Source organism: Arvicanthis niloticus, chromosome 16, assembly GCF_011762505.2.
Source record: "Arvicanthis niloticus isolate mArvNil1 chromosome 16, mArvNil1.pat.X, whole genome shotgun sequence".
In the NCBI taxonomy this organism is placed as follows: Eukaryota; Metazoa; Chordata; class Mammalia; order Rodentia; family Muridae; genus Arvicanthis; species Arvicanthis niloticus.
The window spans coordinates 60,622,928-60,695,016 of record NC_047673.1 but is presented as its reverse complement, the minus strand read 5'-3'; the positions used below and the strand labels follow the sequence as shown (position 1 = coordinate 60,695,016).

General features: G+C 41.7%; 2 protein-coding genes and 2 pseudogenes across 3 annotated transcripts; 1 reads left to right on the top strand and 3 right to left on the bottom strand.

Moving 5' to 3' along the window:
• Positions 1-19,887: 19,887 nt before the first annotated feature.
• On the bottom strand, positions 19,888-38,425 carry LOC117721278 (ufm1-specific protease 2-like; annotated as a pseudogene).
• A 105-nt stretch (positions 38,426-38,530) lies between these two features.
• LOC117722036 (uncharacterized) lies at positions 38,531-57,074 on the bottom strand. The gene is made up of 4 exons (XM_034520972.2): positions 56,923-57,074; positions 43,880-44,006; positions 42,999-43,059; positions 38,531-41,015 (listed from the first exon to the last, which is right to left on the bottom strand). The coding sequence occupies exons 1-4, from the start codon at positions 56,923-56,925 to the stop codon at positions 39,521-39,523; spliced, it is 1,686 nt and encodes a 561-aa protein (XP_034376863.1). The 5' UTR covers positions 56,926-57,074; the 3' UTR covers positions 38,531-39,520.
• Positions 57,075-57,421: 347 nt separating this feature from the next.
• LOC117721360 (G2/mitotic-specific cyclin-B2 pseudogene) lies at positions 57,422-61,320 on the top strand (annotated as a pseudogene).
• LOC117721621 (uncharacterized) lies at positions 59,386-69,935 on the bottom strand. 2 transcript variants are annotated; one of them, XM_034520423.2, is made up of 3 exons: positions 69,515-69,935; positions 65,134-65,260; positions 59,386-64,928 (listed from the first exon to the last, which is right to left on the bottom strand). In XM_034520423.2, exons 1-3 carry the CDS (start codon positions 69,515-69,517, stop codon positions 63,394-63,396), a joined length of 1,665 nt encoding a protein of 554 aa, XP_034376314.1. In that variant the 5' UTR covers positions 69,518-69,935; the 3' UTR covers positions 59,386-63,393. The 2 variants fall into 2 exon arrangements, with proteins under 2 accessions (XP_034376314.1, XP_034376312.1); XM_034520421.2 differs by having other exon boundaries at positions 59,386-64,931; positions 69,515-69,934.
• Positions 69,936-72,089: the final 2,154 nt, after the last annotated feature.

Sequence of the window (72,089 nt, the reverse complement as noted above, 5' to 3'; positions counted from 1 at the left end):
ATGAAGGTACAATTAGTTTGTAGAAGTAGGCACCCATGTTTGAAAGTGTTGTCTAATTGAATGGAAGATAAAGTGGTGAGTCAGAGAAAGATTTGACAGGATAGGATATGCCCAACTCTCACAAGAACAGATAGGAAAGAGTCTACTTAAGGGCAGTGAAGGAGAGAAGAGGAAGCAGCTTTACCGGAAGAGTTTTAGAGACAAGTTGCAGAGAGAGACCAAGTTAGACACAGGCGAAGACAGAACAAGTCAGAGAGTGAGAAGGAGCCAGAAGATTAGAACAGATTGCTAGAGTTAGTTTGAGCAGAAGCAGAGCAATTCAGGAAAGGCTGATAGAGAAGCCAGACTGACACAGTTAGCTTGGAGAGAAATTTGAGACAGAGCACCTGAGTTGAACCAGCTAGAGCTCAGAAAGAACTAGAAAGGGTGGGCTTATTCAGCAGTGAGTCTCAGAGGCTGAAAACATTCTAGGCCTAGATGAGATTGTATGGATGCTAGAAGCTTCCAGGACTAGGCCTAGGTTAGCAGACTGAGGCAGTAATCCTGAAGAAGTCAGTTTTTTCCAGGGACCCAGGTGTCTTTTAGGTATGTATAATATCATTTTATGCTGCTCTACCATGTTAAAACGCTGGTTCTGGAGCTGGCTTATGGTTCTTCCTATCACAATCCAAGCATTAAAAGTTTCCTCAAATATCTGTCCTGGCTCAAAAGGCCATTTGACCCTAGGACAGGAAGGGTGAGAACAAGCAGAATACCCCAGGAAAAGACACTATGTGCTTAAAAATATTTCCTCTCTCCCTACTCAATCTGTTTCCCTGCACCAACTGTCTTCTCTAACCTTATTCTCTTATGTTTCTCTTCTGCATCCTGGACCCTATTCTTCTCTCAGCTTCTGCTGACCTTTCAAATCCTCTCTAGTTCCCAGAAGTCCAAAAGGTAACTGGCACTGAAGGTTATAAGGTTAAACAGTTGTAATGGCTAAGCATTCCCAAAAGGCCAGTTGATTAGCAGCTGGGGATCCTTTACAGGGCCAAGCAAACAAAATAAGTCACACTACAATGGTTTTTGTTTTATCTTATTATACTTTATCTTGTCTTCTTTGGTTGTTATCTCTTAGAAGCCTGTTTTTTTCTAATGAGAGACAGAAGTGGAATGGATCAATATTTGATAGTTGTCAATATCCGATAGGCAGAATATCTGATATGTGACCCCCAAAGGGGTTGTGACCCACCACCTGAGAAGTTCTGCTCTAAACATAATATAAACTTGCCAAAACATAAACATATCTCAAGATTTGCATTTTTATTGTGTTGTTGAGTGTAATTTTTAAAAAACATGCTACTACCTTCCTGGGAGCTCGGCCAGCACTCTGACTTCTCCCAGTTCCTCCAGCTCAGCCCAGGATTGAAAGCAACCATCCCCCAACCTGGGAATTGGGAGCTTCAGTCCTCACTACCTACACTGGTTCCCTTTTGGCTTTTATTTTATTCCTCCTGGCTAGCTTCACCAAACTGCCAGCTACTGCCCTGCCTTTGCCCAAGGATGAGAAACACTTCAGACAGCTTTATTATTTTAAAACTTGCCAGATAACACAATTGCTGAGCACAGAAATCTCCTGCCCTAATCTTATCAGCTAGCCTATATCAATCTTCTGCTGGAGGCTGCTGGTTCTGGCTACCCCAAGACCTTACAAGGTTGTTGCACCCTTCTCTTCCAAAGCCTGGCCTGAAAAGCTCCCTTCCCTGTGTCTGCTCTTTCTACTTCTGGGACTCGGAAGTCCCACCTTTACCCTTTGTCCAGCAATTGGCTTCCACCTTCTTTATTGACCAAATCAAGAACCAATCAGAGAAACAGCACCTCTCCCTACATGGTGTATGGTTAAAATTTCTGTAAACTCTATAACAAAAAAATTAACTTAAAACTTCTCAGTCCTGCCAGGCATGGCTTTAATCTCAGCACTGGGGAGGCAGAGGCAAAATGTCATGAGTTTGAGGGAAGCCTGCTCTGTAGAGCTATTCCAATTCAGCCAGCTAGAGCTACACAGAGAAGCTTAGTCTCAAAAACAAAACAACAAACAAACAGTCCCAAACTCTTTAGTCCTACTGAGATTTCGCTTATCATTGTATATTCTTTGTGAACTAAGGTACAATATGTACATCATTTTATTGATAAAATTTCAGTATTCTAATTGGGCCCTGCAGTGGTAATTCCCTGCAGGGCTCATAGCAGGCAGGAAAAAATGATCCATGAAGAGACAAGATTGGCTCAACTCGATTTTATTTTGACTGGTATTGGACCAGGACTTCTAGAGTCTAGTGCACATCATTTTTCTTTAGCCATATTTAAGCCCATCACAATTTTGGAAAAAAAGTTTTCAGATAACAGTTAACTCAGTCTCACAGGGACTAGCAACAGTTTATGTTATCACCTGCCACCACCATGTGTGCCAGGTGTGGGCTGGATATAAAAGGACTGCCTGCCACTCCAGCTTTCTCCCTCTCTGTTCCCATGTGTTTCTGGCAGGTCTCTCTCTCCCTTTCTCTTCTCTGTAACCCAACCCTTTTCTCTGCCTTCATGGCTCTGCTTCTGTCTGTCTGCCTGTCTACATGTTTACTCCTCTGCCTCTACCACTTACTTCTCCAGGCTCTCACTCCTCTCCCTTCTCCCAATAAACCCCCTTTATACCAAGTCTGTTGCATGATGTCATTACTCAGGGGCACACCTTGGCATAGACCTGTCAGGTACTCCCTCCCCACATTATATTTCATAACAAAAATGATCTTAGCTGTGATGGCCATTGAACAGTCTCTTGAGAGATTATGTCTATTTCTTTGTACAAGTCATTAATTTGATTATCAATAGTATGAGAAAAATCTGACACATTAAAGCAACACATGTCAGGAAATTGTTGGCAATCAAAATTATGCTTGAGAAATGAATAATTTATAGTAGATCTATTTTGTAAAACTGTGGTCCTCAGCTCACTCATCTTCTGGTTGATTTCTGCTAAAATTTTTGCTGTCGTACTAATAGTTTTACTACTCATACAGGCCAATTTTGAGATTTCTCTTTGTATTTCAGTAACCACTCCTGGAATATGCTATAAAAAGAGCTGAAGTGGCTGCAACCATAACAGGATCTAGTAGATGTAAAGAATCACCACAATTTTCAGGGAGACCTCTCCTAATTCTATTGATCAGTTGCAGGGATTTACTGAATAAAAGGGGTGCAATCGTCCTATTCCGCATAAGCCTTTATAACCTGGAGGAATGGCAATATAAGTAGAATTTTCACAAAAAAGACAGCTGTTACCAGAGGAAAGGACATGATTGGAAGTGGAATTTCTTTTTTTTTCAATTTGCCAAGCGGTGACTGTTTATTAATTGCATAGATTACAAAAACACCATGGGCGGCACCGTAGTTCATCCATCTAATAAGCCTGTTGATCTGGTCTTCCCTGTTGCCAGCATCTCCACCTTCTACAGAGTGAGTTGTCTTTTTCTTCATTCCAACTCGTGGGGAAGATAATTTGAAAGGCCACAGGAAGTTATTTGCTTCCTTGAAGCGTTTCCCAACTGTATAAATCTCATGAATTAGATCCTCCATTAATATGGGTGCCAGTGGATTCTATATTGTCCCCTGTTAATTGTGCACAATGCTTATGCCATATAATTTTTTTTAAACATCCTTGGACTAGATGGGTCTTTTTTGATACAAAAAGATTGTTCTTGTTGACTGACATGCACCAAATGAAGCCATAGGTTATTTTCTAGACCATTGGCAATAGATAACATTATTTTTGGTACAATAATATCAACTTTGGCAAGCAACACATCAGCTATCCCCCTTCTCACCTTTTCACAGCTATAGTCCCCACTATCAGAGCTTTCTAAAGAGTACTTAATTCTGCTGATGTCTGTATTATTCCACTTGAATTGGTCCATTAGATTAGTCCAACCAAAATATGTCCCATTCATATGATTAAATATTTTTATACCATCTTTTATCCAGATAATTGGTCCTATAGGATAAAAATAATCCATAGTATGGCAAAACAATATCATATTGTCTCCTATCATAGGTGCGTCTTTCATTCCCCCTGATGACGGGCATTTGAATTCTGCAGTGGCCTCTTGATAATTAACATGCAACATAGTCAGTAAACATAACAACATCATTTTTGGATTCGTCATGTTGTATCTATGCTGTTTCCTCCAAGTCTCAGCTTGATGAGTTAGATTCTCAATGTCTCCCCAAGTCACTGGCTTATTCTTCCTCTTGGGGTGTCTCCTCTTGATGGGTTCCTCATCTATCCTTAGGCATTTCATTTGTGTGGTAGTCTCTAGGATGCTGTCCTAGTCAGATGCACTGAGGTGGGAGCCATGTGAGACTTCATTCATCTTCTAGAAAGACACAAGTGCTGGCCCTGCCCTGATGTTAACACTGACTCTTCCCAGTGATTAGTCTCTAGAGCTTCCCACTTAACACATGCTTTTAGGCTGTGTCTCCTTTTGGGCAAAATGCTTCTGAGCAGCAGCAGGAGCATTATTTTTAAGAAATAAAATAAAATAAAATAAAATAAAATAAAATAAAAAGAACATAGGTAAATGTAGCATAGTATGTGGAGATTTGGGCGGGGGGGGGTCCTATAATCTTTTTATTTTTAAAATGTGTTGTTTAAGTATTTGACAGTGCTGTTCCACAATAGCTTGACCCTGCGGATTGGAAGGGATTCCAGTAACATGATTAATATTCCATAAACTGCAAAAACAGTTTTCTAAATTGTTTACTAGTATAGGTAGGGCCGCTGTCAATTTGTGAGGTTTTTTTGAACATCCTAGAAAGGAAGAACATGTGAAGACGAGGAGCCAGTGCATGAGCTCAGGTATCAGCAGATGTTAAGGGACCTGGAGATTTTGAATGAGCATGGGTATGAGTAATAAAAACATGTTGAGTCTGTTGTTGTAGAGACAGGTGTCTGAAGGGGGAGACTATGAAGGGCAATAACACTAGTAGTCCGTAGGGTTTAAGTCTTGACGTTTCTAAAAGAGAAACAGTTTGAGCAGAATACTCAGAGTCAGTTAAAATAGTCAATGGTTGGGAGACACCTAATAAAATTAGCACGTTCAGACTGTTGAGCTGTGCCATCATGGGTAGGCACAGTCTTTGCAGAGCATGTGGAATTTGAATATAAAACATATGCTTCTTAACCTTTTGAATGGTCATCTGTAAAAGCATTAGAACAATTTCTATAGGATTTTTGGATATAATTTTAGGTAATATCCATGGGGTATCTTCAAAAAAAATCTTAAGAGAGGCTTCTTTGGGTAGTGATTTTCTATAGATCCCAAATAACATGCAAACTTACCAGTGTGGATCAAATAATCATCCTACATTTTATTTAATGGCACAAGGATCTCTGTAGGTTCTTTACCAGTAGGTTGTTTGAGATGTGCCCGTCCTATCATTATTGAGTCTATAATTTCTTGTACAGATCATTGTGGAGAATTATGACATGCATAAATCTTTATAATATCATTAGCTTGTTGATATGATTGCACTAGGAGATAAGAAGGAAGGAAGGATGCATAACTGATTAGGGAGGGAGGGATTACATGGGCTACTGCTTTAGCAGGAGCGTTATTTAATAAGTTAATAACCTGTTCAGGTTCAGTGTTACTCTCATAGACTTTAATTCAGAGGCTCCAGAAAGCAGCTTGAAGAGTGGGGCCAAGTCCTTAACAGTGATAGGCAGACAAGGACAGACCCAATTTTTTATGGCCCCAATTTTTTTTTGTAAATAATTGAGAGTGTGTTTTTTTGGGGGGGAGGTTGAGGGAAGTTTTAAGCTGAAAGGATGATGGTAACTTTATTGCTGAGTAACAAAATAATTATAAGGTAACCACCTGTATTTTGTCTTACCTGGAGCTATGTTTAAATTTTGCTCTCATAATTTATTATTTTTTAAAAGCAAAAATGGTATTTATTCAGCTTTTAGGAAATTAACAAAACCCAGAATAAAGCAAAAAAAAAAAAAAAAAAAAAACCATGTCACATGACTGATCATGTACAAGCACAATAACACTTATTAATAAATATAAAAATAAAATTCATCATTCATATTTGCTCTTTTCCCAACTTGGATGTTTTAGAAGCTTGAGCTACCCAGCCCCTACCATGTGACTGAGATTATAGTCCCACAGGGAAATAAGCGTTTATTCTTGGAGGCCCATACAACCAGATCCCTCAGAACATTTGCACTGGCACTTTCATGAGGAAAACAGGCACTGTCTGTCAGAGCACAAGCCAACCTGGTTCAGGTAACTCTTCAAATTTTCTTTTCTTTTCTTTTTTTTGTGGGGGGGAGGGTTCGAGACAGGGTTTCTCTGTGTAGTCCTGGCTGTCCTGGAACTCACTCTGTAGACCAGGCTGGCCTTGAACTCAGAAATCCGCCTGCCTCTACCTCCCAAGTGCTGGGATTAAAGGCGTGCGCCGCCACCGCCAGCTCAAAATTTCTAAGCTTTCCACATGACAATTGTTCTAAGCCATCAGTGATCCTAGCAGCGCTGCGCCATCATCCTCAGTAGCAGCCTCTTACACTGCACCAAAACTGGGAACAACAGAACTGTAGGTCTAACTTTGACCTGTGCTCCTGGGAGCTGGAGGGTAGGTAATTGGGATGGAAAGATAAGAAGGAGTGGCTGCTAACTCTACTCAGTGAACACCTTTAAGCAGTGATCAAGTGTGCTGCCTATACTTACTTACCCACCAGTATACAACAAACAACGCAAATGAACAGGCAGCGTTGAACCAAGCCCCTCAAAACAGAGGCATGCTAATAACCTCAGCTCATCTAGGCCCTATCCAGAAGAACCTTATGAATCTTCTGGCTCTAGAGGCGCCTCTGCTCAGGCAGAGAACAAAGGAAGCAGGCTTTCCAGCTAAGACAATGCCGCATAGAGTTTAAGTTGTGCAGAAGACTACAGCAGGAGACGACGGCATCTCCACTATGTAGAGCTACAGTGCTTGCCCACTGGACCACACTCCTGGAGCACCCTGAATGGCAGTTGCCCAGATGTCATTGCTAGGGAGCAGAGGAAGGACTCATCCTTGGGGAAAGGAGTTGCCTTTAGGATGATCAGATGGATCCCGATCGTGCCTTATCTGAATGAACACAGGCAAGGAATGCTCAGCCTGGAGGTAATGCTGACGGAAGTGGGGCAAGAGGTGAGCAAGTGGGAATTCATCTGGATCCTCGAATAACTTGGACTCCGTTTCACATTTCTGAAGTAGAAGTTTTTCTTTCTCTTTCCTCTGCTTCTTTTCCAGTTCTCTTCTCCTCTCTTCCTCCTGTTCTCCTTCTAGCATAACTTGGAGGGCTCTCTCTTCAGCTTCATATAGTTCAGAGAGCTTCTTCTCAGCCTCTGAAGATGGTGCTCAAAAGTCTCATCTGCTGAAGTAGGAGGACAGACCCCTTTCCTTGCTGCAGCTTCTTTCCTCAGTTTCCTCAATTTCTCTAAAGCACGCAGAATGTCCACCATTCTTTTGCTGTCTGATTGTTTTTTCCTTACTTCAGCTAAGACCTCATCAGCAGCTACTTTGAGTTCCTGTTCCCGCTTCTTTTCCTCCACTTCCTGCACGCACTTCACCCTCCAGCGGTCAATCTGCTCTTTTCATGGCCTGCGCGGCCTCTGCCTCCTGCTCAGCCTCACGTTCCCGGGCCCTCTCACGAAGCTGCAGCCAGCTGCGCCTGAGTAGCTACCGCAAGGTGGCAGGGCACTGTAGTGTCGCTCTCATAGTTTATCATAAAAGCCTAACATTCAGGAAATTTTATCGACTCATTTTTTTAAAAAGATTTATTTATTTATTATGTATACAGCTTTCTGCCTGTATGCATGCCTACAGGCCAGAAGAGGGCACCAGATCCCATTACAGATGGTTGTGAGCCACCAGGCGGTGGTGGCGCACGCTTTTAATCCCAACACTTGGGAGGCAGAGGCAGGCAGATTTCTGAGTTCGAGGCTAGCCTGGTCTACAGAGTGAGTTCCAGGACAGCCAGAGCTACACAGAGAAACCCTGTCTCGAAAAACCAAAAAGATGGTTGTGAGTCATCATGTGGTTGCTGGGAATTGAACTCAGGACATTTGAAAGAGCAGTCAGTGTTCTTAATCACTGAGCCCAAGACTCAACTCACAGACCACATGAAGCTCATGAAGAAGGAAGACCAAGTGTGGATACCTCGGTCCTACTTAGAAGGAGTAACAAAAATACTCAAGGGAGCAAATATGAAAACAAAGTGTGGGACAGAAACTGAAAGAGGGGTCATCTGGAGACTGTTCCACCTGGGTATCCATCCCATGTACAGTCACCAAAGGTATCCACTGATGTGGATGGCAGGAAGTGCATTCTGACAAGAGCCTGATACAGCTGTCTCCTTAGAGGTCTGCCAGAGTCTGACATATTCAGAGACAGATGCTCACAGCTAACCACTGATATCTGATCAAGGGTCTCCCAGTGGAGAAGCTAGAGAGAAGACTGAAGGACTGAAGGAGCTGAAAGGGTTTGTGGCTCCATGAGGAGAGCAACAATACCAACCAACCAACTAGAGCTACCCAGGGTCTAAACCACCAGCCTGGGAGCACATAGGGAGGGACCCATGACTCCATCTGTACATGAAGGGGAGGACGGCCTTGTCGGGCATAGGTGGGAGAGGAGATTCTTGGTCCCATGAAGAATGAACACTGAGTTGGGGGGGGGGAATTTGAGGGTGGGGAGGTGGGAGTGGGGGGAGTAAGTGGGGGCACATTCTCATAGCAACATGAGGAGGGGAGATGGGATAGGAGGTCCCTGGGTGGTGGGGGGAATGGGGGTAAGGGGATAAAATCTGAATTGTATATATAATATCCAATAAAAATAAATTTAAAAATAAGTTAACAAACAAAAAAGGAAATTTTATCAGCATTGGTTTAAGTGCTTTATGTACATAATATTAACATAAAGTAGGGTTATTCTTTATTCTCTGTGATAAAACCTTCCATTGATATCAGGTAATAGGCTATTGATTATTTAAAGTAGGGAGAGAGAGTGTAAAACATTGCTTATCATCAGGATGTAAAGGAACAGAGAAAAAAAACAATCTTTTAAGTCAAGTACAATAACGTAATGTCCGTGAGGAATCACACTAGGAGCAGGGAGTCCTGGCTGAAGAGCCCATTGTTTCCATAGTTTCCACTTATGCCCCTATTTTGCCTTCTTATGAAATAAAAATAGGAGCATTCCAAGGACTGACTCAGGGCACTATATGTCTTACTGCCATTGTTCCTGAACTAGAAATTGAGCCTGTTTTGATCCCTCCCAGGGGCCATTGATCAATCCATAAGGAGTCATTAGAAATCCATTGTAGTTTTAAAGGTTATATGGAAGGCCCTTGATCAGTGACTCCAATTAAGGAAGTATTGTCCTGAGGCTGAGGAGGCTTTGCGTATTCGCTTACAGGCCCCAGGAGTAACAATATCCCTACTTAGATATTCCAACATCATTTCAGTAAATGGAGCATGCATTTATTGTCAGCAACAGATTTTCTGAGATACTTTAAGAGCTCACAAGTAAATGGGTAATGTTGAACACATTCGGATTTTGAGGATTTAAACTGCAAGGACTGGCACGATGGAGACTTTAGTGCAGTGATTATTCTGTTATTTTTATTATTGGATACTTTATTTATCTACATTTCAGATGTTATCTCCTTCCCCCCCCCAATGATTTATTCCATCCTCCCTCCTGCTATTTCTTTGAGGGTGTGCCCCCACCCATCCACCCGCTCCCATGTAAGTCCCTGTCCTAGAATTCCCCCCTCACTGGGACATCCAGCCGTTAAGAGACCAAGGCCCTCTTCTCCCATTAATGCTGACAAGTCCATCTTCCTCTCAATATACAGCTGAAGATATGGGTCCCTCCATGTGTGTTCCCAGGCTTGCTGCTTAGACCCTGGTAGCTCTGGTTGGTATTGTTGCTCTTCCCATGGGGCTACAAGCCCCTTCAACTCCTTTGGTTTTCTAACTCCTTCAGTGGGAACCCTGTGATCAGTTTGATGGTTAGCTGTGAGCATCCACCTCTATATATGTCTGCCTCTGGTAGTGCCTCTCAAGAAACATGTATATCAGGCTCCTGTCAGCATGCATTTCTGGACATCCATTACAGTGTTTGCATATGGTGATTGCACCTGGTATGGATCTGCAGATAGGGCAGTCTCTGGACAGTCTCTCTTCCAGCTTCTGCCCCATTCGTAATCTCTTATTTGCTCCTGTGAGTATTTTATTACTCCTTCTAAGAAGGACCCAAGTGCCCACACTTTGGTCTTTCATTTTCTTGGGCTTCATGTGTTCTGTGAGTTGTATCTTGGGTATTGTGAGATTTGGGGCTAATATCCACTTATCAGTGAGTGCATACCATGTGTGTTCTTTTGTGACTGGGTTACCTTACTCAGGATGATATTTTCTAGTTCCATTCTTTTGCCTAAGAATTTCATGAATTCATTGTTTTTAATAGCTGAGCAGTACTCCACTGTGTAAATGTACCACATTTTCTGTATCCATTCCTCTGTTGAAGGACATCTGGGTTCTTCTCAGCTTCTGGCTATTATAAATAAGGCTGCTATGAACATAGTGGAGCATATGTCCTTGTTATATGTTGGAGCATCTTCTGGGTCTATGCCTAGGAGTGGTAAAGCTGGGTCTTCAGGTGATACTATGCCCAATTTTCTGAGGAACCACCAGACTGATTTCCAGAGTGGTTGTACCAGCTTATATTCCCACCAACAATGGAGGAGTGTTCCTCTTTCTCCACATCCTCACCAGCATCTGCTGTCACCTGAGATTTTAATCTTAGCTATTCTGACTGGTGTGATGTAGAATCTCAGGGTTGTTTTGATTTGCATTTCCCTGATGACTAAGGATATTGAACATTTCTTTAGGTGCTTCTCAGCCATTCGATATTTCTCAGTTGAAAATTCTTTGTTGAGCTCTGTATTCCATTTTTAATAGGGTTATTTGGTTATCTGGAGTCTATTTTTTATTTAGTTCTTTGTATATTTTGGATAATATCCCTCTATTCAATGTAGTATTTGGTAAAGATCTTTTCCCAATCTGTTGGTTGCTGTTTTGTCCTATTGACAGTGTTCTTTGCCTTACAGAAGCTTTGAAATTTGATGAGGTCCCATTTGCCAATTCTTGATCTTAGAGCATAAGCCATTGATGTTCTGTTTAGGAACTTTTCCCCTGTGCCCATGAGTTCGAGGCTCTTCCCCACTTTCTCTTCTATTAGTTTCAGTGTGTCCGGTTTTATATGGACCCTGCCAAGCAAATATGGTAACCAAGAGTCTCTCACCTGGCGGGGTGCTGCTGGAGCTTCCCTCTCACCCCTCTCGGTGTCCAGCCTGCATGCCCCCAGTCTCAACTCTTCCGTGGCTTTCAATGACACCTGGGAGCCCAGGAGTCTGAGACCAGTCGATCCCCCCAAGCCTTCTTGTCCGGGGGTCCCCATCCAAGAGCTCTGCCCCCACGGCACCTCAGACTGAGATCTTCCCGTGCACCGGTCTACACCCAGGTGGAGCCCCGCAGCGCCCACCCGGTTCGGTGTCTAGTGAACTCAGTCAAATTCCCGCACCCTTTCACCTCTCTGATCTGTGGCAGATACACGGGAACTACACACAGCCCAACAGGATCAATGTGCCCACGCGTGAGCCAATTATTCCCCGTACTACTCCAGCTTATTTCTTGGGACCATTTGCTTGGAAAATTGTTTTCCAGCCTTTTACTCTGAGGTAGTGTCTGCCTTTGTCACTGAGGTGCATTTCCTGTATGCAGCAAAATTCTGTGTCCTGTTTACATATCCTGTTTATTAATCTATGTCTTTTTATTGGGAATTGAGTTCATTGATGTTAAGAGATATTAAGGAAAAGTGATTGTTGCTTCCTGTTATTTTTGTTATTAGAGGTGGACTTATGTTTGTGTGGCTATTTTCTTTTGGGTTTATTGAAAGAAAATTAATTTCTTGCTTTTTCTAGAGTATAATTTCCCTCCTTGTGTTGGTGGTTTTCCTCTATTATCCTTTGTAGGGCTGGGTTTGTGGAAAGAGATTGTGTAAATGTGGTTTTGTCATGGAATATCTTGGTGATATTATGGAATATCATCTATGGCAATTGAGAGTTTTACTGGGTATAGTAGCCTGGGCTGGCATTTGTGTTCTCTTAGGGTCTGTATGATATCTGTCCAGGATCTTCTGGCTTTTATAGTCTCTGGTGATTAATTTCTGATAGGCCTGCCTTTATATGTTACTTGACCTTTTTCCCTTATTGCTTTTAATATTCTTTCTTTGTTTTGTGCTTTTGGTGTTTTGATTGTTGTGTGACGGGGTAATTTCTTTTCTGGTCTAGTCTATTTGGAGTTCTGTAGGCTTCTTGTATGTTCATAGGCATCTCTTTCTTTAGGTTAGGGAAGTTTTCTTCTATACTTTTGTTGAAGATATTTACTGGTCCTTTAAGTTGTGAGTCTTCCCCCTCATCTATACCTATTATCCTTAGGTTTGGTCTTCTCACTGTGTCCTGGATTCCTGGATGTTTTGGGTTAGGAGCTTTTTGCAGTTTGCATTTTTTTTCTGACAGTTGTGTCAATGTTTTCCCTGGTATCTTCTGCACCTGAGATTCTCTCTTCTATCTCTTGTATTCTATTGTTGATACATGAGAAGTGATTTTAAATCTGAATCTTGCTTTTCTGGTGTCATGGGGTATTCAGGACTTGCTATGGTGGGAGGTGCATCCATGACTCCTGATCTCTTTTCTAGGTTTTCTATCCTGGGTAGTCTCTCTTTGTGATTTCTTTATTGTTTCTACTCCCATTTTTATGTCCTGAATCATTTTGTTCAATTCCTTCACTTGTTTGCTTGTGTTTTCTTGTAATTCTTTAAGGGATTTTTGTGTTTCTTCTTTAAGGGCTTCTACCTGTTTACACATGTTCTACTGTACTTTTTTTTGAGGGAGTTATTTATGTCCTTCTTAAAGTCTTCTATCATCATCATGAGTGTTGGGAGCCAACTTGTAGCAGAAAGTGGCTATCATCCTTGCAGCCATCTCGAGCCATATACCCTGACAAGAGACTTGTTTTTCAACAGCCTACAACAGCTGAGCACACTCTGATAAATATCTTGTTTATCCCACATATCTTGTTTTGCTGTTTAGTGCCCCCAGTTGCAAGGTGCATGTGGTATCCATGCCTGCAACGAGCACAATGTATGTGTTATCTACACTATTAACACCTGTAAGGTGCACGTGATATCCACATATGCAAGGCACGTGGTATCCACGCCCACAAGGCTCATGGCAAAAGTGTATAAATACCCCGGACTTCCCTTCAATGAAGGAGACAATAAATGAGACTTGAGACTTGATCAGAATCTCTGTCTTGTCTCCATTCTTTGAGTCTCTTCCCTTTCATCCCCACTCTCTCTCTTGCTAGACCCTGACTCTCAGACAGGAGCAGCAGCTCGGGCCAGGACATTTTGGCCCCACGCATGGGGCAGAGCGGTCCAGGATACATGAGAAGTGATTTTAAATCTGAATCTTGCTTTTCTGGTGTCATGGGGTATTCAGGACTTGCTATGGTGGGAGAACTAGGTTCTGATGATGTCATGTAACCTTTGTTTCTGTTGCTTATGTTCTTGGGCTTGCCTTTCACCATCTGGTTATTTCTAGTGCTGTCTTCACTTACTATCTCTGACTGAAGCCTTTCTGTCCTGTTATCTTGGTTGCCTCAGAATTCCTCAGAGTCCAGCTATTTCTGTGATCCTTGGATCCTGGTTATGATAGCTCCTGGGAGTCAGGCTACTTCTGGGATTCTGAAATCCTGGTGTGCCCAAGCTCCTAAAACCCTGTGATCCTATTATACTGTGTTTGGGTGTGTTAGAGCTCCTGGGAGTCCAGCCTCTTCTGGGTTTTGGGAGACTTGGTGCAGAGCTGATAGGACTGCTCCAGACGCAGGTGCAGACTGGAAGGGTCCTGCACCACTGGCCTTGAGGGAATTCCTGGGTTCCTTTGGTCCCAAATTACTCCCTGTTGGGGGGGGTGGTGGTCACGGCCTACTCACCTACACTCCTGAGCATGTTAGAGCACCTGGGAGTCCAGCCTCCTCTGGGCTTTGGGCCCTAGTATCTCTCAATATCAATGGATTCAATTCCCCCAATAAAAAGACATAAGCTAACAGACTGGATACGCAAGCAGGACCCAGCATTTTGCTGCATACAAGAAACAGACCTCAATGACAAAGCCAGACACTACCTCAGAGTTAAAGGTGGAAAAAAGTCTTTCAAGCAAACAGTCTCAAGAAACAAGTGGGAGTTGCCATCCTAATATCCAATAAAACAGACTTTCAACCAACAGTTATCAAGGGAGATTGGGAAGGACACTTCATATTCATCAAAGGAAAAATCTACCAAGAGAAAGTCTCAGTTCTGAACATCTATGCCCCAAATGCAAGAGCACATACATTCATTAAAAAAAAAGTTCACTAAAGCTCAAAACACACATTGAACCACACACAATAATAGTAGGAGACTTCAACATCCCACTCTCACCAATGGACAGATCATTGAAATGGAAACTAAACAGAGACACAGTAAAACTAATAGAGGTTATGAACCAGATGGATTTAACAGAGATATACAGAACATTTCACCCCCAAACAAAAGAATATATCTTCTTCTCAGCACCTCATGTTACCTTCTTTAAAACTAACCATAAAACAAGCCTCAAGAGATCAAGAACATTGAAATAATCCCATGTATCCTATCAGATCACCACAGATTAAGGCTAGATTTCAAGAATAACAGAAACAACAGAAAACCCGCATACCCATGGAAACTGAAGAATTCTGTACTCAATAACTTGGTCATGGGAGGAATATAGAAATTAAAGACTTTTTAAAGAATTCAATGAAAATGAAGGCACACTATCCCAGACTGATAGGACACAATTAAAGCAGTGCTAAGAGAAAAATGCATAGCACTAAGTGCCCTCATAAAGAAATAGGAGAAATCCTACACTAACAACTTAATAGCACACTTGAAAGCCCTAGAACAAAAAGAAGCAAACACATCCAAGAGGAGTAGAAGGCAGGAAATAGTCAATCTCATGGCTGTAATCAACCAATTAGGAACTAAGAGAACTTTATAAAGAATCAACAAAACCAAAAGCAGGTTCTCTGAGAAAATCAACAAGATAGATAAACCCCTAGCCAAACTAACTTAAGGTCACAGAGACAGTATCTAAGTTAACAAAATCAGAAATGAAAAGGGAGATATAACAATAGAAACTTAGGAAATGCAAAAAAAAGAAACCCCATCAGATCCTACTACAGAAGCCTATACTCAACAAAACTGGAAAATCTAGATGAATGGATAATTTTCTAGACAGATATCCCATACCAAAGTTAAACAAAGAGCAGGTAAATTACCTAAACAGGCCAAATCCCCTAAGGAAATAGAAGAAGTCATTAAAAACCTCCCAAGCAAAAAAAGCAGTGCAGAATTCTACCAGACCTTCAAAGAAGAGCTAATACTAACACGCCTCAAACTATTCCATAAAATAGAAGGATCACTACCTAATTCATTCTATGAAGCCACAATTACACTAATACCTAAACCACACAGAGACCCAACAAAGAATTTCAGACCAATTTTGCTTGTGAATATAGATGCAAAAATACTCAATAAAATTCTAGCAAACTAAATTTAAGAACACATCAAAATGATCATTCAGAATGATCAATAGGCCTCATTCCAGGGAAGCAAGGTGGTTCAATGTATCAAAATCCATTAATGTAATCCACCATATAAACAAACTCAAAGAAAATAATCCCATGATCATCTCAGATGCTGAAAAAGCCTTTGATAAAATACAACACCCCTTCATGTTCAAAGTATTGAAGAGATCAGGAATTCAAGGCCCATACCTAAACATAGTAAAATCAATGTACATACTAAGCAATAACATAACAGAACAGTCAATACTAAATTAAATGGAGAGATACTTGAAGCAATCCAACTAAAATCAGGGAGAAGACAAAGCTGCCCGTTCTCCCTCTATCTATTCAGTATAGTACTCAAAGTTCTCGACAGAGCAATAAGATAACAAAAGTATATCAAGGGGCTACAAATTGGCAAAGAAGAATTCAAGGTATCACTATATGCAGGTGATATGATAGTACACATAAGCAACCCAAAAAATTCTACCATAGAACTTACAGCTGATAAACAGCTTCATCAAAGTGTCTGGATATCAAATTAACTCAAACAAATCAGTAGCGTTCCTTTATACAAATGATAAATGGGCTGAGAAAGAAATTAGGAAAACAACACCCTTTACAATAGCCACAAATAATATAAAATATCTTGGTGTAACTTTAACCAAGCAAGTGTAATACCTGTAGGACAAGAACTTCAAGTCCCTGAAGAAAGAAATAAAAGACTCAGAAGATGGAAAGATCTCCCATGCTCCTGGATTGGTAGGATTAGCATAGTAAAAATGACCATCATACCAAACAATCTACAGATTCAATGTAATCCCCATCAAAATCCCAACACAGTTATTCACAGACATGGAAAGACCAATTCTGAATTTCATATGGAAAAACAAAACAAAATAACAACAACAAAAAGAAACCCATGATAGTGATAACTATTCTCAACAATAAAAGAACTTCTGGAGGAATCACCATTCTTGACCTTAAGCTATACTACAGAGCATTAGTGATAAAAACAACATGGTATTGGTACAGAAACAGACAGGTCGATCAATGGAATAGAATTGAAAAACCAGAAATAAACCCACACACCTATGGACACTTGATCTTTGACATAGAAGCCAAAAATTTACAATGGAAAAGAGAAAGCATCTTCAATAAATGGTGTTGGTCTAATTGGCAGTTGGTATGTAAAAAAAATGAAAATAGATCCATATTTGTCACCTTGCACAAAGCTCGTCCAAGTGGATCAAGTACATCAACATAAAACGAAATACACTGAATCTATTAGAAGAGAAAGTAGGAAAGAACCTTCAACTCATTGGCATGGGGTGGGAAATTTCCTAAACAGAACTACAATGGCTTAGGCTGTAAGATCAAGAATTGATAGATGGGACCTTATAGAAGAAAAACTTCTATAAGGCAAAGAATATAGTTGATAGGGCAAATTGACAATCTACAGATCAGGGGAAAAAATATTCACTAACCCCACATTTGATAGAGCTAATAGCCACATCCAATAGAGGGCCATCATCCAAAATATAGAAAGAATTCAAGCAGCTAACCTCCAAAAAAAAAAAAAAAAAAAAAACCCAAACAACCCAATAAAAAATGTGGTATAGAACTAAACAGAATTCACAACAGAGGAATCTTGAATGGCCAAGAAGCACTTAAAGAAAATTTCAAAGTCCTTACTGATTAGGGAAATGCAAATCAAAACGATTGTGAGATTCTACATCACACCAATCAGAATGGCTAAGATCAAAAACTCAAGTGACAGCAGATGCTGGCGAGGATGTGGAGAAAGAGGAACACTCCTGCATTCCTGATGGGATTGCACACTAGTACAACCACTCTGGAAATCAATCTGGAGCTTCCTCAGAAAGTTGGAAATAATTTTTCCTGAAGACCCAGCTATACCACTCCTGGGCATATACCCAAAAGATGCCCCACCATGCCACAAGGACACATGCTCTACTATGTTCATAGAAGCCTTATTTGTGATAGTCAGAAGCCGGAAATAACCCAGATGTCCAATAATAGAAGAATGGATACAGAAAATGTGGTTCATTTACACAGTGGAATACTATTCAGCTATTAAGAACAAGAATACCATGAATTTTGCAGGCAAATGGATGGAACTAGAAAAAAATCATTCTGAGTGAGGTAATTCAGACCTGAAAGGACGTGCATGATATGTATTCACTAATAAGTAGATATTAGTTCTCCAAAAGTACAGAATATCTAGGACACGATCTATAGAACTCAAGAAGGCTAACAAGTCAAAGGGCCCAAGTGAGGATGCTTCAATCACACTTGGGAGGGAGAAGAGCGCAGACGGCATAGGGAAGGAGGTTTCTGGGTAGGGGAGGGGAGTGGGAAGAGCAGGGGAAAGGGGGAACATGATCAGATATGGGGGGGGACCGGAAGTGAAGCCCCAAGGGCCAGCAGAGTGAATGGAAATATACAAACTCAGGAGGTGGGAAGTGGAGGGACCCTCTAGAATGTACCAGAGACCTGGGAGGTTAGAGAATCTCAAGACTTAAAGGAAAGGCCTACCTGAGATGAAATGCCTAATAGTGGGGAGAGGAAATTTGTTGAGTCCACCTCCAGTAGAAAGACAGGGCATCAAGTGGAAGGATTGGGGTTGCCATCCCACAGTCAAAAACTCTGACCCAGAATTGTTCTTGTCTAAAAGAACTACATGAACAGAAATGGAGAAGCGACTGAGGGAAAGGATGCCCAGTGACAGTCCCAAGTTGGGATCCAGCTCAAGGGGAGGCTCCAAGGCCTGGCAGTATTGCTGATGCTATGATGTACGTATAGACAGGAGTCTAGCATGGCTGCCCTCCGAGAGGCCCAACAAGCAGCTGACTGAGACAGAAGCAGATACTTAAACTCAACCAATGGTCTGAAGTCAGGGACCCCTGTGGTTGAATTAGGGAAAAGCTGGAAGAAGCTGAGGAAGAGGACAACCCCATAGGAAGACCAGCAGTCTCAACTAACCTGGACCTTGAGATCTCTTAGACACGGGACCACCAACCAGGCGGCATACAAGAGCTGGTCCAAAGGCCCTGATACATATATAGCAGCAGACTGCCTGATCTAGCCTCAATGAGAGAAGAGGCACCTAACCCTTGAAAGACTTGAGTCTCCAGGGAATGCAGAGGCCTGGTGGGGTGTGGACTAGTGTGGGGGTGTGTGGACAATCTCTTGCAAGAGACGGGGGAGGAGAAATAGGATGAGGAACTTTCGGAGGGTAGACTTGGAGGGGGGATCGACTGGACTGTATAAAAAGATTAAAGATTTAAAAAAAGAGAGAGAATGGGTACTCTTGACTCAGAGATAGTGCCCAAGACTAAGGATGTAGGAATTTTGATTGAGGTAATTATAACACCTATGGATGTTAGGACTGGCCTGGCCCTCAGACAACATAGATGTCACTTAGGTTTCTGGAAAGCACAAGTGGCATGACTCATAAGAATGGGTTTTATAGTCTAAAAGCAGTGGTCAGAATTTAGGGGTCCAGGAGAAGTAAAAACATAACTGTGGGAGATGCAGTCAGAGCTTGTCTTATCAGACAGTAAAGGAGCACCAGGATGTAATGCTGGGTACAGCATACCAGGGGACTGCCCGCAGCAGGCCTAGACGGAGACATCTCAGTAGCCTGAAGCAGCTCTTTGTAAAAAAAAAAAAAAAATGTTGTTCCCATTTCTCCTAACCTTAGCCCCGGAAAATGGCTTTATAGATTTTATTTATTTTATAGATTTTATCTGTTTTTTAGTTGTCCTTGGTATGTATAATTATTATATCTGATCTTCCTATTTCTTTCTCTTTTGATCTGGTGAATTTTGTGAAACTAGATGTTCCCTGATGTAATGATTCTTAATCAAAAATTGAGGCACGGGGCCCAGCACAGCACAGTCCTAATGGCCCAGGTGCATGCTGTGTGTTCTCATCTTGGAAACAATGCAGTAACTGCACAATGGTAGTTCCAGATTAACGTTTGACTTAAAAGAATTTTTTTATTTAAAATAATACTTTTATTAACACTAGAACAGCTCTTTTATACGTATAGTCTTAGCTCCAAGATAATTTAAAGAGTATTTGGTCGTTGAGGAAGACATTAATTTATAGTGTTCATCCTTGTTCCAAAGGTCTGGACTCTTCCATCCACACCAGTTCTTTTCCAGCATAACTTGCAGGTCTTCAGCATCTGTATAGTGTGGGTCTAGAATCAGGAATTTGATCTGCCCTGTAGTTTCATTCCCTGTGACTCCTACCTAGTATTGTGTGAGCCAATACTCCTCCCCCAATCGTTACTGGGGTGCCCACAGTCTGCAAATGGTTGGCTAGTTCCCGTCCTTGAGAAGCCATTTCTGAACCTTGGCTGACAAACAATTGTAGCCGCCCGCGGCCACAAGTCAACTGGGTTCACCTGAAAGGGGGGCTGGGAATGAAAGGGGCTGGAGGGCGAGAAGAGATGAGGCCAAGACAAAGTTCTCTGATCAAGGCCCAAAGCTTTAATGTTCGGCTCTCAATTTAAAGGGGAAGACCCAACCCACAACCCCTCCTGGTTTCAGATGGGTGGGATAATCCATAGTCCATTCCAGGTCACGGCCGGAGATGCCTCAAGGCAAGCCCAGGGGCAGTTCTGCTGTGTTCCGGGAAACCAAGGTGGGTAACTCCACCTAGATCCCGTCACTTGACCTTGTTGTGGTAACCAAGGTCTCTTCAGGCTTGCTCATGGGGGGAGAGTACAGTTTCCCCCGTTTTAGTTAACTTAAAAAGAAAAGAGAGAGGTGAAACAGGAATAGGGTCGTCGTCGTGATATCTGGCTACTTCCTGCTGACATTGGGGGCGACGTATCTCTAGGGGGAACCTAGAAGAATGGGTATGGGGGATATAGGAGAGTCGGCTGTGTCCTGCTGTCCAGGGTTTATGGAGCCCATCTGAGGATAGGTCAGGAGGAACAGGTCCAGTAGAAGCAGCTGTGTGAGGTACACGATTTCATCCCATCTGAGGTGCGGAGTAGCTGGGCTTGTTGGGAGAGATCTTTATGTGAAGGCAACTTATCTGCTTGAGACACAAGGTTCAAACGTTAACAGCAATATGATTATCCAAGCCAGGTAGGAAATAAGGTTGAAGGTGGAACTGTTTTAGTATCTAGTCCAACTGCTGGTTGACAGGGATCAGATACAAAGTCTATGACTACTCAGGCTGGTAGATTTCAACAAAGGCTGTCTGTTTACAATAATTCATAGCCCTCTGTTTCAGTGTTTTTCCATGGAGACCTAAGACTCTGAGTGGGCAAATAAGCCAGGCCTATTGCTGAATTTTAGGCTTATAGCTGATTTTAGGCCTTCAGAGTTAAGCAGGGCTGTCCCTGAAGTCTCCTCTCTTTTCCAATTATAGAAGGACCATGGCAATTCTCATCTTACCCAGGCGGGGATAGAGGCCTGACCTCCAATAATTAAAGGGAACCTTGTAATAGCTCCAGTCCTCCTGTCGTTGTCCAGTAAGGCCTGAAGGTCATACCCGTCCTGATGTCTTTTTCCTGGAGAGGGGATACTTTTGACATCAACCCCTATGCAGTCAGGCTTGTCCCTCAGGGAACCCAGAAACATATTTTTAACTTTTATTTATATTCCCTTGCAGTGCTTAGCCTCGCAGCCTTAGCAAGAATTCAGATTGCCAGACAGAGGGGGTTCTGGGTGGTCCCTCTCTGCTTGGTCTAGGGGCGGAAGTCCCCTCTTTTAGGTTGGGTGGAGATGAGACTTGGGAACACCCTGGATAGAGTAACAACCTTATCTAGAGTCTTGGGTCCTCCATGGCTAACACTGACTAGATTTGTTATCAGATTCTTCATTATCAGAATCATAATTATTAGGCTCAAGATCTGTGTCTACTTGACGGACCAATCTTTCAGGCAGCCATCGGGCTCCATTTTCTTTTTCTGAAAAAATACAGACTGATCCACGACCCCAAATTAAGACAGGGTCAGGACCATTCCAAGAATTAGTTAGGGGGTCTCTCCATTTGACCCTGGCAAATGACCTGGAAGTGACTGGATGCCAGTGGCGATCTGCCGCAGACTGACCTTTAACATCAGTTTGCAGAAAATTTAAAACAAATAACACAAAAGCAAGATGTGCTTTTGGTGACCTTGGAGGGTATAACTCTCCCCCTTTAGTTTTAATAAGCCAATTTTTTAGAGTGCGATGTGCACGTTCAACGATTCCCTGTCCCATTGGGTTATAAGGAATTCCAGTTTTATGTTCAATACCAAATTCTTTACAAAAGGAAGTAAAGTTGTTACCAGTATAAGCTGGCCCATTGTCTGTTTTGAGAACTTTAGGCAATCCCATAGAATTAAAGGCTTGTAGGCAATGATCAATTACATTTCTAGAGGCTTCTCCTGTATGTAGAGAAGCAAAAAGGAATCCTGAGCAAGTGTCAATACAGACATGTATATATTTCAATTTTCCAAATTCTGCATAATGGGTTACATCCATTTGCCAAATATGATTGGGCTTAAGGCCTCTTGGATTAACGCCTAAATGGGGAGCCGGGGATAAGGTAAGACAGTTAGGACACTGTTTTACAATCATTCTAGCTTGCTCCTTAGTAATCTTATGTCTGAGCCTTAAAGTGTGACTAGAGAGATGAAACTTTTCATGATCTCGCTTAGCCAGAGCAACAGGATCCAAAATTAATGCTTCTCCTATTAAAGCTCTGTCAACACAATCATTGCCAGCAGCTAAAGGCCCAGGAAGACCAGAATGAGCTCTTATATGGCCAATATAAAAGGGATTTTTTCTGGTAAGAATGAGGTTTTGTAGTCGAGAAAACAAAGATCCGGCTCGAGTATTGAACTGCAATACTCCACAAGTTTCTAACAAAGGGACAGACTGAGCTACATATAGGCTATCAGTAAAGAGGTTAAAAGCATCACTTACCGACTGAAAAACATTTAGAACTGCTGTCAGTTCTGCTAGTTGAGCAGAGAGTCCAGGCGTCTCTATGACTACCTGTTGATTATTTAAGAGGTACCCTGCTCGTCCTTTAGAGGATCCATCAGTAAATATTAAAAGAGCATTATGTAAAGGCTGCAAAGAAGTCATGTTAGGAAATATAACCTCGTGTACATTTAAAAACTGTATCAATTTATCTGGAGGATAATGATTGTCTATAATGCCATTAAATCCTATTTGAGCAAGCAACCAATCTGTACTATGTTGCTTTAACCAAGTATTTTGATCTGCACTAAAAGGCTGAATAATGGTGTCTGGCTCTTTGCCAAAATAAGTCACTGCCTGTTTCCTTCCAAGTACAATCATATGGGCTACTGCCTCATAATACGGTAGGATGTTACGTTTAGGGGATAACTTTGAATGTATCCACATGAGGGGAGCCTTTTGCCACAACAATCCTGTAGGTGTGTAAGTTGTATTAAAAATTAACAAATGTAAAGGTGAGGAATAATCTATGTAAGTAACAAATTGTTCCTCAATGGCTCTTTCTACTTGTTGTAAGGCCAACAATCCTTCTGGGTTTAAGGATCGAGGGGAGGTAGGATCAGCACTCCCCTTGAGAATATCAAATAAAGGTTTCAATTCTCCTGTTGTAAGCTTTAAGTAGGGACGAAGCCAATTGATATCACCTAACAGCTTTTGAAAATCATTTAGAGTTTTTAGACAGTCCCTGCGGATGATTATCTTCTGGGGACAAATGGCTTGATTTGTAAGCCTAAAGCCTAAATAATCATAAGGCTCCTGAGTTTGTACCTTTTCAGGAGCTATTTGTAAACCTTTATCAGCTAATGCTTGCTGTAAATCTCTATAGCATAGAAGCAACTCCTGAGGATCCTTCCCACCTAAAAGAATGTCATCTGTGTAATGGCTGATGTACATCATTGGCCATTGCCGTCTTACAGGCTCAATGGCTTGTGCCACAAATTTTTGACATAATGTAGGGCTATTAGCCATGCCCTGAGGAAGAACTACCCATTGATACCTTTTCATTGGCTCCTTGAAATTAACAGAAGGAACACTGAAAGCAAATCTCTTGCAATCCCGAGGATGCAAGGGAATAGTGAAAAAACAATCTTTCAAATCTACTATTATTTTATGAAACCCTTTGGGAATGGCCACTGGAGATGGCAGCCCAGATTGTAGAGCTCCCATAGGTACCATGGTTTCATTAACCTTTCTTAGATCTTGCAACAATCGCCATTTCCCAGATTTTTTCTTGATAACAAATATTGGAGTGTTCCAAGGTGACTGAGATTCTACTATATGCCCTGCCTCTAATTGCTCCTGCACAAGCAATGAAGCAGCTTCTACTTTTTCTTTAGACAATGACCACTGATCAACCCACACTGGGACGTTATTAAGCCATTGAATTTTATCTGCATGGGATGCAGGCAAGACAGTGGCCATTATGGAAAATACCCTAAGCCTCTAGAGTTAGTATGAGGCTCGGACGCTTTAAAGGTTTTAATACCTTGCCCTTCTCTTCCTAGTCCTTGGCCAGGCAAAAATCCTTGTCTTAGCATTTGTCTAGTCACTGTTTCATTAGGGCTGCACATCATAAGACCCATCTGTGACAAAAGATCTCTTCCCCAGAGGGTGACAGGCAATTTCGGCATCACATAGGGCTGAATTTGTCCTGAATTCCCCTCTTCATCTCTCCAAGTTAGGAGTTTAGAACTCCGTTTTGGATTGTTAGCATAGCCAATTCCCTGAAGGTTCGTGAGCGTATCAGACAAAGGCCAAGCTGAAGGCCAGTCCTGTCTTCTCACGATCGTGATGTCAGCTCCTGTATCCATGAGACCCTCAAAACTTTTTCCCTCAATTGTTAACTTAAGAGTAGGTCTCTCATTAGTAATAGATTGAACCCAATACACATCAGAAGAACCAAAACAATCCTGTCCTCTCTCATTCTTAACAAACTTGGAAGGGAGTGGATGCAGAGGAACCAAAACAAGTTGAGCAATTCTCTTATCAGCAGGCACAGTTATCACGCCCTGGGGGGAAGCAGCCATGATCTTAATCTCTCCCTCATAATCACTATCTATAACACCTGGATAAATTTGCAATCCTTTTACAATACTACTGCTTCGGCCTATAAGTAATCCCCAAGTCCCTGGAGGCAAGGGCCCAAAAACTCCTGTAGGCAACGTCTGAACTCCCATTTCTGGTGTCAGTACAGCATGGGTAGTGGAACTAAGGTCTAATCCTGCACTTCCTGGGGTTGCTCTAATAAGTTCTGAAATAGATTTCCCTGACTTGGCAACAGCTTCATGGCCCCATAAGCTGTTGGCTGTGGATTCCTGGGGGCCTAGGGCTGGCCCCACCACTCGTTTCCCGACAAGGGACGGCCCTGATTATCTGTTTTAGCATTACATTTGTTAGCCCAATGACGACCCTTCTTGCACCGAGGACAAATTCCTGACATGCGACCTGGTTGATAGTCCACGCCCTTTCTCCTGGGACAGTCACCTTTAAAATGACCTGTATCTCCACATTTATAACATCTTCTATCTTTACAGTTCTGTGCAAGCATTGCATGTATAGTGGTCCCCTGAAAAGCAGCGGCCATGGCCAGACCCTGATTGTAAGAGGGCCCAATTTCAGCACAAAGACGAATGTATCCATGTAAATCTGTCTTTGCCTTGTAAGGCCTGATAGCCGCGCGGCAAGCTGCATTAGCGTTCTCATAGGCCAGCTGTGTAACAAAAGGAATTCCTGACTGAGGATCTCCAAAAATTCTACCAGCTGTCTTTTGCAGCCTGTCCACGAAGTCCTGGAATAATTCATCAGGACCCTGCTTGATGCTGGATAAACTCCCATTAACATCCCCTTTAGTAGGTAACTGATTCCAAGCACGGCGAGCAGCCATTGCAATCTGTGCGTACACACCTGGAGGCAGCTCGACCTGATTAGCATTCCCTTCATATTGACCTTCTCCTAAAAGCATGTTCAAGTCCCAAATAGGATTACCTGCCTGAGCATTCATCGCGGCAGTTTTCTTACTAGCCTCACGCCATTCTGAGCTCCAAAGCAAGTAATCTCCTCCTGACAAAGTAGCCTTACACAAAGTTTTCCAATCTTGGGGTGTTAAATTTGATTCTACCACAGTATCCAATAAAGCTTGTGTGAAGGGCGCCGTAGGCCCATATTGAGAAACCGAAGTTTTCAACTCTTTTATCACTTTAAACTCCAATGCCTGATATTGTCTAGTTCTTTGGTTCTGTTGATCAACTACTTCCACTACAGGAAACGCTAACAAGTCAGATGTATCCTGCCCATCCCTGCGAGCCTGACTCACAGCTCTTTCTAATGGCGATTGACGTATCCCAGAATCATCGATCCTTTTTGCACCTGACTGACACTTTAACTCCTGTAGCTCGTTAGTCAATCTCTGCAGTTTAATTTCCATCTCTAATTTATATGCCTTCATGTCCATCTGGGCAGCTTCTGCTGCATCAAGGACCCTAGGTGGAGCAGAAGGTGCATAGGGAGGGGGCCATTCCTCGTGGCATTTGGAACCCCCTATTTTCAAATCAGCTCCTTTCTCTAGCTCTGATTTATTACCAGAGTTTCCGAATTCTTTTATCTGAGCTGGAGAAGGTGTACTAGGTCTACATTTCCCTGATGTAGGGTTGAGAGTGCCCCTTTTTGTACAAGGGCTTTCTGATGGGTGTTCTTGGAACTCTTCAAGCTGTGCCTGGGCAATAGCTAACACCTGCGAGGTCTCTTTATCTGTTTTATTATCAATAGCATCTTTTACCAGTTTCCAAAGACAGAGGGTGTTATAATCTGCCCTGGTGGTTTTCAAAACCTCTCCGACCGTCTCCCAGGTCTTTTTGTTCAACGTTCCTTCTCGAGGGAACCATGGGCAGCATGAATCTACCTCTGCCAAAAAATCTTCCAACACACTATCTGACAACCCAGCTCCTCCCGTCTGAAGCAGCTCTCGAAGGCTGCAGGCAAACGCCCTTTTAGAATTCTCCTGGCCCATAATTCGCTGTCACCCCCTAGGCAGAATAGGCGTCGGGTCAACACCTATCTGACCTAGACCTATCCCCCAAAACACACTTCCTGCAAACACGGCCTTCAAAATTTAACTAGCGCTAGCTTCAATACCGTTTGCTACTTCCTAAGTGTGTGGGATACCTTTTTAGTCCTGTTTACCGTGGAGCTCCACCTAAGACAGCTTTCCTCAGCTCGGTCCCCCGTTTTCAAGCCCCACGTTGGGCGCCACTCTGTAGCCGCCCGCGGCCACAAGTCAACTGGGTTCACCTGAAAGGGGGGCTGGGAATGAAAGGGGCTGGAGGGCGAGAAGAGATGAGGCCAAGACAAAGTTCTCTGATCAAGGCCCAAAGCTTTAATGTTCGGCTCTCAATTTAAAGGGGAAGACCCAACCCACAACCCCTCCTGGTTTCAGATGGGTGGGATAATCCATAGTCCATTCCAGGTCACGGCCGGAGATGCCTCAAGGCAAGCCCAGGGGCAGTTCTGCTGTGTTCCGGGAAACCAAGGTGGGTAACTCCACCTAGATCCCGTCACTTGACCTTGTTGTGGTAACCAAGGTCTCTTCAGGCTTGCTCATGGGGGGAGAGTACAAACAATATTTTCGAAATTACACCAATCAGTTGGTTTTAGTACCAGTTGTACTTCAATAGACCCAATCCATTGCGGTGATCCAACAAATGCTGTTGGCTTGTCACCGGCATCAACTAGAGCCTGCTGAATTTCCCTGTGTGTTGGGATGGACCTTTCTGTGTAACCCTGATGTCTGAACCATGAGCAGATAGTCTGGAGGGACCTTTAAGCACAGCTCCAGCCATTGTCATCTATCCAATCTTGCATATAGTAATGATAAGCATAGGTGCCCTGGACCACACAAATCATACTACCCTCTACATCAGATGAGTGTGTGGGTTTCTGATATAGCCATATTTATATACTTCATGTGGAAACTGATAAGCATTGACCCTTTTGAAATAAGGTCTGTCTTGAGGCAGACTGAAGAGATCATGTAACTCCTGTCGATAAACTTGTAGCTGATCATCTGGGATTCCTGATGGATATAAAACTGTTACAAGATTCGTTTCCCCTGGCAATAGAAAGTGCAATGGTTCAGGGACCACAATAGACGTTCCTTCCATATATCTCAAGATGCATTTTTTTTTCACATCAGCTAATTGATTAAGAATTGCATCCACCAGAAGTTTGTGCACTTTTCCCCATGTTTCTGCTGGAGCAACAGAGACAACATCAATTGGCAAGTTCATATTCATGTAGTGGTGTTCTTCATTTTCCCTTTCAATGATGGAGGCTATGGCTCCCAGCGGGGTCAAAATTTCCAGCATGAGATCTATGTTTACTATTTGTTACATGTCAGTTAACTTTTTGCCTTTCTTTTAAATGAATTTTTGCTTTGTATCCTCCTCTTGATCAAATTGAATGAAGTGCACTGCATTCTTACAAGCAGAGCCATCAGTCAGCTCTCCTGTGTTTATGTCACTGTTTGACCACAGGTACATGGAGCTGTTGCAAATTCTGAATGCAAGAGCATCTGAAGAGAGCTTGGTAGTCATGTCATTCAGCACCTGTCTTGGTGCGTTCTTGATAAACATTTCTTTAGGTGGTGCTAACTGAAAAGCCAGATCGAAGCCACCTCTTATTCTGAAGAGTGTATCCATAGATCATAGTTTTAGGAAACCACCTTTGATTGTTAGAACATTATGAAGTAGGTACCATTGCAGCTTTTTATTTTGCAAATTTCTTGTCACATTTCTGCAGGAGTGACAGCTTCTATTTGTCTTGGACACTGTGAACAGGCACCACTGGAGAGGGCAGCACCTACCTCGTTAAAAGAAAGTTTGAATAAATCATATTCAGAAATATTAGGAAATGAAACAGAGCCATGTACTGCTAGAATCATATAGGGTTCATTACCAGAAAGTGAAAGAATTTATTAGAATTATGAAAAAACATTAGTATGAGAGACATAATCATGGGATAAGGGAAAAATAAAATAAGGGAACACAAACATGGAATACTTTGACTCAGGAAAAAACTATTAAAGTTATGAAATGAGTTTTGCACGACATTTGAGAGGGGTTCCTGGTCTCCTTTGGAAATGCATAGATAAGCAAGTTGTAATACATAAAACTTTATAGTAGTAAAACTAAGTTAAAACACTGGACTCTTAGGAGAGTCATTGTGTGCAATGTACAGAAGCAGACAGCTAGCACTAGCTAGACTGCTGAGTTAAGGGTTAACTTGACTCTTTCTGGCCACTGCCTGGCAGCTTTGCTCATGTCATTTATCATTAGAGCCTCACAGGAAACTGCATGTAGCTCACCTCAGGGCTCTGAGCTCTAAAATATCATTAAGTCAAAAGTTAAAGTTTAAATAGTGATAAGTTTATAATTATTCCTGGGAATAGGGGAAGCTTGAAACTTTGGGGAACAATTATAATTCTTAATTCTTTGAGGTCATTTTTTGAATTTGATTTGGCAGTGATTATATGATGTCTTTTTTTTTTTTCTGCCTCCTTTTGGAATAACAATAAAACACTGGGTCAAGTTAAAGGGGCAGGGGAGTGTGGAGTGTGGTGTGAAAGACAGTGTGAGGAGAGAATGTTTGGGGTGTGTGTGTGTGAGTGAAAGGAGAGCACATGGTGTGTGTGTGTGTGTGTGTGTGTGTGTGTGTGTGTGTGTGTGTGTTATATGTGAGGTAGGTGTGTGTGTGGTGTGTGTGTGTGAGAGAGTGAAAGGAGAGCACACAGAAGTGTGTGGTGTGGGAGTCCTAGAGCAGATATCCCTGCTTCCAGTTGAGAACTCTGATCCTGTGTCGAAGCTGGACCCCCGATAATGTAAAACCACATCATTCCTGGCATTCCAAGAAGGGCAGCTGTATACCTCATTCCATTTAAGATGTAAGCTGTGTTTAAGTTTCCTGGGTTCTCTAGTGCTTATCTGTGCGCACAAGGCCTTTTTTTTTTTGCCCTCCACACACTACATTAAGTAATAAAAAGTCTTCATCAGCTATATTACACTTAGAAGTAGTTTTTAATGTCATGGGTATCCCTCAACCAATTAAAAATGAATTTGTTTGAAATGTTTAACCACAAACATTTAAAGTTTTAAAATGTTGGAATACTAAGCATATTATTGATATCCTGTATAAGTCTCAAGGACAGGCCATCACTAAAATATATAATAGAACATTAAAAGAGATATTAACTAAACACAGAGGGGGAAAGACAGACTTTAATCCTAAGAACATCATATTAGACTCATTATTTACTGTAAAAAATATGAATTGACGGGGCTGGAGAGATGGCTCAGCAGTTAAGAGCACTGACTGCTCTTCCAGAGGTCCTGAGTTCAATTCCCAGCAACCACATTGTAGCTCACGACCGTCTGTAATGGGATCTGATGCCCTCTTCTAGTGTGCCTGAAGACATTGACAGTGTATTCATATACATAAAATAAATAAATAAATAATGCTTTTAAAAAATTGAATTGTAAAGACAATGCACTTATGCCAGCTAAAATTTATCGGTAATCTATTATTGGAGAAACTATTGATAGTAATATACCACAGTCTATTAGACATAAAGAGAAAGACCCTGCAAGTGAAAAAGGAAATGTTATAAATAGGGAAAAGGTATGCTTATGTTTTCACAGATTCAGGTGATCACTGGTTTTCAGAACAATTGCTGAAACTGAGAGCTGAGCAAGTGACCACTGTTTGACCCTGACTTGCCTACTGAACAAATGGCTCATCTGACTTTGGGTCAGACATTTAAAACAACTATAAAACAATTAACTTCCACAATGAAGTATACCTTTCCTACCTGGGAGCAGCTGAAAAATATTAGCCAATGAAAGAGAAGAGATGGTTCATAAGCTGGGACAAAATAAAACCCTGAATCTTGTTCCTGGCCATGTTAGAGAGAACCACTGTGCAAGCAGTGAGGCAAAGAATTTTTCTTGCTGGGCTTATATCCCTAACTGTTCCTTAAACTGAGTGGTGTGCTGGGGGAGGATGTGGCGGGGGGGTCCCACTAATTCCAATTTATACTAATGACTCTAATTGGAGGACTCTATGACAGCAGAGGGTTTTTTGGGTTCCTAATGAAGAGGGTTTAAATTTAAACTTATGAAATAGGAGTAGGAGGGCATCCTATTTGTATTGGGCATGAAGTTCATTGTTTGAAAGATTTATTTAGGAAATAGTTATTATTATTATTATTCATAGTGGAACAGAAAATGAAGGAAAAAGAACCTGTTCATTTTTGCATCTAAAGAGTTTAAATGAAATATTACTAACCATTCTTTCATCACTTCATTCCTGTTGTCTGGATCAGAGTTGTGAGCTCTTATCAATACTTCCTGTGGTGGTGTCATAGCTTAGAGCCCTGTAGGTTCTGTTCAAACCAAATGGGAAGGCAAAGACTTGAAATGGTTCTGTAATATACCATCACCAAGTCATAATAAAGGGCCTGAGAGGTTGCTGTAGCATGGGTGTCCTCTCCCTCCCCTCATATGGAGGGAGGAGTTACTCAGAAACACCTGTGAAGACCAATATCAGGGTTGGCTAACATTTGGGCCTGGAAAGAGAACATATGAAAAAATACTGACAGTGATACTATGTTTTCTTTTATGAAAAATGTATTTCATAATATCATGTCCTGTGTTCACCTTATTTCTTTATGGTTGGAGACACTACATGGAATCAATCTGAAGTATATGTGACTTGTTCCAGTTTTCCTTTATATACATGCTTAAATACTAGTGCTCCTGTTAATGTGAGCGCCCAGAACAGTTGTGCACTTTGAGCCTGGATTAGTGTCTGGATGCTTGTACAGACAGACTGAGCCTGGGAAGAATCTCCTTCCACATCTATGCTTTATTGTATATTGGATCACATAAAGAAAAGAACTAGAAGAATGGTTGGACTAATTACTGACACTGTGTTGGGGATTGTTGCTATCACGGTCACTGCTGCCACTGCTGCAGCAGCCCTGTATCAGAGCACTCAGAATGTACATTAGAGTCAAAATTGACATTCTGATTCAGAAAAATGGTGAAACACTCAAAGACATGTAAATAAGATGCTGTGTGCTGACCTGGAATTGGCTGTGGTTAGAACAGGTGAGAACTCTGTTAGCTCACAGAGACAGTCATCTCTAAGATGTGATGGGAATGAGACTCAGTCTAACTACTGTGCATTTGAATGAGCCCTTAGGATAAGGTTAGAAAACATTTATTAAATCATGGTAATATGACTCAGGAAATATTGAAATTACAGTCTGATATTACATTTGCAGAACAAATACATAGACAGGTGATATATTATTGGAGGGTGTTGCTGATGGCTGGGGAAGTTAAATCCATTTAATAAACTTCATATTGCAAGCTCCTTATATGCTGTGATGTTTATATTGATTGTTTGCTTGTTTTTATTATTTTTAATAGTCTGGAAAAATATCCCTTTGATATCAAGAAATAACTCAACATTGAGCAGCTGTATTCAATATTACGTTACAAAATATAACTAAACAAAAAGAAGAAATGAAAGTTTGCTGAGCTGACATCATGCCAGGACAATGCACTTGCCAGATGTCTCTTGAAAACAAGAGGATGTTTGCAGAGTTCTGGCAGAATGCCGCCTTCACACTCTAACAGGTATTTCCATGGCCAGACATCATGTTTTTCACAATTATCTTCTGGGAAAGGCTCAGTTTAGTAATATATAAAAAGTGGATCTTTGTCCAGTAAGAAAAAAAGCAAACATTATAGATTGTTGTCTTATGCACTATGCATTTTGCAATCAGAGCTGGAAGAGAATAATATGGCTAAGAATAAAGACTTTGCACTCTGCTTCCTGAATAAACTGAGTCCTTTCTTGTTCCTCATTTTAGTATTCATGGTCTCTTTGATCTTGATCTTTCAGAGGAGAGTGTGAAATTATGTCTTCTGGACATGACATGGTTGCACACATCAACTCACATTAACTATCGTTACCTACACAAGACCTGCACAAGATTAAGCCAGTTCAAACTCCAGTATAGATGAGAGAAGAAAATCCTAAGGCTGACCACAGCTGGAGGAAGTCCAGACAGATGATGGCTGCTGAGGGAGAGTCACTTTTTGTTAGTGATATGGCTGCTGACAGGCTGTCCATTATCCTTCCCCCAGTGAATGTTCCCATACCCACATGCATATAGTTGTCATTGATTAATCTTGGCATTATCAATAATAATTATAAAAATAAAAATAATAGTCCCTGTAAGGACCAACCTTTCTTATACACTGAAGGCCTAAATCAGCCATAGGCCTAAGTCAGCTATACATGCCTACTAACACAGAGTCTTTGTGTCCCCCGTCCTTCAGTCCTTCAGTTCTCTCTTCCAGGTCTTCTGATCTCGGTTCAACGTCCCGTGGGACTGAGGAAAGCCCCTTTTCTAGCCTCTGCAGGTTGTGCTTTCATGTCCAAATACCCCTTCATGTATATCTAAATTAACTACATAAAAGATAAAATCTTGGGCTGCAGAGATGACTCACTGGATAAAAGTGCTTGCTGCTCTTGCAGAGGACTGTAGTTCAGTTCCCAGCATCACATCAGGAGGCTCACAACTCTAACTCCAAAGGATTTGACAACCTTTGAATCTGTCAGTACCTTCATTCACGTGCACAAACCTACATACCTATACACACAATTCATAATTATAAATACTCAGTCTTTAAAGCTAAAAGAATTTTTAAAACAGACTAGATTTGCTTACAAAGTAGTGTCCATATTTCATCGGTGGTTGTCTGTACACTAGAAGGCAGAGAACCCGGTATCTAGCTGTTCAGCACACAAAGCGAACCATGAACAGGGATGCTCTAAAATCGATTAAAGCCAACTACTACACCCCCATTATTTATAGAAAAGGATAAGCATGAGTGACTTGCACTAAGACATAGAGTTAAAAATGAATGAAATTAAGGAGGATGACAGGGAATGGTAAGAAAAAAGAAAGATGCTGAAAAGGTAAAGGGGAGTTCCGGGGTTGTTGTGGTGTAAACATATCTTTTATTTGACTGAATTGACATCTCTAAGGATAAGTGCCTCTGTTGAAGTAATAATTTAAATAGGCTTATTCTTGGGCGGACCATCTAAGCGGTGGCAGCTCTGCTTAGTTCAGGCCGCAATGCGCCATGGCCTGAAGCAAAGTGCTCCGCAGCTGGAAGTGGCTAGAGACCACACGTGCACCACAGCTAGAATCGGACAGCGAGAAACACCGGCCCTGGCACCCAAAATATGCCAGCGTGAAAGATGGCCCTGCCAATCTTCCATGCTGTCTTCAAAAGGCTGGGCTGTGCCCAGACTATCCCGCCATCCATGTGGGCCTGGTAAGAATGAGACTCTAATGCTTAGATTATCTAAAAGTTTTATATATTTGGTAATGCTCAATAACAAGATGACCACACAATTAGAGGTGTAACCCAATACCCAACCTAGATTATCAACTACCTTTGACTGCTAGAGGCAGACGCACGTCCACTTCCATAGTCCCCTCTCTCTTGTCCTCTCTCTCCTAGCTCTTCATCTTTCTCCTCCTCTTCCTCACCTTACTCCTCCTACCTTAGCTCCTACCAACTTGTGGGAAAAATATGCTGCTACATATCACCCTTCCTGTTAAAATAAAAAAACAAGCTTTCTCTCAAAATACAATTAGAGTACAACTATACCAATTTGTATCAGTAATTAATTACATAGCCATAACCTATTGGTAGAAATCTGTATAATTGTTATTAAGCTAAAGTTATAATTTCTTAAATGGTACTAAATTTATTTTGATTTCAAATTCAAGGGTTTGGATTTGTTTTTGCATACTATTTGAGTCTGGGATCTCGTTCTTCAGTGATTCTCAGACCCTTTACAAAACTAACTCTGGCAATATGTTCTAATCTTCTGGCTTGTTCTCATTCTCTGGCTCGTTCTCTCTTCAACCTGTCTCTGTAAAACTTTACTGGTAAAACTGCCTCCTCCCCCTCTCTCTGCACTGTACCTCAAGTAGCTTCCCTTTCCTCTCTGTTGTCTTGAGAGTTGGGCATTTCCGATTCTGTCAAATCTTTCTCTGCTTTGTCACTTTGTTTACCACTCAATTAGACATCACATGGCTGCTTCCTTCTACAAACTCACTTTGTCTTCATTATTTGGGATTAAATGTGTGTCCTAAGGGCTAGTCTGAATTCCAGCCAGAGGGATTAAAGGTGTGAGCTAGGGGCTGAGCCACACCATGACTAAAAATAGGTTTTTAAAGTAAATAGCATAATCTCCAGGGTCATAGCCTAATCAAATATCCTGCAACGTTGTGGTGACTGGCAAGACAGATGAGCTGCTTCCTTTCAATTCCAGAGCCAGAGCTCACCATAGTCAGGGCACTCCTTCAGGTGTCCATGGGATAGGATCTGTACCACTAACGGATAGGCTCAGCCTGGCCTGGAAGTCAAGGGATGGTGGGGAGAGCTGACCCACATCTTCATTGAACACATTAGTGAGACTATGCAGCATGTGTTGGAGAGATACCCTAAATACAACACCAAATGATCTGCTGACACTGCAAATAGTGGAACAAAGTCAAATGAATGACATCATTGCACTGCCAGTGAAAGGTAGTCTGGAAAAATTCAAAGAGCTGCCACACCAGAGGAGGCCAGGATCTACAGTTAAAGATAAATAGTAGTTCCTATAAGAATGATTCAGGGGCTGGAGAGATGGTTCGGTGGTTAAGAGTACTGGCTACTCTTCTAGAAGACATAGCTCAGTTTCCAGTGTTAAGGTAGAAAAGACCATTATTAGATATTATTTATTGATTTGTTTAGTAACTTACTTAAAACACTGCTGTTGTGCCAGAGAAATGTTAGCGATCCCCACAAAACAGACAGGAGTCTTATTGAGGGTGTAACCTGGAAACTCTGGTCTTGTTGGTGATTAGCCTATGTTCTGCGCACCTCCCGTGTCCCCTCCGCCCGTGGAAGAGAAACACGAGAGGCAGAATTCGGGTATCACCAAACGTGAAAGACCGAGGAGGGGCCAAAGACAGGAAGAGGCACAGCTTAAATACACCCTAGAGTGATGTGTTCACTTCTGATTGGCTGTTCACTCATTACCCAATATTACGCCTCGGGATTGGCCAGTGACTTTGGCGGGCTTTCTGCCTTTGCAGCTGCGCAGTTAATTGTTTACTAGTGGAGAGGACACGATGTCCGAGCCATCTTGGAATGGCGAATTATACCACCGCTAACAGCGGCTTCCTACAAGCCTAGAGATTGGAGCTAGGCTTGGGTCTTGTTGGGGGGCAACTTGGAAATGAATACTAGGTGTCAGCCTGCTAGTTTACCTGAGTTTAAACTTAGGTCAGGTTCTCCAAAATGGAATCTGAACTTAAAAGATTTGGCCTCTCACTTCCACTCTCATTGGTGTTAGAATGCTTATTCTAGAAATGAATGCAATGGGTGCCTGTATTCCCCTTAATGGCCTGTGATTATCAGTCCCAAGGCTGCTGTGTGCTTGGTGCTACATTTGGGATAGCTTGCATTCCTTTTGTGTAACTCTGCATGATTAGCTTCCTGCTAACTCCAACCTACTGTGTGATAGTTTCTTCTGATTTTGTCCCATTTCCCCTCAGAAAACAGTATAAGGTGCTGTACTTCTTAATAAACTTGCTTTGTATGAACCATCAGGTCAGGCAAGATCTCTTGATCCTAACTTTCCTATCTTCTTTATTTTTTCCATCTCTGCACCTCCCCCTCAAGCACCTGTCACTGAAGAATGGCCTGTTGGTTTAAGCCAACCTTCACTGACACTGTACAGATATAGTACAGGGTATCTCACACCCAGGTAATGAAAATCTAAGCAGCTGGGAACCCTGTGTGTGCTTTTATTTCTGCCAGTGTAAAAAGGTTACTAAATTGTGGTCTCATTTTTCACCATAGGAAAAAAAAAATCTCATTCAGATTTATCTTAAGGTTCCGACTTTTGTTACCATATTTCTGACATTAGACACAAAGTATGCTCAGTGAATATCTACTGATTCCCCAAATCAACCCGGTATCTCACAATTGCAATCCTTACACACTTAGTAGAGACCTCACATTCTCAGGACTCAGTACCACCACTGTCCATGGATCAGGATAAGAAGAAAAATTATGGGGACATAGGATGGAAATAGAGTCCTTCACCCTCTGATCAGGTTGAAGTTGGTCACTTGTTGAAAGTCAAGATATTTGGCAGAACATAATTTACCATAAAGACTGCTTTCATAGACAATATTCTTTTTATACATAGACATTTCAAAACTTAAAATATTTTAAAATTATCTACATATGCTTGTCTGTGTGGGAGTACATGCAGCTGTCCACAGAAGCCAACAGTGGGTGATGTATCCCATTATAGGTTGTGTGCCATCTAATGTGGGTGCAAGGAACTCAACTGGGCTAATCTGTGAGCACTATGCACTCTTACCACTGAGACATTTCTCCAGTCCCCGAAGTTAAAATAGAAACAATGAATGGATACAGCCTAACTTTACTATCTTCTCAGATTTACACCTTTGTCCATAGTGAGAATTCTGGAATTTTGGTTTCTTAAACAAAACAGACATACTATAAGAATGTTTTTGTTTTAATCCCAGGTGTGCTTTAAAAACACAATAATATAATGTTTTTATTATAATTCAGTTGTGGGGATATGGGGCTACTTCACTGCAGCTGTGATTTACCTTGTGTTCTAACAGAGGCATAGTTTTGCTAGGTGCAGATAGTTTCTGTGTATGACATTTGGAATTCTGTAAATTTTTTCAGAGTATGTAAATGCTGGAGTCCTAATAGGTGGGGTTGGTGGTTATTCAGGGGGGTTGGTTGTGGTTTGTTAGTAGTCATGCTCAAAGAAACAAGAAATTAGATTCACAGCTCTCTCTATCCTACTTTCTATCTAGTGATGGGAGGGGTAAAGGGTAGGAAAAAGAACCCACAAAGTAGCAAAGACTGGCTACAAACAAAAAGAAATTAGATTCCCAGATAGCTCTCTCTCCTATCCTTTCTATCCATTGATAAGGATAAAACTGGGGGTGTGGAAAGGGAATAAAGGGTGAAAAAAAGAATCCACAAAGTAGCAAAGGTCGGCTACATTTGTCCCAAGTGATAGACTGCAAGGGGACTGTCACCTGATAAGGGGAACTAGAGGATCTTGGTTCTAATAGTACCCAAGAACATTTGTGTGTGTGTGTGTGTGTGTGTGTGTGTGGTGCTGGACAATGTTAGGCTCTTCTACTGTGCTATGTTGTCATTCCCCTAAGTATTTCTTCTATGAAAAAGAATATTGTGGCATTGTGAATGAAAATGGTCCCCATAAGCTTACATATTTAAAGGCTTAGCTCCCAGTTAGTGAAATTGCTTGGTAAGGATTAGGAAATGCCTTGTTAGTCACTGGGGGTGGGCTTGAGATTTCAACAGTCCTTGCGCAACATTTGTAGGTGAACTTTAAGCCAGGCTCAGTGTCATTTCCTGCTGCCTGTGGATACCAATGTAGAACTCTCAGCTACTTCTCCTGCACCACATCTGCCTGCCTGCCTGCAACCATGTACCTCATCGTGATAATGGACTAAACCTCTGAAACTCTAACCAAACCCCAATTAAATCACAGTGTCTCTTCACAGCAATAGAACACTAACCAAGACAACAATCAAACTTTATTAAAAACATTTTTCTAGGAGGTAGAAAGAATACAAGTCAGAGGATGTGAATTGCAGTCTTTTGTTCATTATATGGCTATTATATTCATGATTTCACATGTGTTTGTGGTTACCTGCATAGGGTTAAGACAGTCAAAATTCTAGCATTGATTGGGTAGATGATCTCCAACCTTTACCCCTAAGGAGCTATTGACAGTTGACAGCTTCTGAGGAAGTGGCTATGCTCATGCACACATGAGCAGCAGTAACTGGATTTAGTGGGTTAGAGGGAAAAAAATGGAGTAATATGCTCAGAATTCATTGTAGATATGAATGAAATTATTAAGAATAAAGAAAAATTTAACAAACAAAATGTTTTTTAAATCAGATAGACAATATAGCCCAGTGAAACTCAAAACTCTTGATCTTTAGTTTTGACCTTCCCAAGTACTGTAATTATAGGTATATGCCATCTCAGAGGAAAACAGAAAACTGCTGTTTTTCATATTTAATCTTCTGATTCTATGTGCATTGCTGCATGTGGGCCATCTGAAGATTCTATTTTTGGTATATCATTTTTAGTCAAGGGTTTTCTCTCCATATTGTTATTTTGCATTTGCAAAGGGATGGATAACATTCCCTCGTGCTATGGATTATGCATTTTCATGAATTTTAGAAAGTCAAGTGATAATACAGTGTTTCCGTATTTTATATTTAGGATGCCTCTCCAGTTTAAATTTCTCCATGTTTGTTAAAGAAGCAGAATAAGTGAACATTTTTCTGTATTATATCTAGAAGTTTTTCTCCAGTGTGAATCCTTTCATGGTATTAAAAACAAAGCAAAGCAAAGCAAAACAACAACAAAAAAACTAGGGTCAATGAAAGCACCCCATAATGGATACAAACCTCCAGTTTCTTTCCAGTGTCAGCTATGTCATGTATTTGAAAGGAATCAGAGCAACTGCATTTCCCCACATTTATTACACTAACAGAGTCTGTTCTTCTCTATGAGTCTTTTCATGTTTCTGAACGCTACTATAACAACCAAACGTTTTCCCACAACACTTACAAATATAGGGTTTCTCTTCTGAGTGAACTAAATCATGCCTTCGAAGGGAACTGGACAAAGTGAAGGCTTTCCCACATTGCTTGCATACATAAGGTTTCTCTCCACTGTGAGTTCCTTCATGTATGTGAAGGGAAGTGGAGCGAGCAAAAGCTTTCCCACACTCCTTACACACATAAGGTTTTTCTCCTGTGTGAATTCTTTTATGTATCTGTAGGTAATTAGAATGAGTAAAGGCTTTCCCACATAGCTTACATGAGTAGGGTTTCTCTCCAGTATGAGTTATTTTATGTATTTGCAGGTGGCTAGAACGAGTGAAGGCTTTCCCACACTGTTTACATAAGTAAGGTTTTTCTCCAGTGTGACTTCTTTGATGTATGTGAAGGTAACTGGATTGAGCAAAGGCTTTCCCACACTGCTTACACACATAGGGTTTTTCTCCTGTATGACTTCTTTTATGTATTTGCAGGTGGCTAGAACGAGCAAAGGGTTTTCCACATTGCTTACAGATGTACGGTTTCTCTCCTGTGTGAGTTCTTTTATGTATTCGAAGGTAGCTGGATTGAGTGAATGCTTTCCCACATTGTTTACACACATAGGGTTTCTCTCCTGTGTGACTTCTTTCATGTGCTCGAAGGGTACTGTAAGAAGTATAGGCTTTCCCACATTGCTTACACACATAGGGTTTCTCTCCTGTGTGACTTCTTTCATGTGCTCGGAGGGTACCGTAAGAAGTATAGGCTTTCCCACATTGCTTACACACAAAGGGTTTCTCTCCAGTGTGACTTCTTTCATGTGCTTGAAGTGTACTGTAGGAAGTATAGGCTTTCCCACATTGCTTACACACAAAGGGTTTCTCTCCTGTGTGACTTCTTTCATGTGCTTGAAGTGTACTGTAGGAAGTATAGGCTTTCCCACATTGCTTACACATATAGGGTTTCTCTCCTGTGTGATTTCTCTCATGGACTTGAACATTACTCTGTCTCTTAAAAGATTTCCCACATTGTTTACACACATGATTTCTTTCTCTCATATGGATTCTTTTATGATTTTGAAGAGAACTGAGATACCTAAAGGCTTTATCACACTGTTTACAGACATAGGGTTTCTCTTGTGTATAAATCTGTTCATGATTCAGAAAGCTTTGAGGAGAACCAAAAGCCACTCCACAGTTGTTACATGTACATGGCTTCGCTCCGTGTTCTTTATACTCATGTGTTTTGCATCTAGTCTGACCTCTGAGGGACACATTTAGAAATGAATGACCAGTAATGTCTTCTCCACATATATAGCTTTCACAGGGCTTTTCTCCAGTTTTCTGTCTCACCACAGGATCTGGAATCTCACTAAAAATCTCTTCCCATTGACTATCTTCTTCATATTCACAGAGCTTCTCTACCACTTGATATCTGTAACACAAGTATAGACAATTACAAAATGATTTTACATTTACTTAAAGGTAGAAGACTTACTCTCTTACATTATCAGGAAAAGTGTAAGCTTTACATCCTAAATAAGTGGTACAAAATGGAGAGATGGCTCAGTAAGACTGCTTAATTACCACTAGTCAAAGCAGTGGTAATCCTGTAGGGTTTCTCTGTATTTTCTCCAAAGTTAACTATTTTGCAAACATTGAAAAATCTATGTTACAGCCAGACAGTGGTAGTGCATGTCATTAATCCCAGCATTGTAGGAGCAGGGGAAGGAGTAAGGGGAGGTGGAGGGGCAGGAACATTTCTAAGTTTGATTCTAAGTGAGAGTCAAGCTTCCTTGCTTGGGCCTTCCTTCCTGTGTAGCTTCTTTGGCTCTCTGGACTTTAACATGGTACCTGTATTTTATGGCTAATATCCACTTATAGGTGAGTACATACCATGCATGTCCTTTTGGGACTGGGTTACCTCACTCAGGGCAGGGGCAGGTGGATTTCTAAGGCCAGCCTGGTCTACACTGTGAGTTCTAAGACAGCCAGGGCTACACAAAGAAACTCTGTCTCAAACAAAACCAAAACCAAAATCACTACCACCAAACAAACAAAAAACCTTTTACAACTTTTAAAACTACTTTGGAAATCAATTTGGCAGTTTCTCAGAAAACTGGGAATAGTTCTACCTCAAGACCCAGCTATCCCACTCCTAGGCATACAACTAAAAGATGCTCCAACATCCCACAAAGACACTTGCTTAAGTATGTTCATAGGAGCTTTATTTCTAGCAGCTAGAAACAGGAAACAACCTAGGTGTCCCTCACCTCAACATGGATAAAGAAAATGTGGTACAGCTACATAATGGAATACTATTAAAAACAGTTATTAAAACCAAAGACATCATGAATTTTGCAGGCAAATGGATGGAACTTGAGAATATCATCCTGAGTGAGGTAACCCAGTCCCAAAAGAACATGCATGGTATATATTCACTTATAAGTAGATATCAGCCATTTATAAGACAGATACCATATAACTCCACAGACCCAAAGAAGCTAAACAAGAAGGAAGGTCCAAGCGAGAAAGCTTGAATTTCACTTAGAAAGGGGAAAATAGTCGTAAGAGGCAGACAGAAGGAGGGAACTGGAAGGGAGGCGGCATGGGGAGGGGAATGGGGGTTTCAGGATCAAGTGTGAGGAACTCCACAGGAAGACCAACAGAATTAACTAATCTGGACCCATGAAGCTCTCAGAGACTGAACCACCAATCAAAAACCATACATGGACTAGACCTAAGCTTCTCTGTACATATGTAGCAGATGTGCAGCTTGGTCTTCTTGTGAGTTCTGAACAACTGGAGCGAGGGCTACCACAAAAGCTGTTGCCTGTCTATGGGATATGTTCTTCTAGCTGGGCTGCCTTGTCTGGCCTCAATGGGAGAGGAAGCACCTAGCCTCACAGAAACTTGAGGTGCCAGAGTATAGGGGAGTTGGGGGCAACCTGTTCAGCTTGTTCAGAGGAGAAAGGGAGAAGGAGATGGGGGAAGAACTATGGGAGGGGGTCATCGGAAGGGGTCAGTGAACAGATGTAAAATAAATAAGTAAAAAATAAAAAATAAAAATAAACAAGCCCCCCCCCCAAAAAAAAAAACCAAAAAGAAAATAAATCTGTTACATTTAAATATAGTTTAAGCATTCTTCATCCAAAACACATAGGACAAATATGTTAGATTTTAAAGTCTTAGAACATATGTAAGAGGTGAGACCTAAATGCAAACATACCTTGCATCCAAAACTTCAAGGTAATGTCATAAAAATCTCTTTAATAATTTTGGGTATGAAACAAAGTTTGTATAACATTAAAACATTAGAAAGTATCATTTGTGGTATCATATTTATACTCAAATTCATATTTAAAATTTTGAATTACAGATGCTCAAATTATTACTTTTTCTTGTGAGTGCAAATTACCTTAGATTTCCCCCAGGATTTTTGTATGAATTTTCAGTGTTCTGTTCTCCCAATTTCTGTCCTAAAAGTAGACCCAGAAAACCCATTATGAATTATTATGCAAAATATGACTCAAGTTCCTGTTACACTGTGACCATACCAAGTTGATTCATCTAAATATTCCATTTTCATATCCCAAGTCATAGAACAGCATTGATGGGCAGTGGACATTGTTCTCTGAATGAGGAAATTATGTAAAGTGGAAATTTCTGGTTTCTTTGGAGACTTTGGATATAATGATGTTTTGCTGGGGCAAACAAGTGGAAGAATGTTTTGTTGAAGGGGACATAGGTGAAAGGATGTTTTGCTATAGCAAAACATGAAACAAATGAAATCAAAACACATGAAAGGACACATGATGTTCAGAAGGAATATAAATATGATGCCACAGACAGTGGAAAGTTGAGTATTGGTTCACTTTGCTCCTCCTCACTAGTCTTCACAGTCAATATGCATGTATTTGCTCACCTTACATTGCATTGCTGCTTTGCTTGTGGTGATTTCATAGAGAAACTGGCCAAAGAACTTGTGAGGTTCATGAGGCTTCTTGCCACTTCTGTGGACTTGGGCTGACTGGTGAGCCTTACAGTTTCTGGATTGAACTGCCCTTACTGATTCATGTGTGGTCTGCCAAATGTTTGATGTTTGCTAGTGGACTGGACTGAGAACAATGGTGATTGGAATTGTCCCCCAAAACTATTTCTAAACAGATCCACTTTGTCCCCATATCCTAATAACCTTTCTCTTCCACTATCTCTGGTGGGTGGTGGGCTACAGGGGAGGTTGAACCCTTATTAAAGTAAGCTGTGAAAAATATATGTCTACAATTTTACCCCCCTTACCTATATCATGCAGGTTCCTGATGGTTTCTCTCATCACAGCTCTGTAAAGATTTTCCTGTGAAGGATTCAGCAAAGTCCACTCCTCCAGGGTGAAGTTGACTGCCACATCCTCAAAGGTCACTGACTCCTGAAACAAACCACGTATGTTTTCAGGAGCAAGGTGAAACTGGCAGCACTCTGGACCCATACTCAAGTCCTAGGAAATGGCCATGATGCTGGGAACGCCTGACATTTATTCTGTGAGTTGACTGCTATGTTATGTTCACTATCAAACAACTTTTCTGGTGCTAGATTTGAATACTGTGTTGAAGAACTAACAGAACGGTAACATCTGGTGTCTTGTGATAAGTTGCTGGGCCACCCCTAAGTTTTCATTGCATGTACCATCTTTTTTACTTGTGTCTAGATGATGGGCCTCATCACTATAACTGCCAAGAGGAGCTTTGTGGGGAGCCGACAGAAGGCAGCTATCATCCTTGCAGCCATCTTGAACCATATACCCTGATAAGAGACTTGATTACATCAGCCTACAACAGCTGAGCACACTCTGATAACATCTTGTTTTAACTCTGATAACCCAGGATTTTCCCTTGGGTGTGTGAGACTTAAAGGTGTGTGATTTAAGGGCGTGACTTAGAGATCAGATTTAGAGACAAGACCTAAAGGCATGACTTAAAGGCGTGACCTAGAAGTTAGACATATAAAAGGTGAGAGGCAGACAGAAGAAATCAGTAGGAATTAGGCATTGAGGAAGAAGACACTTGGACTAGAGAACTCAGAAGAAATTATTATTATTATTATTATTATTAGGTATTAGGCATTTGGCACTTGGAGGAAGAGCTTGGAATTAGACATTAGGCACTTAGCACTTGGAAGAAGTAACTTGAAACTTGGAGGCACTAGGGACTAGGAACTCAAGACTTGGGACTTGGACCAGGAAGAGAGACTTAAGAATAAACGGGATTGAATCACACTCTGTCTGGTCTCCATTCCTGCATGTGTCCGTCCTCACTCTCTCTCTTGCTGAACCCCAACCCAAAGACAGGAGCAGCTTGGGGCAGTAAGGCTCTAACGATTTAGCCACCAAGGCTTTGGCAGTGCGGGTTCCAACAATTGACAGAGTGGTCCGAGACATTGTGGCCCCCAAATGTGGGGTAGCTTGGGCTGCAACATTTTTGGTGTCCTATGTGGGGCAGCAAGAATGAGAGACCCAGTGAAAAACGTTATTGGAAGAAGGATCTGCCAACAATTCAGAAGTGAAACGAAGGTGATCACCGCAAGAATCTGCTACGTTGAAAGGTAAGTCATGTTAATGAAAATGGGGCAAGAAATAAGTCAGCCTGAACTCAACTCTCTGTTTTTGTTGTTGTTTGCTGCTCACGTGTGTTAATTGTCTGCTTTTGTTTCGTTGTTTGAATGCTGTCTTTCATGTTCAAAATAAAAAGAAATGTATTTATCCAAAATTAGGATCTAAAATACAACCAAAGGTTGATGACAATTTGTCAGAGCCAGATTGTGCTGATCTAGAGGAAGAGGCAGCCAAACATTACAACCCTGAATGGCCCTCTTCCAGAAAACCCCCTCCCTATTCACATCCGCCTTCAAGTGCTCCCCCAATGGAAATGGTGGTTATAGATCCCAGATGGGAGTTACAGGAAAAAATATCTGTTCTTAAACAACAAATAGAGTTAGAAAAAGAGTATCAGGACTTAATTAATCAGCTACAAAAATTAAAGACAGGGAAGATGTCTTGAGAGGTAAATCCCCCGGCTCCTTGCGTTCCCCAACCAGGAGTCCAAAAGCAGTCCCTGTCCCCTAGCTTAAGATTAGCCATAGATCATCCAGAGAAGGGAGACACTGAGGCTTTCTCTGTATCAGAGACCAGAGACGATCAAAGAGTTGCTTGGAGACATCACACAGGGTTTAATTTTCAAATTATTAAGGAATTAAAAAATGCAGTATCACAATACAGTACCACTGCTCCCTTTATTCTTGCAATTTTAGAGTCTACTGCAGAGGAGTGGCTGACTCCTAGTGATTGGAATACGTTAGTAAGAGCAGTTCTTAGCAGTGGTGACTATCTTATTTGGAAATCAGAGTATCATGAGAATTGTAAAGACACAGCTAGGAAAAACATTCAGGCAGGCAATGGTTGGTCCTTTGATGCCTTAGTAGAAGGGCAATTTGCTTCTAGTGATAACCAGCAATATGACCCAGGCTTATTCGCTCAAATTCAAAATGCAGCCATGAAGGCTTGGTGTAAACTCCTGGCAAAGGGACACCCTGGTGCATCTTTAACAACCATCAGGCAAGGGCCGGATGAATGATTTCCTGACTTTGTTCATCGATTAATGACAACAGCAGGAAGGATTTTTGGTAATGCAGAGGCAGGTGTAGATTATGTGAAACAACTTGCATATGAAAATGCTAATTCTGCCTGCCAAGCGGCCATTAGACCTTATAGGAAAAAGACAGACCTTATGGGGTATATCAGACTCTGTTCTGACATAGGTTCCTCTTACCAACAGGGCTTAGCTATGGCAGCTGCCATGCAAGGACAATCAGTAAGAGATGTTTGGCAAGTAAAGACAGAAAGGCATGTTTTAAATGTGGTAAGCCTGGACATTTTGCAAGAGATTGCAAGATAGAAAATGAGTTAAGCCAGAGACAGCCCAGCAAACAGCCTGGGCTCTGCCCACGTTGCAAACGTGGAAGGCATTGGGCTAGTGATTGTAGGTCTAAACAAGACGCACAAGGTAACACCCTTTCCCATAATCAGGGAAACGGGAACAGGGGCCAGCTCCAGGCCCTGAACCGGCGAAAGCCAAAACAGGCTTATGGAGCAGTCAGTGTCCTACCAGCAAACACCAATCCCTCTCTGAACTTAGTCAAGCAACACCAAAAAGTGCAGGACTAGACCTCAGTTCTGCCACCCACATAGTATTAACCCCAGAAATGGGACCTCAGGCCTTACCCACTGGAGTGTTTGGACCACTCTATCCAAATGTGTTTGGCCTGATAGTGGGAAGAAGCAGTACTACTATGCAGGGACTACAAATTTTTCCTGGAGTAATATAGATAATGATTATCAAGGTGAGATTAAGGTAATGGCACAGGCAACTCAGAATATAGTCACCATTCCTACAGGAAGGAGGATAGCTCAACTATTGTTACTTCCATTGTACCCTACTAATCACAAATATAAGAGTCCTAAGAGAGGGAATCAAGGCTTTGGTTCCTCTGATGCATATTGGGTATAGCCTATAGTTAAACAAAAACCTATGATGACACTATGACTGGATGGAAAGGCATTCTGAGGCTTGGTTGACACAGAAGCTGATGTGACTATCCTAAAACAAAGCGATTGGCCTGCCACCTGGCCTCTGACCCCATCCTTAACTAATCTAAGGGGTATTGGCCAAAGTCAAAATCCACTACAAAGCTCTAGGGTGATGAAGTAGAAAGATACAGAAGGAAATACAGGGAATATACAACCCTATGTCATCCCGGGCCTTCCTATTAATCTCTGGGGCAGAGATCTATTATCCCAGTTGGGATTGATTATGTGCAGCCCTAATGAAGTAATCATGGCTCAAATGGTAAACTCTGAACTTTCCCCAGGGAAAGGATTAGGAAAAAGTGAAGAAGGGATTAGTCATCCTATTTAGGTTTATGGTAACACTGGAAGAAGAGGCTTAGGGGCTACTGATTCAGCTGCACCCCTAGGGTGTTGTGCGGATCCCATCACCTGGAAGGGAGACTCGCCCCTCTGGGTGGATCACTGGTCTTTAACCACCGAAAAATTATAAGCTGCTCAATTGCTAGTGCAGGAGCAATTACAGGCAGGACATTTAGAGGAGAGTAACTCTCCCTGGAACACCCCAATATTTGTCATTAGGAAAAAGTCAGGAAAGTGGAGACTGTTGCAAGACCTGAGGGCTGTTAATGCAACCATGGTTAAGATGGGAGCCTTACAACCTGGGCTGCCCACACCAGTGGCCAAACCTTTAGGCTATTATAAAATAGTTACAGATTTAAAAGACTGTTTTTTTTTTTTTTTTTACTATCCCATTGCATCCTAATGACTGAAAGCGCTTCGCTTTCAGTGTTCCTGCTATAAATTTTAGAGAACCTATGAAGAGATATCAATGGAAGGTCTTGCCTCAGGGTATGGCTAACCCTGAGCCAAAAGTTTGTAGCTTCTACCATAGAGGGTGTTAGAACCATGTGGAAGCAAATCTATATGATTCATTTCATGGATGAAATTTAATAGCAGGAAAAAAAATGGAAAACAGGTACTCCAGTGCTTTGATGATCTTAGAACAGCTTTACAGGCTGCAGGATTACAAACAGCACCAGAAAAGGTACAATTACAAGATCCATATACTTATTTAGGATTTCAGATTAATGGTCCATGTATTATTAATAGTAAGGCCACCTTGAGGACAGATTCCCTTAAGACACTTAATGATTTTTAAAAATTATTGGGAGACATTAATTGGCTATGACCATATTTGAAACTCAGGACAAGAGAATTGAAGCCTCTATTTGATATTCTCAAGGGAGATCCTGACCCTAAGTCTCACAGGGCTCTAACAGAGGAGGGTAGAAAAGCCTTACAGAAGGTGGAGAGTGCTATTTCATCTCAATTTGTAACTCATATTAATTATTCTAAGCCTTTATATTTTCTTATTTTTAACACTAAACTAACTCCTACTGCAGTTTTTTGGCAAACTGCACCTATATTATGGGTCCATCTTCCCTCATCCCCTAAGAAGGTTCTTTATCCATACTATGTTGCTGTAGCTGATATGATTATGTTGGGCAGAGATAATAGTCAAAAATATTTTGGAAAGGATCCTGATGTTATAGTACAACCCTATACAAGGTATGAGGTTGATTGGCTTATGCAGAGTTCTGAAGTCTGGCCTATTGCATGTGCCTCATTTGCTGGTCAGATAGATAATCATTATCCATCAGATAAATTGGTTCAATTTTGTAATCACCATGAATTCGTTTTTCCAACTCGTACTATCCATGCACCTATCAAGGAAGTATTGCTAGTTTTCACTGATGGTTCCTCATCAGGAACAGCTGCTTATGCCTTTCAAGATCAAGTAGTCTCCTTTGCTACATCATCTGTGTCAGCTCAATTGGTTGAATTACATGCTGTTATTGCTGTGTTTCAAGCATTTCCAAATCAAACCATTAATATTTATACAGATAGCTCATATATAGCTCAATCTATCCCTCTGCTAGAAACTGATGCACAAATAAAGCATTCCTCAGAAGCAGCCGATTTGTCTTTACAATGCCAACAATTGATTTTGAGGAGAAGGTGTAAATTCTTTATAGGACACCTGAGAGCCCACACTGGGCTACGAGGTCCTCTCTCTGAGGGAAACACCAAGGCAGATCTAGCTACTTGTGTAGCTAGATTTATCAGATCTGCCATCTAACTTGGATCAGGCCATAAAGGCTCATGAGTTACATCACCTTAATTCTGAAACTTTAAAAATTATGTTTAAAATCACCAGAAAAAAAGCTAGACAAATTGTTAAACAATGTCAATCATGTGTTACACTTTTACCAGTTCCTCATTTGGGCATAAATTCAAAGGGACTGATACCAAACAGTCTCTGGCAAATGGATGTTACTCACTATAATGAATTTGGCAATCAAAAATATATACATGTATGTGTAGATACATACAGTGATTTCATTTATGCGACATTACAATCTGGAGAAACAAGCAAGCATGTGATCACTCATATGCTTGCTGCAATTGCTGTATTGGGTGTGCCTAAACAGATAAAGACTGACAATGGCCCAGGTTATACAAGCTCCAGTTTCTACCAATTCTGTGAAAAATTGGGAATACTACATAAAACAGGTATTCCATATAATCCACAGGGCCAAGGTATGGTAGAAAGGGCACATCAAACTATTAAATGTCAGTTTGAAAAAATTAAAAAGGGGGAATGGTACCCTACCAGGGGATCCCCCAGAAATATCCTTCATCATACGCTGCTTATTTTAAATTTTTTAACTTTGGATTCTGAAGGAAAATCTGCTGCAGAATCTCTCTGGCATCCTGATACCAAAAAGAATTTTGCAACAGTCCTCTGGAAAGACCCATTAACTGGAACTTGGAATGGGCCAGATCCAGTGTTTATCTGGGGAAGAGGTTCTGTCTACATATATTCCCAAACTGCAGATGCCACACGTTGGCTGCCAGAGAGACTGATTAAACAGATAGACAACAATAACAAATCCAGGGAGGAGTAAACACCCTGAGAAGCATAATTTTTCTTTGCAGCAAACATGAACATGCTTCTCAATTGCCTTCAAACTAGAACAGATCAACCAGCAAACCTGACTTGGGAAGTCCTCAATGTGGAAGGAGACATAACCACCCGTACCTCCAGGGTGGCTCTATTGGACTCTTGGTTCCCCAACTTATGATTTAGTGGAGAACATTGTTTAGATCCAGGAGAAAACCCACTACCACAGTTACTATAGTTGATTTTTGGGTTTGAGATTGACTAGAGCAGGAACAGGGATTTCCTTACTTGTTTTGTTAAGATCAAAGCTATGATCAGTACTGTATTTCTATAGATTTAGATTCTGCTATAACACATTTGTAAACAGAATAGAAGAGGCTTATACTTTTTACTCCTCTGATAGAGGGAGTTATGTGTAGCCCTTAAAAAAGAGTGTTGCTGTTATACCAACTATTCAGGCATTGTTAAGTCTCTTGTCTATCGGGTCCATGCTGTTCAACAAACTGATGGCTTTTGTATGATGCTATTCAAATGAAACCCATACAGGTCCATTATTACAGGCTGGAAGTAGGGGATTATAAAACCTCTGTCATCAAGACTAATGAAGATTAGTCCCTAACTTACACGCTAAGCCGGATAGTCAATGAAGGGTAAGAGAACACTTCAAGACCCTTGCCCCTAAAAAGGGAGACCTCACCATCCTAAGACAGGAGCTCAACCAATAGCTGTTGCGTATCCAAAGACGGAAAAGGGAAGCTGGTGTCCTTTGTTCCAACCTAAGACAGGCACGGTTTCTGTAAGTTTTCCCAGCCTTCCCTTTTGAAAAAAAAATTTAAAAAGGGGGACCTGTGGGAAGCCGACAGAAGGGGGCTATCATCCTTGCAGCCATCTTGAGCCATATACCCTGATAAGAGACTTGATTACAATAGCCTACAACAGCTGAGCACACTCTGATAACATCTTGCTTTAGATACCCAGGATTTTCCCTTGGGTGTGTGAGACTTAAAGGTGTGTGATTTAAGGGCGTGACTTAGAGATCAGATTTAGAGACAAGACCTAAAGGCATGACTTAAAAGCGTGACCTAAAGGCATAGCTTAGAAGTTAGACATATAAAAGGTGAGAGGCAGACAGAAGAAATCAGTAGGAATTAGGCACTGAGGAAGAAGACACTTGGACTAGAAAACTCAGAAGAAGGCATTAGGTATTAGGCATTTAGCACTTGGAGAAAGAACTTGGAACTTGGAGGCACTAGGGACTAGAAACTCAAGACTTGGGACTTGGAGAGGCGAAGAGAGACTGAAGAATAAATGGGATTGAATCGCACTCTGTCTGGTCTCCATTCTTCACGTTCGTCCTCACTCTCTCTCTTGCTGAACCCTGACCCGCGGACTGGAGCAGCTTGGGGCAGTACGAGCTCTAACAGTTTAACTCCCAAGGCTTTTGGCAGTGCGGGTTCCAACATTGATAGAGAGGTCCCCAACAGAGCTTAATTTGCCAAAACACTTCTTGTTTTTGTTTTACTAGCATCTGCTCTGAATGTTGGTCCTTGTTTTAGATGCTCAGTAGACAGCCCTCCAATCTCCCTGGGATATGTCTTTAATGAGCTTCTTCTATAGACACATCTTCACACCCGTTGAAACAACATGTTCCCTGAGAAATATACATTTTCTGTGATTACACTAAAAAACATTTGGAAGTGTGAATATAATATCCAGAGTTGAAAATGAATGATACATAAGATTAAAGAAAGTATTCTATAGCACAATAGTGTAATTATCATTAAAAACAATTTAATGCATATTTCAAAATGTAGCAGAGAATAATTTGACTTTCTAACACAGTGGATGCTGAGTTATATAGCACACATACAGGAAGCAGGCTGATGATAGAATAGGTACTGCCGAATACTGGCAGAACTCAACAAAACTTTAATAAATGTGGGTCAAAGACAAACTGATATCTAATTGGATACTGTATTACATTTGGATTTCATGTTTGGTAATCAGCTCACTGTATAATTAAAAACAATTAGACTCTAAACTTTGAAATATCAGCCAAGTCTTTAGGACACAACAGAGAATTTTCTTATAATAAAAAACAAGTCGTGTTAGTGCATGTCTTTAATCCCAAAAGGTGGGAGGCAGAGGCAGGCTGACTATGTGAGTTCAAGGTCATGGCTTGATCTATATAAAGAATTTCAAACTAATCAAGACTTTGTAGTGATTTCTCTCCTGGAGAGAGCAAGCCAGTGAGGTAAGGGTGGGGATGAATGAATCAAGGAGAGCATGGGCATGTAAGATGGCAACAGAGCTGGATGGAGCTGGCCTTTGGCTTCAGGAGCTGACATTCTGGCCTAACTACAGGTCTGGGCAGCTAGTGTGATCTCTCCCAGATATAGTTTCCATGTTCAAGAGATGAAAGGGACCCAGGATCCAGGCCATGGTGTATCCTTGGTGGATTATGCTTAGATTTGCTAGTCATGAAGTCTACATGGGTCAAGAAAGCTGTGGCCAGGGTTGAGAGACGGCTCAGAGGTTAACAGTACTTGCTACTCTTCCAGAGGTCCTAAGTACAATTCCCAGGAACTACATGGATATTCAGAACTATCTATTATGAGATCTGTTGCCCTCTTCTGGCATGCAGGTATTATATACATAATTTTTTAAAAAAGGAAGAAAGAAAGAAAGAAATCCAGCTGTGGCCAATTCTGTTCAGCAGGGAGTAAAATCTTTATGACATAGAAGCCTCTGAGGTTCCTGCAGAGGAAGCTCTTTTGGGGTTAATGAGCCCTGTGACATCAGGAACAGCAGTGATGAGATGGGAAGAAACGTCTCCAGAAAAAAAAAAAAAAGATACAAGAGATACAAAGAGGGGGCTGGAGAGATGGCTCAGCAGTTAAGAGCACTGACTGCTCTTCCAGAGGTCCTAGGTTCAATTCCCAGCAACCACATGGTGGCTCACAACCATCTGTAATGGGATCTGATGCCCTCTTCTGGTTCTGGTGTGTCTGAAGACAGCAACAGTGTACTTACATGAATACATGAAATAAATAAATATATACATATTTATTTATTATATAAAAATAAAAGAGAGATACAAAGAGGACTTGGGCAGTACTGGAGAAGAATATCCATGGGTATCTGGCTATTGCTAGCCTCTTATATTCATCCTGTCTCTTTAAGATATTGGCTTTTAAGAGGCCAGATCCCACAGCCTAAAGACATCAGGCCACCCTCATGTAGCTTTCCCCCTGGAACAGCTATTTTGTGGCCGGGCAGTGGTGGCGCATGCCTTAAATCCCAGCACTTGGAGGCAGAGGCAGGCAGATTTCTGAGTTAGAGGCCAGCCTGGTCTACAGAGTGAGTTCCAGGACAGCCAGGGCTACACAGAGAAACCCTGTCAAAAAAAAAAAAAAAAAAGAAAAGAAAAAAGAAAAGAAAAAGCGCTATTTTGTGGTATGTTTTTCACAGACTCTAATTTATGGCCCAAATCATTACTTGACTATTCCATATTCCTTGTTAGTAAGCTATCTCAAACTGAATTACATGGTATAGGGATTACTGCTACACCAACAGGATAGAAAAGCCATAGTTTCCCTTATTAAGGGGCTTTCTCTGAAGGCTAGAATTTCTGGCCCCAACTCCAACATCATGTACTTGTTCCTTTCTAATACTCTACCAGTGAAAACCCAATCCTGGTCTGAGGCCCTTTATCCTAACAGAACTCATTATTAGAGGGTAAATATGTGAGATTCCCCCATCTGCTGCTTCCCTTTCTCAATCTAACACTGAAGACTATGTGAATTTTTCCTTGATTTGTAGAATGCTTGGGAGGTCATTTGAAATGCTGAAGGCACTACATACAGGATGCTTCTCTGCTGTAGTTCCTGTGACCAGAATCAATGCATAAATCTCAGTGTTTTCAGGTGTGTAGGGTCTAATATCTGTACCATAGAATGAATAATTTTCTGTTGGAATCTCCAAGAATCAGGTCATCCTAGAAGGCACCCAGCATACTAAAAAATTTCAAATGTTTGTCTGGGCAGATGGCTTAGCAGTTAAGTGCTTGTCAGTTTAGATCCCCTGAGAGCCAGTAAATGTTGGGTAGGTATAATGGCCTGCTTGTAATTATAGCTTTGGAAGTTGGAGACACGAGGTCTCTAAAGCAAGCTAGCTAGCTAGCACCACTACCCATTTCAGTGAGCCATAGCTTTAAGACCTTGCTTTAATGAATAGGGTGTAAAAGTGATTTAGGATGATTCCTAATACTAATCCTGGGCTTTCTCATGCACATGTACACTTACATACATGAAAAATAGAAAAAGAAAAGAAAAAAAGTGACTTTGATTCTAAATGTTTACTTTTCTGGTACCAAAAATTATCGAGAAGGGACAGGGACCATTTTGGGAATTCAGTAAATTAAAGAGCAAGGGCATGGACAACCACACAAAACCAGAGCAGGTCTGTCGCCTACTACAGATTACCACTCTGACTCTATCTTCCCAGTTGTCATTGGAATGATATTTATTCTGTTTATTACTGAGGTAAGATAGGCAGCATCATCAAGACAGATTGTTGTATCAACATTCCTCTGTCCTGGGTGGTCACAGCCCACAGTGGTGAGCTATGTAACTCATCCTGCACTCAGCTCCCAGTGTTCAACCCTCATTCTCTTTGCAGAAGCAATCTCACTATGTAGTCTTGGCCTGGGGCTCTACATAGCTAGGGCAAGTCTGCAAATGACAGAGATCTGCCTCTCTTTGCCTGCAGAGCTGGGACTAAGAAAGCATATGCCACCACAATGGATGGGTTTTCAATTCTTTGACTGGCAGCATCTAGGATTTCCAATTTCCCTGAGAACATAACTACTGTTTCCTATTCCTCAGGGAAGTTCTTATTCTAGTCTGCTTGTAAGGAGAGCTCAGTTTTATACCTGACTAGTAATACACATCTGGTTTGGTTTCCTGTGGTGCCTATTATAGGAGGTAGAAAGATTGAATCAAAGGAGGGAGGAAGGGAGCCCTATGATTTATAAAATTTTAATGTAAAATTCTGTATTTGAAAGGAGAAAATAGTTAAATATCTTGACAAATTGAAATATGTCAAAATTAATAGGATACAAAGACACTAAAGTAGAAGGAAAATATCTGCAATACAAGAAATCGAGAAGGATGAATGTGCTGGGTATAAACTAAACCATCACATCAGTAAAGATGGAAAAACTACTAAAACATTTAAACCACATGTAAAGAAAGACATAGCCACTTGATAATTAATAGTCGAATAAATACTAAGTGGATCCCACTATATACCATGAGGACAAAGTTCAGTCAATTAAATAATATTAAGTGATGACCACAGAAAAGTTACTCAGGAATAAACTTTGATAGAGGGCTGGGGCTGTAGCTCAGTTGGTACATGGTAGAAACTTATCTAGCATGCACGAGGCCCTGGATTTAAATTCTAGTGTTGCAAAAATCAGGGGGTAGTGATGTGCTCATGTAATCCCAGCACTTGGAAGGTGGACAAAAGGCTATCAGAAATTCAAAGTCAAGCTTGGCTATAAACTAAGTTTATAACAGCCTAGGATATGTAAGATCCTAGTATCAAAAAAAAAAAAAAAAAAAAATCGATACGTTTGCAATTCATTAAGATTTGAACCTGACCACGACTTAAAAGTCCAGTCATGGGCTGGAGAGATGGCTCAGTGGTTAAGAGCACTGACTGTACTTACAGAGGTCCTGAGTTCAAATCCCAGCAACCACATGGTGGCTCACAACCATCTGTAATGAGATCTGATGCCCTCTTCTGGTGTGTCTGAAGACAGCTAGAGTGTACTCATATATAATAAATAAATTAAAAAAAAAAAAAAAGTCCAGTCATGTTCAAAAAAGCATTTTTTTTTTTTTTTACTGGAAAAAGGAAGAGGTGAGAGCTGTATTTAATCCAAGAATAAAAGATAAACCTGAAAACCCTTAAGTACCATGCGCACAGAGATGACAAAAATGGAAAAGTTCTTGCCCCAGATCTGAAGTCAAAAGGGATAAAGATCACACTCTATCAAGGGATAATCTACCAAGGGGATATTACAATCCTAGACACGAGAGCCGCTAAGACTTATATGTACATATAGAAAACAACTGTGACTGTCCCTTGAGAAGCCCACTCACGCCTGGGTATGTGTCAGTCTTCCCACGATCACTTCCATTAGTCTCTGCGTTTAAGATCTATATTAAACATGTCTCGGGTCTGGAGAGATGACTCGGTGGGTAAGAGTGCTCGCTGAGCCAGGGTGAGAACCGGAGTTCAAATACAAAACACACAAGTAAAAGCCAGACGTGGGGACAGAGCCGGGAGGATCGCTGCAGCTTGCTAGCAGGCAGCCTAGCCACAGGTTCGGTAAGAAACCCTGTCTCACGGGAATAAGGTGGGCCGTGACAAAGCAGGACACCGGGTGACCTCCGCTGGCCTCCGTGCACGGCGGGGCGTAAAGTCCCACTCGCAAGAACTGGCTCCTAACCCTCCGGCTCTGCTCCACACCATCCAGCCTCCAAATTATTTTCTGCGGTGGAGCTCGGAATCCGGCCCTCGTCTGACTTCACCTAAGGGGACAAGCAGCTCTTCTGGAGCCGCAGGCGACAGTGTGCAGCCGCCCTTCAGCCCCCGGCGCAGCGCTGTCGGGAGCCCCGGCGCGGCACCGGGATCCCGCCGCCCCGGACCAAGGGCGTCTCGCACAGCCCCGCCACTCGCCTGGCTCACCATGTCTGTGCCCGGGGCTGCTGCAGCTCTACAGAGGCTCCGGAACAGACGCTCGCAGGCCAGGGAGGCTCAGCAACTTGGACTTCCTCAGCCTGGAGCTGTGAGGAAGGAGGCGCCAGCAAGAAAGATGGCGACTGAGGAACTTCCGCTCCGCCCGCCGGCGCTCCTGATTGGGCAGCTCACCGGGAGTTTCCGGCCGACCTCAAGAGCCTTCCTAGGGTCAGACGTCACACAGCCAAGGAAACTAAACTGTCCCGGACTCCCACGGTTGGTAGCCGAGAGCCGCCAGGAAGAGAGGTGGCGGACAAGGAGCTGCCTCTCGGCGCCGAGACATTTTGTACCTGCCGTTCCTTTGGCCCTCATTGCTGGTGCACACAAATCCAGTCCCTGAGGCCTGAGTGACAGAATAAATTTATCCTCCCTCCTCTTACTGACACACCACTCCCTCTCCGGTCAACAACACTAAAGAGATTCATTGGGGCGCACAAAGACACGAAAGATGAAAGGATTCGAGCGGGACAAGAGAGGGCGAAAGTTCTCCGTGTGTGTGAATATAAACAAGAGACATTATGCACATGAATGAAAATGTTATAATGGAACATTCTGTGTAATTAATACATGCTAATGAAAATATTAAAAACTATACGTTCCAGCAGTTAAGAAGAAAAAGTTCCAGCAGCTCTTCCACAAAGGAAATTCTTTTTAGGAATGAGGTTTATTATAAAGCGCCTCAAGCCATGATCAGCCCCATAGGAGGAAGGGACACCATTAGAAACAGTACAATTTATGCAGATCTAAAACACAGGGCCTTAAAAGAAGGGGTAGGCTTCCATTCAAAGCCTGGCAGGAGGGTCGGGGAGGAGGTGATAAGGGGAAGGAGGAAGAGATGAGGGGCAGGCAGAGGTGGACAGACTGACCTTAAGAAGGGGAGGGTAGAACAGAAGAGCCTCAGAGAACAGTCTTCATGTCTGGACCAAATTCTCGAACTATCTATCCTCCTGAGGTGTCTCAGACTATTCTCCAGAACAAATAAAAAGGTCTGATTTTTAAAATATTACCTTTTAGGGGGCAGGAACTTTCGTATCACGTGGTTTGGTTCAGCATAGTGTACCTGAAGGGGAGCAAGGCGGAGCCAGGCACTATAGAGAATTGTCTCGGCACAGCACACTGCTTAACTCTGTCCAAGAGAGAGCTGCATTGAAGTTATGAGATTGGGCCTAAAGGAGCAGGCTGGTAAAAAGCAGCCACTTTGGCCCATCTTGAGGGGTGTCAGGTCTCACAGAAACCTGGACAAATGGCTGAGGTGCCTATTAACAGATCAAAGCAGACACTGGTCAGCTCTCCCCGCACTTACCCCTATCTTAAACCTCTGCTGGCCTGAGGCTGGGCTTCCTTTTCCCCAGCCTCTGATCCTGTTATCTTCTGGCTCCTGGATCTCTCTTGGTCCTCTTTCCCCATTCTCTCCTCTCTTGCTCTCCGAAACCTCTCCTCTCATGGTCCAGTTTAGTCTGCTAGCATTGTTCAGTCTGGACCCTTCTAGATTTCTTTGGCTGTATTGTTCCTCTTATTTACAATAAACCCCCTCAACCATACCTAACAGCCTTCATGTCAAAAAAATTTTCATTCAGGGAGTAACCATTTCAGAATTTACTCTTGACTCTCCAGGATGAACATTTTATTTCTTCCTGTATGATGGAACCTTTCAGCCTCTGTAGCCAGCCTATTTAAAAGATATTTAAAGCAGACATGTCTTCTAATATACCGGACTAATGAAATAATGAACCTCAAGAAATAGATATTTCCCCAAGAATCTTACATTTGGAGAAAAGATGCCAGCCAGAAGGGGACTTACAACTTGTAAGTCTACTGTTCAGGACTAGGCTGAAGTCCAGACAATAATAGGTCAATGGTGGGTAGAACCAATCTAGACTGAGACTGCCTAGTTGTCACAGGTAGCTTCAGTTGTCAATTTGACACACCTGATTAGAGGAAATCTCACCTGAGCAATTGCTGCCGCCCAACGGTGGGCATGTCATGTCTGTGCAGCCTCTTCTTCCGAACTAATGTAGGAGGGCCCAGTCCACTGTGGGCAGTACCATCTCTAGGCAGCTTTCCTGTCTTTAGAATCCAGAATTCAAACATTTTTTTTCCTTTTGTGTGTGGTGTGTGTTTATATACCTGCACACTTGTGAGTGCAGAGAAGCCAGAGGAGGACATGAGGTGTCATTCTTTCTCCATCTTATTCTCCTGAGGAAGGGTTTCAGGGAGCAGACAGGAAGCACAGCCATCTTCTGGGTCTGGCCTTCTCTATTGACACCAGTGTTTGTGGCTCAGCTCAGCTTTTTATGTGAGTGTTGGGGGCCAAACTCAGGCCTCAGACATGTAAAGCAAGCACACAATTTCACTGTGCCTCCCATCCCCCAGGCAAGAGTTTTTCCATACATAAGCAGAATCACATTTAGATTAAAGGCTAATATGAACTGACTATAATATTAAAAGATTACTAATAGATATCACATTTGCTAAATAACATAACAGATTTATCATCTAGTCTTGTGTTTATGTGTGCCAGTGCTAAGAACACCAGCTAACATATTAGGTCAACAATGAAAGCTTTCTTTACATAGTGAATTTCCACGAAGATTGACACACACCTCAGCTTCTGTATGGTGTCACCTGCTAATGCCTACTTTTCTTTATACCCCCGAGTGAGTGTTTCAACCTTGGTTCACCAACTCTCTTGTCTCAAAAATAGAAGTACTCATATTTGCAAATAGTATGTTCTTACATCTACACTATGATTAGAGCAGGTACATGGTTTGTGTTTGCTTCTATGTTCCTACTTTACAACACTGTCAAGCCTGAGGTGTTTGGAATTTACTTCTGTGCAATGAAATCTTAGGATTCTACTATGGCAATTCACCTAAACATTTACCTAAAGACTAGCCTAGCTCTTAGTTTAGGGAGAGACATGGTGTCAAGAGACTGACTGAGGCAAAGAGTAGGGCAGAAGGACATCCTCCTCTGGCCTCCAAAGGAACAGAGGCACACACATCTATGCACCTACCACACCCACCATGCTTATACATGACACACACACACACACACTCACACACACACATACATACAGACACACACACAATAATAAAGTAAAAGAAAATGATATTTCTGATGAACAAATCAGATATGGTATGTAGATAGATTCATTACTGCAATCTGTTACATTTGATGTGACCAAAGGCTTAGTACTGGTGATCTCTGGCCAGAGTACACTTATACCAGAGGCATGTATCTTTTGGTAAGAGAAGTGAAGGGAAAATTATGATAAAAAGCTGTAACATAAATATGATAAAATTTATATAGGAATAGAGCATTAATTAGTACAATTCCACTACATAAGGAATTTTCGTCAGCATTTGGCAATAATGACTGACAAAAGGAAAATTTTGAAAAATTGTGAAGTTGATCTCTTTATGGTTATTTTGTAGATACGTTGTCAATATATGTAAAAAAAATCACATATATATTATTGAAAATAGTTAAAACTATAAACTATGCACAGGATTCTTACTTGGCCTGTGGTGCTGTGTACCAGAGTGCCTTGTCTACACTTCCCAGGATGGCCCTCAAGTTGCTACTCTGATGCCCATAGATGTCCAGTGATCTGAAGAATGTTGATGCAGGAGTTAATCCTAAAGCCATGTGACTAACCAGCGGACAGTTTTAGAAGAAACTGGAAACAAAGTTGGTCTAAGTCCATTCCCAGTTTAGGCTTCTACAGGAAACTCCATACATGTGCATTGCCATCATGGACCAGTTCCTACAGGTTCAGCTGGTTTGCAGAGAGAAGCTGCAGCTGGCTGGGATCACAGCTCTGCTTCTGACTTCCAAATATGATGTTTTCTCTGAGTATTGAAAGCTTTGTTTATACCACAGAAAATGCTTACACCGGTTCCCAAATCTGAGAAATGGAGACTCTGATTTTGAAAGAGCTGAAATTGAAGTTGGGCTGGCCTTTGCCAGTCACTTCTTAAGGTGAGCCTCAAACACTGGGGAGGTCGATGTTGAGCAACACACTTTAGCCAAGCATCTGATGGAGCTGGCACTCATCAATGACGACATCACATTTCCCAGGCTGCAGCTGCTTCCTGCCTGTCTAGGATGGTGCTGGGTCAAGGAAAATGGAATTTAAAGCAGCAGTATTACACAGGCTACATGGAGAGGGAAGCACCAGAAGTCATGCAGCACACAGCCAAGAACACTGTGAAGGTCAATGACAACCTCACCAAGTTCATCCCTGTCAAGTACGCCAGCAGCAGACTCCCGAAAAGCAGCATCCCTCTCCTGAACTCTAAAACCATCAAAGACCCGACTTCCCCTCTGATGGGCAGGCCCTAGGCAGTGGGGCTTCTATCCTGTACTTTTTAGATTTTGTACATACTTTTATCTAGTTTACATCACAAAACCTCTTCTCAGACTAACTTCCTGTGTATTTGAGAAAAAAATAAAGCTATTGATTTTCTAAGGTAAAAAGAGGTGAAAAAGAATTAAATCCACTTTAAAAGTCATTTGTTCTGAATTTATATATACACGATCCACGACAGGAGCCTAGGAGGAAAATGCAGACTATTAACTGCCTTTCGCATGAGCACCTCGCTTGTATGAGTGGAAGCCAGAGGACAGCATCAGGCGTCCTCTTCTACTGCCTCTGCATCTTTGCATGTGACATGGTCTTGCACTAATCTTGCTGCTTGTTTTTCACCTAGATGGACTGGCTAGCAAGTCCCAGTAATCTTCCAGCACCATTCCACCTTCGGCGATGACATTACAGGCAATGTTTTGGCTTCATGTGGTTTTTTAAATGGGTACTGAGGATATGACCCCAGTCCTGATGCTTTTCCATTGAGCTACTTTCCCAGCCCAATTAAACATTTGTATAAGTCCATTAGACACAATTATTTTAAAAATAGATAAAAATTAAGACTGTTCACATATTAGAAAGACATTTCAATTCAATGTTTAAATTAAAAGCAGGAAAAGTTATTAACTGACTTTACTAATAGTGAAACTACAGATTAAGCAACATGGAACTATTTAAGTAAACATTATTAAATAATTTCACTAAAATAATTTATTTTCAAGAATAAAATAAGGAACAAACTGTATTATTCAGATCTATGCACGAATGTGCCACTGACAAACCCTCCTCTAAGCAGTGAAATTTCTAAAGCATTCTACACAAATTATTTTATACCAGGTTCTTCACATTAGTTGTGTTAACAGAATTCTACTGCATCAGACTTTGACACTGTATGCTATAAAAGACAATTCTACCTACATTTATAAGGTTTTGACTGTGTATTTTGATATACTAATTGAAGACTTACAGGTTTCTTCTAATTAAGGTTCTTGATATGGTGTGCTCTTCTATATGTGTGGTGTGCATGACCATGTGGATGAGTGTTCACACGTGTGAACTTCACACTGTACTTGCACATAGCGGCCAGAGGCTGATGTATGACAAGAGCCTCGTAGGGAAATCCAGACTATTGCCTTTTGTGTGTTGGGTGTCTTTCTTAATCATTCTCCACTTTATTTTTTGAGAACTCTTATTGGACCTGAACTGACTTGAGTAGACTAGCTAATCAGCAAGTCTTAGGGGTTCTTTTGACTCCCTAGCACTGGGATTATAGGCATGTGCATCATGTCCGGCTTTTATACGGGTGCTGAGGATTTAAACCCAGGATCTCATGCTTCTACGGCAAGGACTATACAAACTGAGCCATTTCTTCATCCCCATAGTGGTTTCTGAGAACTGAACTGAGACAAGTAGAGATAATCCTGTGGCCTCCTCTCCCCAGCCTTGAGCAGGCCTGAACAGTCATTTACCACAGTAGACCAAAACAATAGGACCTAGGAGCTGTTGCTTGCCTTGGCAACCTGACTGGCAGTCTGACCCTCAGTCCTCTACAGGAGCTAAGAATGGACCACCTGCTGAGCTTGCCTTGACACCTCCAGGCTGCTATCCCCTCACCCAGCCTGAAAAGAGAAGAGACTCTGGGGGAGGGGCTTCCCCCTTTATATGTGAAAGCAAAATATTAAACTTTGGACCTTGATCAGAATACGTTGTCTTGGCCCCATGTTTTCTCTCACCCTCCATGCCCCTTTCATTCCCAGCCTTCCTTTCAGGTGAACCTGGTCCCGTAGCTGCTGACAGCTACATAATCACACATGCTTTATATTGATCCAAGTTAAATTCATTATGCCATCATGTTTTCTAGAAAGATCTGGAGCTTTCTTTTAGTCTCTAGAGATAAGTTTCCATTGTTTTTCCATTCATGTTTTGTTTAAGGGAACCAGAACATGCTAAGGCTTATTCACATAGCTTACAATCATATGGGTTTTTTTGTTTGTTTGTTTTTTAAGTTAATAAAATTAAAACTTATTTAAAGAGAAGGTCGTCCACGTAGCTTATACACAGTGCACCCTTTCATGGTATCTAAGGGAACCATGAGTACTGTAGGATTTCCCACATTGTTTACATACATATGGTTTCTCTCCAGTGTGAATTCTTTCATGGCATCGGAGGGAACTGTGATCAGTGAAGGCTTTTGCACAGAATTTACATACATATGGTTTCTCTCCCCTGTGGATCCTTTCATGGCGTTGAAGAGAGCTGTGATAAGTGAAGGCTGTCCCACACAGCTTACACACATAGGGTTTCTCTGCACTGTGAATATTTTCATGGCAACGAAGAGAACTGTGATACATAAAGGCTTTCCCACACTGTTTACATACATAGGGTTTCTCCCCAGTATGAGTCCTTTCATGGCAATGGAGGGAACTATGAAATGTGAAGGCTTTCCCACACACCCTGCATAGACAAGGTTTCAATCCACTATGGACTCGCTCATGTTTTTTCAGTGCGCTGCTCAACACAAAGGCTTTCCCACACTGCTTACAGCCATAGGCCTTCTCTCCCCTGTGAATCTGTTCATGGTATCGAAGAGCATTGTGATGCATGAAGGCTTTCCCACACTGCTTACATGCATAGGGCTTCTCTCCACTGTGAATCCTTTCATGACATTTCAGAGAGCCCTGACGACTGAACGCTTTCCCACACAACTTACATACATAAGGTTTCTCTCCACTGTGAATCCTTTCATGACACTGAAGAGAACTGCAATCAATGAAGGCTTTCCCACATACCTTGCATTCATAGGGTTTCACTCCAGTATGAATTCGTTCATGTCTTCGCAAGGCACTAGAACAAGTGAATGTCTTCCCACACTGCTTGTATACATAGGGTTTCTCTAAACTATGAATCTTTTCATGGCACTGAAGGGAACTGTGATCGCTGAAGGCGATCCCACATTGATTACATATGTATTTTACTTCATTGTGAGTTTGTTCATGACTTTCAACCTTCCTCAATGAAGGAAAGACTTTCAGAAATTGCTTGCATTCATAGGGTTTCTCTCCACTATGGGTCCTTTCGTGCCGGCGAAGACCACTGGAATAAGTGAAGGTTTTGCTGCACTGCTTACACATATAAAGCTGTTCTCCAGTGTGAGTTCTTTTATGTGTCAAGAAAGAACTGGAAGAGTGAAAGGCTTTGCCACATACTTTACATATATATGGCCCTCCTCCATTATGTGTTATTACGTGCTGTTGAATACCTGCAAGAGTCAAAGAGTCTTTCCCACTCTGCTTCAAAACACAGGGCTTGTCTGTAGCATGCATCCTTTCATGCCCCTGAACAAAACTGTGTCTGCTAAAATCTTCTTCAGTTTGCTTATATTTGTAAGTTTTCTCTTCAGTGTGAGTCTTCATATGTTCCAGAAAACTTTGGGGAGAACTAAAGGATTTCCCACACTCCTTACATGCGCCTGGTTTCCCTGCGTATCCTCGATTCTCACATAGTTTGTCTTCAGGCTGAACTGAAACGGGAAGAGTCTTCCTTACATGTTCAGAGCCAGTTTCAAGGACCCAGTCTTCTTGCTTTTCTGCTAGAATGTAGATCCAGAAAAATCACTTTGAGTTAATAGAACACTATAGAAAAATACTAGGTTTTAAGTAGGTTTCTCGTATAACAGGATCATGATGGCTAATTTATCAAAATTTCTGTTATCGTACAAATCATGGAGCTTCATCGGCCAGCAAAAATACTGTTTTCTCATGGACTAAACAAAGCAGTGATCTTACTCTTACCTATGGCGGCCAGGTTCCTGCAGGTCTCCAGCATCACATCTCTGTGTAGCCTCTTTTGGGAAGAATCCAACAAAGCCCACTCCTCTGCGGTGAAGTGCACAGCCACGTCCTCAAAGGATACAGACTCCTAAAAACAACACAGTATCTTCAGGAAGGGTGAGACTCAGCATTGGAATGCTAGACTCTGCATATGGTGTTTATAGAATGCTGTGCTGTTTAAATGTTCAATCCAGGTAATGCACTCTTTAACAATATAATTCTAATGCTTGGCTGCAATTTCATTATAAAGCAAAAGCAGATGCCTGTTATGCAGTCGGGTCAACCCAGTAAAGTCTGTACTGGTTCTGTTGCACCTGTCATAAAAACATTCCTACTAGGCTAGGCATAGCAGCCCATGCCTTTAATCCTAGCACTAGGGAGGCAGAGACAGGCAGATCTCCTTGAGTTTAAGGCCAGTCTTACATAGTAAGTTCCTGGTCAGATAGGGATACATAGTGAGGCTCTGTCTTTAAAAACAAAACAAAGCAAAACAACCCTCACTAGTCAGTATCCATAATAGAGTTGGCACCAGCTATCTGGAGACTAATCTTAAAAATGCATAAAAAAGAGGCTTGGAAAAGTGCTTGACTCTCAAGCCAGAGATCCTGAGTTATACGCTCCCAACCCCCACCAACCCATATAAAATTGCTGGACATGGTGTCACACAGTTATAACCCTAGTACTGGGGAGGTGGAGACAGGTGGATTCTTGGTACATAGTTGTCAGCCAATCTAGGACAATCGGTAGGCTTCAGGCAAAAAGACAAGATTCCCAAGGGATAGCACCCAAGGTGTCATTCTGATTTCCACAGGTATGCATGCATGCATGCATATGTACAAGTGTGCAATTGTACTTGTGTAAACATATGCAACCATGTACATGAATTTAAAAAAAATCAACTTCCCTTGGGGTCTGGAACTTAGAAATTGGATGGATTTCACCAGCATACTTGTGGAGAGGGGCTCAGTGTTCTAGTTTATGATAGCAATACACTACTTGCTTAACTCCCATTGTCTCTCTAAATGTCTTCAAGCTTCTGACATGCTTATCAGAAGGATCCTACTTGATCAAAATGAAAATACGATCTAGAAGATTAGTTTCCAATAACCTGGTCTGACAGATAATATAGAACGAAGACTTCATCTCCCAACTTGTTTCTTAGAAAACTGTGCACATCCTCTTTGACTGCTCATAGAGAACTTCAGAAAGCTTGTACTTGGTATCTTATAGGTAATCTTAAGTATTTTGAAAGACCTATGAAGGATAATCTACTATGATAATGCAAAAGGATTTTTTCCCCTCAAAAATGCTAAGGGAAATATAAGTGAGGGGAACGGCATTGTTAGAAGGGGTCAGATACACTGAGGTAATATGACTATTTCCCAATATGTCTTATACAGTTGACTAATAATCCAAAAGATCTCTACATATAAATAAATAAAGAAAGAATGTCTCATATAAATGAGCTGAATATTTTTCAAACAAAGAGTACTGGGCAAAAAGGTTTAAACGAAATAACAGTGTGTGGCTTCATTACCCTGATATCACAAATAGATCACCCAGAAAAAGATAGATAGATAGATAGATAGATAGATGATACATAGATAGATAGATAGATAGATGATACATAGATAGATAGATAGATAGATAGATGATAGATGATAGATTGATCAACTGAAGAACTTCAGAGTTAAACTGCACCATAGATCAAATGCACCTAACAGCCATTTACAGGAACTCTATCAAAGAAGTGCAAAATACACACTCTTCTCAGCATCAAATGAAAGCTTCTCCAAAATACATCACCTATAAGGTGATAAGGCATTAGCAAATCAAAAAAACACACAAAAAAGCCAACTAAAAAACCAACCAACCAACCAACCAGACACCCCCAAACCAAAAAACACTCCAAAATGCTTTCCTACATTGTACAAGATCAAAAATAGTCAACTTGCAAAATACTTAATTTGGAAAAAATATTAAGAAATCCAAGTCCATGAAGACAGCTAGTTGGTAACCTGCTTGCCACCTGAACACAAAGGACTAGTTTCTGATCCCTAGTGCTCACATGAAAAGTTGGCCATGGCGGCACACGACAGTGCTGGGTACTTATAAGACTTGGACTGTGAAACTCTTAGAGGAAAACAAAAATGAAGCCAAACTGCTTTGTAGAATGAATAAATAACAAAAATAGATGAAAGGAATCTTCACTTGGAAACATGCTCGCATTTTCCCTTTCCCATGAAGAGAAACCACATTATATACTGAAATGGAAAATATAATCCAGGCACTTTGACAAGTCAGAGCCAAGTATGTGTAAAGTCTCCTTATAACATATGCAAATTAGTAAGTATAATGCCACACAAAATCAAGAATTAAAAAATTGCATAACTGATCCTAGATTCAAGACAGTCTTTGATAACATTAAACACTGTGTCATGATAAAAGCTCAGCATCTAGTAGGCACAGGAGAATCATGTAATACAGTAAAGGCCTGTATGACAGACACTAAGAATGACATTCTAAATGGGGGGGTGGGGGTGGGGGGCTGAATGTATTGTCTGAAAGATCAGAAAAAACCCTGAAACACTAGTTTCTACTCATGACTCTTCTTGAATATAGTATTAAACTATTAGCCAGAGAAATTATGCAAACAAAGGCAATAACAGGCATGTAAATCAGAACGGAGGAAGTCAAACCATTCTGGTTTCAATACATAAAGAGGAAAACCCAAACCTGTTACTATAGTGTATATCAGGAATCCCAGTATATGAGAGGTTAAGACAGCAGGATTAAGAGTTCAAGGTCCGCCAGGGAACACAGTTACACTTTCTGTGAAAAAAGTAACACATATCCGTGAAAAACAAGGACAATCCAAAAGATTACACCAAAAAGGCTTCTAGATATTATAAAGCATTTAGCAAGGATACAAAATCAACACGCAACGCCAGTACATTTTCTCTCAACAAATAATGAACTATCTTAGAAATACACTGTCAGAAAGTCGTAACACATATACACATAAACTAAAATGCCCAAGTCAAACCTCATTGATGATGCAAAAATGTTCTACAAAGGCAGTTTTAGGTCACAGAAGAAAGAAATAAAGAGAAAGAAAGAGAGGGTTTAGAGTTGGGTCGGCAGAAAGGTGGGGAGATTGGGGAGGATTTAGGGGGAGAGGAAAAGTGTAATCAGAATATATTGTGTGAAAATTTTTTTAATAAAAAAGAAAACATAAGAAAGAAATTAAACAAGGCAGTAGACGAGGAAAGAAAAGACTACCATGATCATGGGTTAGGAGAATCAATATTGTTAAAATGATTCAAAGTCATAATTCAGATTCAGTGAAATTTCCTTTAAATTATTGCATTTTACACACAACTAGAAACAATTCTTAAAATTGCTATGAAAGTGCAAGAGACTCAGGGGAGCCCATGGTATCCTCAGCAAAAAACAGCACTGCATGCTTCATTTTAGCTGATTTCAAAACACACTGCAGGTCTGTAATGAAAATAAACAAAACAGAACGAAGCAAAACCCGACGGAGTAGTGTCATAAATATAGATATACATTCCAGTGGAAAAGAGAAAATAAAAATAAACCCACACGTTTGGCCAACAAAGGTGCCAAAAATATACACTAGAGAAAGAACAGAATAACCAATAAATAATGGAGTTAATACTGGATTTCTACATGGAGATGACTGAAACTAGACTCTGACCCTACAGAAAAATCAATTCCCAGTTTGTTCACTTGTTGCCTGAAAATGATTTGCTGATCAGAAAAGACAAAACACTATTAAGCCCGTACCTTAATACTGTTGGTTTATCACTTCAAGAAAAGCCCTTCTTTTCTAGCTACCGCTTGACATGTTTCACACTTCTTATCCCGGGCCTTCTCCCTATTTCTAATAGTCTTTTCATATAAAGTCAAACCTCAGCATTAAAAAAGTTGAATTCCTACAAACTGTCCAACTGCATCACAGACGGCCATACTCCTAGTTTCTCACAGGGACCGGTGGATCACCCGGTCCAGTGAGTTTCCCAATGTCAGGGAGGACCACGGAACCTAGGGATTTCAACTGTCAATCAACAACAGCAACAACAAAAGCGTTTGCACGGAGAACAAATGTGTGGATTTCAGAAGCTGCTTCCCATGGACTGGAAAGACAGGAAAATCAAGTTCTACACGGCAAAACAAAGCTAGGGCGCATGGCCCCGACCCCGCACCGCACGCAGAGTCCGGGGCCGCGGATCCTCCAGGAGTGCGCGCAGCTGCAGTCTTCGCTGCGGTTCCCGGGAAGGAGGGACCCGCTTACACGCCCCGCATCCCCGATGCTCACCATAGCTGAGCTCCGGACCTCAAGAAGCCTCACGCGGCTCCAGGGTGGCGCGGTCCTACAGCCGCCTGAGGTCCGGCGACCCCAAACTCCCTCAGCCGCCTAAACAGAGACAGCAGTGACGGTGGCGTTGCCATGAAGAAAGATGGCGGGTGAAGAACTTCCGCTCCGTTTCCCTGGCCTCCTGCGACCCGACTCTGATACTGGGTTTGGCGGTCATGAGAAAACCGAAGCTGAACAGTTTGGGACTCCATTAAGTAACAGAACAGAGTCGCAACTATGGCGGCACCAGAAAGAAAGATGGCGGTGACGCTCTTCCGCTTTGCCTGGCCCCGTCTTGATTAGACCACTCGTCTCTGACTATTTGGGGAGGGTCGGTGTCACACTGCAGGGTGGAACAATCCCGCGCTCCCTGAGCTGACCATACAGTTTTGCGACTATGGCACCAGAAAGAAAAATGGAGGGTGAGGAACATCCCACTGGTGCTCTTGACCCATACCTAACTAGCTGGAACCAAAACAAGCACTCCAGACTTAGCCATTCCCAGTACTGTCCGGTTTTAAATAAATAAACAAACAAATACATATTCCAAGTTTTCTTTTCCCAGCTCCCGAAAATAGTGACTCTGAGACTATTTATTATTACTTTTTTATTAATTATTTTATTTATTTACATTTCAAATGTTGTCCCATTTCCCAGTTCCTCCTCAATGAGTTCTCCCTACCCCATCACCTCTCCCCTTGGCCTCTAAGAGTGTGATCCTCTACTCACCCACCTACTCCCACCTCCCCCTTCTCTGGAGGACTGCCAGACAAGGCAGTCCTCTGTTATATAATGGTGCGGTGTGCAAGCAGCCCATGTATGCTCTTTGGTTGGTGGCTTAGTCCCTGGGAGTTCTGAGGGGTCTGATTAGTTGATACTGTTGTTCTTCCTGTGGGGTTGCAATCCCCTTTCAGCTCCTTCAATCCTCCCCCTACCTCTTCCTTGGGGTCCCTAGGCTCAGTCCAAAGTTGCTAAATATCTGCAACTATCTCAGTCATCTGCTCGTAGAGCCTCTCAGAGGGCAGCCATGCTAGGCTCCTGTCTGTAAGAACGTCTTGGCATCAGCAATAGTATCTGGGTTTGCTGTCTGGTCCTGGGATGGATCCCAAGTTGGGAAGGTCTCAGAATGGCCTTTCCCTCAGTCTCTGCTCCATTTCTCCCCTGCATGTTTTTTTAGACAGGAACAATTCTGGGTTAAAAATTTTGAGATGGGTGGGTGGCCTCATCCCACATATGGAGATGTCTTAGTCAGAGTTTGTATTCCTGCACAAAGCATCATGACCAAGAAGCAAGTTGGGGAGGAAAGGGTTTATTCAGCTTACACTTTCACATTGCTGTTCATCACCAAAGGAAGTCAGGACTAGAACTCAAGCAGGGCAGGAAGCAGGAGCTGATGCAGAGGCCATGGAGGGATGTTACTTACTGACTTGTTTCCCCTGTCTTGCTCAGCTTGCTTTCTTATAGAACCCAAGAACCAGCTCAGGGATAGCACCACCCACCATGGGCTGGCCTCTCCTGCCTTGATCACTAATTGAGAAAATGCCTTGCAGCTGGAACTCATGGAGGCATTTCCTCAAGAGAGACTCCTTTCTCTGTGATAACTCCAGTTTATGTCTAGTTGACACACAAAACCAGCCAGTATAGGAGGTGAGATTACCTGATATTAAAGTCAGACAAAGATACAACAGTAAAACTATAGACCAATTTTCCAGATTAACACAGATGACAATCTTTTTTACCCAATCTGCTTTTATATCATTTTAATTACATGCATGTATTAAGGTCAGTTTTAGGTTGAGGAACTAGCAATACAATAGATGCAAATAGTCAAAGAACAAGCAAGACAACAAACACAAGTAGTCAAAGAACAAGCACAGCAGACAATCTTTAACAAAACCCTTGGGACCAAATTCAACAATATATTAAATAAATCATGAGTGACCAAGTTACTTTGATATTTAACTCTATAATGGACAGATCTTTCAGCATATAGAATTCAATAAGAGTTAAAAATGTGTAAACAGAATCAAGGACAAAAAGGACCAACTCATTAAATACAAAAAAATCCTTTGAATAATTCCACATCTGTTTATGATAAAAGTCCAGAGGACGTGTCACACATGCAGAAGCAGATGGATCTCTCTGAGTTACAGGCAAAAGAGGGCTACAGAGTGATAAGTCTGGGTCTCAAAAACCCAAAAGTCCTAAGGAAGATCTGACTTTGACATAATGAAGCTTACATATGAAAAAACTACAGAATCCGACCCAGAGAGAGCAGATCTCCCAGGAGTGCTGACACACCTAAGATCACAGGTGAGACTATCACTACTGCCACAATACCAGGCCCAAGTGGGACCTGCCCAGAGCACAGAAGACCCAGGAACCATGGAGCAGCTAAGGACATAATCTTCCAGTTTCCATCTATGCCCTGAACCTGATCCTGGGCAACAACTATCTGCACCTCAATTCAGCCCAGAGAAAGTTGGTCTCCCAGGAATGCTGACACACAGAAAATCACAGAGAGAGAGAGCTAGTC

Coding starts and splice junctions, on each gene's coding strand:
- LOC117722036 (XM_034520972.2), bottom strand. Junction 43,060..43,879: donor CAGGAACCTGCATGATATAG/GTAAGGGGGGTA, acceptor GTCTACTTTTAG/GACAGAAATTGGGAGAACAG. Junction 41,016..42,998: donor AATCCTGGGGGAAATCTAAG/GTAATTTGCACT, acceptor CTTGTGTTACAG/ATATCAAGTGGTAGAGAAGC.
- LOC117721621 (XM_034520421.2), bottom strand. Junction 64,932..65,133: donor CAGGAACCTGGCCGCCATAG/GTAAGAGTAAGA, acceptor TCTACATTCTAG/CAGAAAAGCAAGAAGACTGG.